The sequence below is a fragment of the Phlebotomus papatasi genome, chromosome 3 (assembly GCF_024763615.1).
Source record: "Phlebotomus papatasi isolate M1 chromosome 3, Ppap_2.1, whole genome shotgun sequence".
Lineage (NCBI taxonomy): Eukaryota > Metazoa > Arthropoda > Insecta > Diptera > Psychodidae > Phlebotomus > Phlebotomus papatasi.
In genome coordinates, this window is record NC_077224.1 from 34,068,067 (window position 1) to 34,129,640 (window position 61,574).

At 32.5% G+C, this 61,574-nt stretch overlaps 1 protein-coding gene and 2 long non-coding RNA genes across 3 annotated transcripts; 2 read left to right on the forward strand and 1 right to left on the reverse strand.

The window, feature by feature from the left end:
- The first annotated feature begins 8,190 nt into the window (after positions 1–8,190).
- On the forward strand, positions 8,191–10,923 carry LOC129805397 (uncharacterized). Its single transcript, XR_008752090.1, has 2 exons — positions 8,191–9,084; positions 9,494–10,923. It is a non-coding gene; the product is annotated as an uncharacterized LOC129805397 (long non-coding RNA).
- Positions 10,924–19,625: 8,702 nt separating this feature from the next.
- Positions 19,626–50,683, reverse strand: LOC129805386 (probable ATP-dependent RNA helicase CG8611). Its single transcript, XM_055853272.1, has 6 exons — positions 50,539–50,683; positions 48,804–50,468; positions 40,096–40,286; positions 34,999–35,150; positions 20,035–20,224; positions 19,626–19,940 (listed from the first exon to the last, which is right to left on the reverse strand). The coding sequence occupies exons 1-6, from the start codon at positions 50,593–50,595 to the stop codon at positions 19,802–19,804; spliced, it is 2,394 nt and encodes a 797-aa protein (XP_055709247.1). The 5' UTR covers positions 50,596–50,683; the 3' UTR covers positions 19,626–19,801.
- LOC129805396 (uncharacterized) lies at positions 24,813–26,920 on the forward strand. Its single transcript, XR_008752089.1, has 2 exons — positions 24,813–24,976; positions 25,662–26,920. It is a non-coding gene; the product is annotated as an uncharacterized LOC129805396 (long non-coding RNA).
- Positions 50,684–61,574: the final 10,891 nt, after the last annotated feature.

Genomic DNA, 61,574 nt, shown 5'->3' on the forward strand with positions numbered 1-61,574 from the left:
GGAATTTATCAATGAGTCTTCAACACTCTTGTGAACTTATCAAATTACAAAATGGTTAAAATGAGGGGGAAAATAAAGAAAAATGCGGTTGCAAAACCAAATGACAAGATGAAAGAATTATCCAGTGTGTGGTTTTAATTACAATACAGCTTCTACATGGTTCATAAATGGTTGATGGGATCGACACTTAAACGTATTTACCGTGTGATCATCATAAGAGAGGAGAGATAAAATTTCTCTCAATTATTTTCCTTCAATAATTTGCATTTCCTTCTTCTTATGAAATAACTGAGATCTCATTTCACTGGAAATTCCTCAGCATCTCTTTCTGCACACCTTTTCCTCCCCCTAATGAAACTTTTTTTATCCACATAATACTGTCGATGACTTATAATGAGTATCTCGTGATTTTTTTCTATGTTTCGTGACTTTTATTTTTGGGGTGATCCGAGACTTGATCACTATTTTTTTTTCGTGTATCGGATAGTGTTCTAAAGTGATATCAAATTTAATTGTGTAGGAACGTGTGATACTCCGAGGATGACACACGATCATCACCATCAAAGGACCACCCAAGTTTCCCATAGCATAGTGATCGCGAGACGATCGAGAGACTTCTTCCTCTCTCCCATCTGAAAATCAATCGCGCATGTAAGAAATTAATTTCCCGCCTAAACAATACAATTAATTAATTCAACTTGTATCCCATTTTCTCCATTATTACATGATTAATTAGTCTATTTCGTAATTCGTAATTAGGTAGGAAATTCTTTTTCAATTTTCTATGCGATAAAATTATAGCATTTCACCTCCTTCGAGAAGTGTGAACCTGCACACTAAAACAATAAATTAATTTTGTGTTATATTTTCTTCTTTTGATTTTTTTTGTATACCATGGCACTTCCTGCTCTACTTTTCTCCTTCCACCTCAAAAATTGTAATACACCAGAGTCTTCGATAATAGTGAAAATATACACAAGGAAGTGTGCTCATCGCATTCTACCTATATTACTCTTTCTCCACTTTTTTTTTTGTTGTTTTCTTGCTGCACTTTATACACCGAGAATTCACTTAATGGAGTTAATTAGTTCATTTTAAAGCAAAATTTCATTTACTCGGTTGAAGGAGTGAGAAGAAAAAGTGCATAGTGAATTTATGCAATTGCTTCCATATTGTGAATGGCACAGAAATGTGTATTTTGCGTACAAAAACCCACTTAAACCCAGTTTCATTGTAGGTGAGTGCAAAAGCGAGAAGACATGACGTGATATGAGCAGACGCATTAAATTGTGGATCATCATTGAAAATAATACAGTCACATACCAAAGAATCACGACATTAGAATAACAAAGAACTAGCTCAAATTGGCAAAGGAAACAGAGTGCGACAGGATATTCTAATGCAGATTCCTGCAGTCAGTAGACTTCTTTTATAGTTATTTTATTTTTTGCCATATTTAATTTTATCTTAAATGCTTAAATTCAAGGAAATAATCTTCAGATAATTTACCGGTATAAAATATTCGTTTATACCGGTTCGTTTATATATACGTTTATAGATTCACATCTATAATATTTTTTTCATATATTACTTAAGTTATTTCTTCTTAGTCAGAAAAAATTATCTTGATTTTTTTGGTCCCCGATAATCCACTTGTTCCTCAAATATATAGTTAATTCATTCATAGCCTGGTTATTTCAAACATTTCAAATAATAGTTAAATATTGATAAACATAACTAGCTTTCGAATTTATTTTAGTCAGACTCTTTACAATTCGCCTACAAGATTTACAATAATCCTCACATAATCTCATGTTCTCAGATCGAACTCAAATTTTGCCTAAAGTATTTTTCGCAACTCTCTAATGAGCACAAATTTAAAGATGGATAAAACTTACAATTAATAACAGCAAAAAAAGCCTTGCAGTTTTTGGAAAAGATTAAATATTGTATAGGGGAAAGGCTCATAATTTTGTCCAGTTTCTTATTTTGGACACTTTGAGGATAAAATTGGACACTAAAAATAAATTGATTAAAATAATGGATTTTTATACCAATATTTGATGAATAATGAATTCTATCTAAATATTTGTTCTTTTTGGAAGATTTTAACACTAAATACGTTAAAATTTGAATATGATTTGAGTTGAAATTGCTTTGTTGAAAATTCAGTGTGAGCAATTGCTTACGAGAAATATGACACAACTTCGTGGCTTACTTCAGTCTTATTTAGTTTTGGTGAAGTACTAACAAAGTTTGTTCGCTGTTTTTGAGTGATATTATTGAATATTCATTGAATATTGTGTTGATTCACGTTACTGGTGATTTGTACATTTGACCTGAAGTGAGATTTGCCTTGTGAATTATATTTTTCGTGTGAAAAATGGGAAATTTTTTAAGACATTCACCAGTGAGGTGATGGTTCTTATTTTGGACAGGTGTTTTTCTCACGAAATTTCGTGAAGTTTTAACTTTTGTGATGACTAGGTTGGACAAATGCCTGGAGAAACAAAGGAGCATCATCTCTATGAAAGAGATGCAGCGAGAAATGCCTTGAAAGGCTCCCGGAAAGGGCAGGGAATGAGCGAATCCGCACGTACTTGGAGTATCGAAGTCAACTCACTTTAATGAATGATATGGAAAGTTTCCGGACTTCTGTGACATTCTACGTTTCCCTTACATGAACAGGAAGAGGACTTGGTAAGATTGGTTCATCAAATGAAGAACAATGGGCATCCTGTTGAGGCGGATTAGCTGTCCAAATTTACAGCCAAGTTGGCCAAATTAATAAACAAGTTGTCCAAAATAAGAGTCAAATTCCCCTCTACATATCAATTCATTTTTAAACGTATTAAAACTAATTTTAGTAAAAACAAAAACAATAAACCCTTGCTAAGTTTCTAAACAACCCTTCTGAAAAGAGAGTAACAAGAAATGTCAATTAGTATAGAAAATATCGCACTTCAAACTTGGAACTTCGATGCTTATAAGCACACTGTCCAAAATTATGAGCCCTTACCCTATTGGCTCAAAATTGCATCTTGGTAAAATGCTTAATCTCACCCCAAAAGGATATTTTGAGTAGAATTTTAATATTGTCAAATTAATCGATTGACATTGTTTTAGTGTTTGTTTTTTTAATCGGTCTGTAATATTAACCCTCTAACGGGTAAGACCGCCTCCAGGCGGTCTTCACAAAAATCACATTTACAGCGACAATAAAGGTTTTATTCATTTAAAAGTGCTATAGTGTCCTCGGTAATAGTCTTATAAACATCTCTTGAAAGTTTGAACTCATTTTGACTCTTCGTTTTGTTGCTATTCCCAGTTTTGTGTGACAGGTGAGAGAAAAAGCAACAAAAAATATTTGTGCAAAAAAAAAACTCATTTCGAATTTCCATAAAAATACCGATTTAAAGTTATATGACTAAAATAAATTTATTTTTTACTGAAAGATATGTCATTCTACTTTGTATATTTTGTTTAAAAAATTGAAAAAAGTAAAAATGTGAATTTTAAAAGCAAACTAAAAGAGATAATGAAGAATGGATGGTTTTTTTTGACTTTATTGGATCATAATTATCCTAGAAAACATTGTTTTAGAACTTTTTTGCGCATATTAAAGAAAACACCGTTAGAGGGTTAATTTAACCTAGATAAATGGTAAAGAGTAAAAATTATACCGCCTAATTTTTATTTATTTATTTTTTTTGAAAATTGATTTTTTTTGAAATCCTGATTTGATCGTTACCGGTTAACCCTTTAAGTGTCAATATTACTGGTGAACGAAAAAGAAAAACAAAAACAAATAAACAAAGTTTGTGAACTGAAAATGTACAAAAATGGCCATAATAGTATATGCCCATAACGGTACATTAAAATAAATAAATAGATAAATAAATAATAATTTGGTCTGTAGAGGAAGTCGAATAAAATGATTTCTTTTTGAGTAACTGCTGATCCTTAAGGGGTTTAAAGGGATTATGATTATCTTCAATATCTATGATTTTAACGGATCTACTTCAGCTTTCCCTAAAGATCCTAAATAGGCTCAGACTGATCCTTGAGAATATTTAACTTCTAAAATTTGGCAGAAAAGGATTAAGTAAAACGAAATTTACGCAAAGCCCTTAGAATTCCTTTTATGAATTCGGGATTTTGGTCTTCGGGATTTAGACTGAGGCCCCCTCTCTATTGATCTTTTCTAGTTGAGATTTTCTACAATAACATTTCTAGGGCAATTTTTAATTACATCTCGGATATTTAATGAATATATGTAACTCTCTTTAAAATTATTTTGAGCGTGCAATATTCTTTTAAATGATTAAGTTAAAACGTTCATGACTTTCTGCAAATCACTGTACTTTACCAGTGATTTTGAGTGCGAAAAATATTTTGCTTCAAGGGATCGACAATTGAAGATTTGCGGAATTGTGCAAGGAAAAGCAGTCTTTGTTGCATTTCATAAAATGGAAGTTTGAGTGCGTGGTCAAGAATCAACCCTGCGGCCACCAAGATATTCAACCCCCAATCGACGATCACCACTTTTTGTGTTAATTGACACTTATGCTAAATTCAAGTTTAATGTTGATTTGCACTATGGTGAACTTCTCCGGGGCTGATCGTCGTGATCGCGAACGAGAGCCATCATCATAAAGAAAATCCCCAGAGGTCTTTCGCTGTCATTGCCGATTATGGTTTCCGCAAACAAGTTTAAAATGCAAAATACAAATTGATGCATTTCACTAAATTGCATACTATGCAATTGAATATTTTTAAGAAGGTTTGCGCGTATCATTTTCCTTCTGCGGTGCAGTGTCTCTCTCTCTTCCTCCAATTAGTATTATTTTTTATATCATTCATTGTAGGTTAAATTTCGATTTTGTAACAGAACTAAGAGTTCGTGAAGGGAGATATTTTTTTGTACTTAAGGAAAACAGTGCAATTTTTGTGTATAAATTTTAAACAAATTTTAAGGGATATCTCTTTAAAACCGCAAACTAACTAAAATATGAAGTAATATGAAATAAAAGTTTAAATTAAGCAATAAAACTTCATATTGTTATTTGATGTATTAATATTAATTAATTAACCCATTCAGTCAATGTACCAGAAATACTTGAGATAGAATGTTCATATTTTGGGATTAGTTTCCTATAGGTTAATAGATGATTTTTTTGAAAAGAAATAATTTTTATTCATTATGGGGGCACGGGGAGCCGCTCTCAAACACGCGTCTTAACGGTCACTGAATTTAAATTCTGTTCATTAATTCATTGAAAACTCTATTGATTTAGATAGAGTAACTATCCAAGAACACAAATTGGCAAATAGAATTCAAATCAGGACAGAGGAAAGAGGCCAATTTTAGCAAATTCGACGGGATGTCGCATTTTCCGTCCGCCATTTTGAGCAAAATTTTTGCATGACTTCATGTGAAGTGAGAAATGAACAACAAAATATATTCCCATCTCTGTCGGGCTATTTTTTTCCAAGTAATTGAAGGACTAAAGTTACTAAAAATCCATTCCCGACAGAAACTCGAATATCAATTGCCCTGGAATAAATAATCTAAAATCACTCAATTTGCGTATGATGTATAATACCATGGTAAGGAATGGGTTAAGCAGTAATTTTGACCGTTTTTTAAGTCTATTGGAATTTCAAAGAAAATATATTGTTTTAATGCATGTAAAAGTCCTCGTCCTTAAAAGGTTAAAAAAAAATAAATAAATTATCAAAAATTTAATGACATTACAACCTTTTCTCCACGTGAAGGCACTATTTTCTTCCGTGGGTGGCGCTGGCAACTGTTCTCAATTTCAATTCCTCAAGCTTTAAATTGAACAAATTTGTTTGAAAAATCGATAATGAAAACAAATTGACTAAAAATTGTCAAAAATTTCATGGGCATTAATTTGCAACATGGATGTGTCAATTTTCGAACAAAATGAAGAATAGGAATATAAAAGTAGAAGTATTTAATATTTTTTTAATTTATGAGGATTTACTATCAAACCAGCTGTCAACTCAGACTTCAGCTAGTCTTTACTTAATTATTTCTATTTTAAAAATTTAATACTAATAAATATTGCCTAAGTCAAATATTTTCCTTAATTTTTAGTCCATTTGCAGTTAGCAGTAAATGCTGCACTAAAAGACAAATTAAAAGGTTTTTCTTCATTACTTTTCGAAATTATTATTAAACTTGCAGTCTACAAGACATTTCTTTAGAGTGTAATAACTTATAATAAAAACTGATAATCTTTTGAGGAAAATTATTAATGAAACATGACTAATTTCACAGAACAAAAATCCACCATAAATAGTGTGATTTTTTTTCTGGTATTGTGTGAAGAAATCAAGACATTAGGTGTAATTTCACATAAGAAAGGCAATCTTCTCTTTCTCTTGGGCATCAAGATACTCATCCACATTTCCTCGTTGCACTTCTTGTTCATCTGTTTAAAAATATTATTTAATCCTCTTTTATTTTATAACACAAAACCACTTTATAAGTTTGCTCTCGCGCCAAACACGAAACCATAATGTGTGAAAATATGTTTATTATTAATTGTTTTCAGTTTTAAAACAATTATGCTGTGCAGAATTTTCATTGTTGAACGCGATAGTACAAGTTGCACCAACTGAAGAAGAGTCTCCATTCGATAGCGGAATAGGGCTTTTCTCTTTTGTATTTTTTTTTTATTATTCATCTTGGGCAAAAATAATACAAATTCTGGCGTAATATTTTTGTATCTACCTGAAGAAAACTGCACTCAACCAATTATTACACAATTAAGACACATTGATGGGAGAATTGACTAATTAAATAATTAAAATTACTAACGTGTACTCACTCTTTCACTATGTGTATTTAAATTTAGGTTATCATGTCTCTGATGCTAATTGATTTAATTACAATGAGCTCCAATTTGCAAAATGAACTTCAATCAGGGCGAATTGGGCAATTCTCCTCTGGCGGTGTATTTTTCACACAAAATAACACGCCACAGAAATTGGCTTTGGCTCTCTTGGAAGATGGAATTGTTCCTCCTTCAAGTCTCACGACAACCGAGATCAAATCACTTGATCTCCATCAAAACCGCAATATCCAACAATTTGGGATTTATAATGCAAAATAGTGAGCACAGGGGGGCAAGAAATTGCAAATACCGGTAGCGAATGCAACAGGCAAATAATTTGCATTTTGTATTGCAATTTGCCACCAAAATTAAAATCACATCATCCACCCGGAGGACGATGGTTAATTTTTAAGCCTCAGATATCCTGCGCGTAAGAGTGCAACGAGAGGCCAAATCGATTTGTGGTTGAATTAGTAGGGAATTTTTCCATTATCAATCTTTATTCTCCTCATTCCATCACAAATTCCATTTATTTTTGCACAACAGAAGCATAAATTGAACAATATTCGATCTTCAGCAGGGCTGGAAAAGTTTTATGTTATAAAAATTCTTTGAGAATAGAAAAGGTTCATCGAGAAAGAGATTTAAGAAGCATGTGATAGTGTAAAATTAATTAAATAATCTTTACCGTAGATGAGGGTGACTTTGTCATACTTTTAATTTAAGCACTTAAAAGTGGTCTTCGTCGATCCTATCTACTAATTCGTATCGGTATAGACTATTTTTAAGTGCTAGAATTAAAGAAAAGCTTACGAACAGCAGGGTGGCGAAGTTACCCCCTAAAGGCCGCTACACATTCACTCAAAAAAGAGCTTATTTGAGGCAAGGTTTAAAATCGACTATAAACAGGGTTAGTCACGGTTTAATTTTAAAAAGGTTTTAAACTGTAAACATGAGTTAACCCTGTTTCAGCAATTTTAACTCCTTTTTTTAGTGAAGGATTTCACTATTAACCTTAACACATCGGTTTAAATCTTGCGCAAGGTTTGAATGGTTTTAAATTTTTATCATGGCGAGATTCTTAATGCATTTAAGGGTTTCTCGTGCAAACTTGTCAAGTGGAATCTGTAAGAGAAAAATGGTGTTTAGTGTTCAGTGTGCCTCAAAGAATGGAGGCATTTGCGTTGACATTTCGGGGATTGGGGCTCAATATGAGCCCCCAGTGACCACCCAGGGACATATCAGCGACAAGAAGAGTAAATTGTGAAAAGTTCTGTGGTAAGTGGTGCTTAATTTTTTTTTCAAGTTTGTAACCAAACGTCAAGAATCAAAGTGCGGAGTTTTCTCTCTTTTTCATGAGATTTTCACTGAATTTAGGGTCAATTTTACCGTAAATGTGTAAATAAATGGTGAGCAATATACTTTCTAAAAAAATCTCGGTGAAATTCTTGAAGATTTTAGTGGAAAAAGCGTGAAAATTCTGTTCACTGAGGATTATCCGCACGCCTAAATTTTAAACCCTGTCAAGATTAGGATTTTACCCCTGTTTTAACCTTGAGTTAACCGTGTTTTAATCTCTCAAGGGTTGATTTTCATCCTTGCCACGGTTAGTATTGGTGCAATGTGTGCGCGTCTAAAGCCATTGTGCGGCGTTTCCTCAAGTTTTCACAGAATTTATCCCAATTTTCCACCATCAATGCCTAAATAAACAGTGAAAAATTAATTTTCATAAAAAATATCGGTGAAATTTTTGAAGGTGTTAGTGGAAAAAGCGTGAAAATGCTGTTCACTGAGGATTTTCCGTACGCCTAAATTTTAAACCGTGTCAAGATTAGGATTTTACCCCTGTTTTAACCTTGAGTTAACCTTAAGTGTTTTAATCTCTCAAGGGTTGATTTTCATCCTTGCCACGGTTAGTATTGGTGCAATGTGTGCGCGTCTAAAGCCATTGTGCGGCGTTTCCTCAAGTTTTCACAGAATTTATCCCAATTTTCCACCATCAATGCCTAAATAAACAGTGAAAAATTAATTTTCATAAAAAATATCGGTGAAATTTTTGAAGGTGTTAGTGGAAAAAGCGTGAAAATGCTGTTCACTGAGGATTTTCCGTACGCCTAAATTTTAAACCGTGTCAAGATTAGGATTTTACCCCTGTTTTAACCTTGAGTTAACCTTAAGTGTTTTAATCTCTCAAGGGTTGATTTTCATCCTTGCCACGGTTAGTATTGGTGCAAAGTGTGCGCATCCAAAGTTAAAGTGCGGCGTTTTCTGTATTTTTAACGGGATTTTCACGAACTTTTAAAAATTATTATTTTCTTATCTTTATCTTTATTTTCTAAAAAAAAAATCGATAAAATTTCTCATGATTTTAGTGAAAAAAATGTGAAATGCTGTTCACCACAAAATATTCTAAAGACTTTTAAATTTTAAACTGTGTCAAGATTACGTTTTAACTTCTTTTTTTAATCTCGAGTTAACCGTTTTATACGTTTTCTATTTTCCATGGGATTTAGCCTCATTTATTGCTAATGAATAAACAACTATCTATCTATCTATCTATCTATCTACATGTCTAAACGGTTAAGATAAATTTTGTAATTTTAGTTTATGTTACCATTTTTTCTTAGATGTCGGAACTCCAGATTTGCAGAAGTTCGAACGAGAGGATCATACTGAAACATGGAAATTCTACCTAAAATTTCAAGAGGAGAGAGCAGAAGCACGCCAGGGAGCAGTGGAAAGTGCAAAATAAAATAATTGCCACCGTCCTAACCTCTTACACATCCTTTGAAGTGGTGCAGGCTGAAGCAGAATTGATTAATTTTTAGGAATTACGTAGGTTTGAGAAACCAAAAAATATGCCCTCTTTAATTTTTTTTTAAATATAATAAAGAATATTTCTTCAAATCCTACTCTGAAACATAAAAGTACAACATTAGAACAATATTTTCTAAAATTTTCATTTACAAATTTTAAGAGGTTGATCTTTTAAAATGATTTTCGGAGACATAACTCACATAATTTTTCTCTGAAGTCAGTAAACTAAATATTTGCTGTTAGCAGTTGAGTAAAAGTTATATTTCAACGAAAGTTTAAAAACATGAAATTTGTTTTCAATAGCATTTTTTACAAGAAAAAATGGCGTATTTTACACTACATTTCGCCGTGCAAAATAAGGTATGACCAAGGAAAAAAAAACAAATCCTTGTTTAAGTTTTAAACAATCAACTCTAGAAGTATGCAAATTTTCGATGAAATTGATGCATTAGTTTTCGAAAAATTTTGCATATAAATCTCACAAATTGAGATTTTAAAAAGAGCTTTTACAGTTGATGCTTCTCAATTGGCTTTAAATAAATTTGTAAAGGCTCTATCCTAAAGTTTCTCACTGGCTTGAAGTTTGAAATGAGAAAATATTCTTCACATGTTGTACTTTGTTATCAAAGAATATGTATATATTTTTTTTAAAGTCGCAATACTACAAAAAATTTCTACTAGGGTGTATACGCCATGCTGGCGTATACACACTAGTAGAATTTTTTTTAAAAATGCCTTTTTAAAGCAAATTTCCCATATCCTTGTAGGTAGAAACGTCAGAATTTTTTAAAAAAGGCATTTAAAAAAAAATTCTACTAGTGTGTAGACGCCATAAAGCTGTTAAGGTAATCTAGATATATTTATTTATTTTTCATTGAGATAAGATTAAATATTGAAAACGAATATATAGATAAACAAATACTGTCAATTTTTCTTGATGAATTTTCCTAAGTTTTTGCTTAATTATTTTGAAAATAACTTCTCATGCTGTTGTAAAATTTACTCCCTAGTTTTTGCCAATATTGTTTAAAAAAGCTTTAAATAACAGATATTTTTACGATACCTTAAAAAACAATAATATAATAAAGTTTAAAGTAATGAAATAACTAGGAGTTATAAATTCTTATATTTGTGTTAAATTGTAATTATTTAATAGTAAAATAAGGAATTATTATGATATATTGTTAGAGAAAGAAGTACCATTTTATTGTAATAAATTCTAAATGTTTACTTAACCTAATTATAATTTTTTATACTTCTACACTGATGTATGTCTATGAGAAATTCAAATCTCACTTAAGTAAACTTCTTGGAGATCATTTTTCAATCTTTGTTAGAATTTAAGTCAAATTTACATGTAAAACAATTAAATAAGGCTTAGAAATTCCTTTTATAATATTTTTCTTCACTGAGAAAATAAGAAAATAACGACTAAAGTATAAATTTTTTATTCTAGCCGTTACTTTTTATTTCCTTAGTGATGCAAAATATTATGATAAGAATTTCTAGTTTTATTTAATTATTTTCCAAGTAAATTTGATTTTAATCTTAACAAGGGTTAAAAATAGTCATCCAGGGGTTGAAAGAGGCGAGATTTGAATAAACTCATGACAAGGGTTGTTTTTCCGCTTGCCAGGGGTTGATGGAAACAAGGATTGAGTATAACCCGTGTTACGGGTTAAGCCATACTCCTTCCAGGGTTTGACGAAACAGGGTTTAAGGTATAAACATGGCGAGGATTGGTCTTCATTCTTGCCAAGGTTTACTGAGAAAAGGTTTTAAAATATACCCCTGACAAGGATTATGGTTTACTCTTGCCAGGGTTTGACGAAAACAGGGTTTAAAATATAATCGTGACGAGAATTGGTCTTCATTCCTGCCAAGGTTTACTGACGGCAAGGTTAATCAATATCCATAACAGGATTTGACTTTCTACCTTTTCAGGGTTTGGTTGAAACAGGGTTTAAAAAATACTTGTACGTCAAACCTTGCCACGTTTAGGTTGAAACAGGGTTTGGCATCAGTTTGATAGACAAACCCTGTTTTACATACCCATTTAACCGTGGATTTTTTTGAGTGTTGGGAGCAATTTTCGTCAAAAATTGCATTTTTGACAGAATTTTAACGTTTCTACCTACATAACTGCAGGTAATTTTCATAAAAAAAGCAATTTTTGACAAAAATTGCTCCCAATGTGTGTAGAGACCATAAGGGCAAAGTCACTCTCATCTACGATACTTTAATTACATAGTTATTGTCAAAGTCTTAACTTCAAAACTGGGTTGTCAGGAATACTACGTGCTCCTGCAGAATACTGCGTATTCCGGTTGACATTTGCTCCTTTTACTCCAGTGGACTATAAGAGGACATTTGTAATTTTCGGAATGAACAAAAATATATTGATTAATTGATAGTATCACAACTAAATCTGGGTAAATTCTAAGATTGTTTTAAAATTTTGCTTCAAGTCCTAAAAGGTAAAATTAAAATAAATTAAATTAGAGTTTATAATTATAAAAATATATATTTTCAGCGTATAGTATTATATTCAGAATTGTTTCGTGTATTTAATTATATTAGCTAAAGCCCAGATATTTAGCTAATATAATTTAAATATACAAAACAATTCTGGATCTAATTATACCTAAGTTCAAGATTCCTTTAAAATACACTGGTAAAAATAAAAGGGTCAAATTGACCCTTTTCAAAAGGATGGATCGTATTTGACCCTTTGAAAGGTTCACTTTTGTATCTCTTGAAATTTTGTATGCACATTTATCACGAATAATCATGTTTTATTGTAAACTTATTACTGATATCATATTTCTCTCATCTGAGCGAACACCAAAGATCACTTTTTCATTGTTTTTTTATTCGTTTATTCCGGAATTAAATAGATGTCAAAACCGTGACCCTTTCGAAGGGTTCCTGGTGACCCTTTCAAAGAGTCAAATATGATCCATCCTTTGGAAAAGGGTCAATTTGACCCTTTTATTTTTACCAGTGTATGTGAAAAATAGCGTTTTCAATATAGTCCTACTGGTCCTATTCCCCGCTATGTTATGTATAAATACCCCCTACGCTTGATTTCAGAAATCAGTCAGTGCTAAGCATTTGTTCTAAAAAGATCAGAGATGAATGTAGATAATATTCTACAAGAATTTGAGGAATTTGAGAAGGAATATCGAAGTGTTTTGATGCAGAAAAGGAAATTAGAGAGAGCATATTTTCAAGCCAAAAAATCTGTAAAAGATTTCCTCAAATTTGATAAAGACAATGAGAAGGACAAGGACTATAAGTTAAAGATCATTGTTAAATAGATAAACAATGATATTTATGTTTTTTTGTTGTTATTTTCAGATCATTGCTGCCTTGCGAGGAAATATAATGGGCAATTAGATGAGTTGAAAAAAACTGAAATAAATTTACCAATAAATAAGAAAAAAATATGAAAAAATAAAAATGGTCCTTTAGAGAGGCAGAAAATAGTTGAAAAAAAATCTTAAAAGAAAAATTTTTAAATTAGGTTTTGTAGAAAAATATCTTCATTTCTTTCAGTATTTCTCCGCAAAATTCTTTAGTTTTTGGAGAAATTGGTAAAATTAAACAGGGAAAGTGCTCTTCTTTTGAAAGTTCATGCCTTCGAAGGAAGATTAGCTTCACAATAAGCTAATCTAGGCTTATCACTAGTTTTAATATTTTAGCACTACAAAGTTTTATTTTTAAAATTCTAGTAAAAAAATCAAATTCTAAGTCAAAATAATATTAGATGAGTTTCATCTTCACAACAATTTATTTTTACATAAAATTTGAAAAATAGAGCTACTAAATGACCAACGCACAATAACTTTTGTTTAGTGAACATGTTTTTGACATTTCAATGAGAGTGAATGAAACATAAATCTAGTCATCTCGCTCACTTTCATAGGAAATTTTGAAAACATGTTTACAAACAAGAGTTATTGTGCGTTGAGCATAATGACCAACGCACAATAACTTTTTTGTTTGTAAACATGTTTTCAAAATCTTCTGTGAGAGTGAGCGAGATAACTAGATCTACATTTCATTCACTCTCACTGAAATGTCAAAAACATGTTTACAAAACAAAAGTTATGCGCTGAGCATAATGCCCAACGCACAATAACTTTTGTTTTGTAAACATGTTTTTGACATTTCAATGAGAGGGAGTGAGATCTAGATCTAGTCATCTCGCTCATTCTCATGGGAAATTTTGAAAACATGTTTACAAACAAAAGTTATTGTGCGCTGGTCATAATGGAGAATTGTTTATTGTTTATTCTTTATTTTGTAAACAAGTAATAATAAAATTCTGTGGAATTAAAACCTAGCTTATGTTTTTTCAATTGATTTTAATGTATAATAATGATTAATAGAACTATTTGATCCATTTTGGTAGTCTAATTTACATAATGTATGAAGTTTGATTTTTTTTTTGGAAACTGTTCTATTTTTGTTTCAAATTGTCCATTGCTGGGGAAATTTCAGGCATTCTGCCAATAAAATAAATTAAAATTTCCTTCACAGACCAATGAAATTTAAGAATTATGATTTTTAATTAGATCTATTGCAATCCAAAGGGCATTATGAATTTTAAATCGGATTTCATCTTTTTTTTTTTTAAAGAAATCTTGAAGTTCTATTGGAAACCCATGAGCAAAACTGCCCCTCATCCAATAATGTTGTTTCCTTTGATGAGGTTCGCAATTTATTTAGAATTGAACTTTAATAAATAAAATCGTTTCTCTTATTTTTTTTCTTTTTAAATATCTTTTTCTGAATATAAAAAGGTATTACTAATATAACACCCCTAAATGAAATTTCTTATCTCACTGTCCGCAAATCTGCGTGAGAATTTTATTTTTGTATGCCGATCCTCAGAATTGTAGAGACACTCATTTATAATCCATCTAAAGAGAATGAGTCAGGAAAAGACTCATCCGCATAAATTGCAAAATTCCTGCATCAGTAGCAATTCCGCCGATACATAATATGTAATGTAATTGATGGCAAAACCTCAATTGTTTATTGGATGTGAATTGATGTAAAATATTTACCTTCATTTCGCATCGCCAGAGAAGAATCCGCAGAAAACCGCCGTCATTCACCGCAGATTGATTAGAAAAGCTATCGAAAGTGGTTCAGTACAGAATTCAGAATTTGCAGCATTTTGGCGCCACGCTTCTTTTTCCATGATTTTTTGCCAAACTTCTGCGTAAATTTTTTCCGAGATTTTTTTACGTTACATATCGTCGAAAAAAAAATTATGGAAAGAGTGCAATTCAAATTAATTGAAGCGTCAAAATTGGAAATGACATTTTCACGTGTCAGAAAATTGCCCACAAAAATGCTCACTTTTGATCATTCACGACAGACTTTTCCTCCCAACTCCTCCTCCTCCATCAGTCTCAATTCCGGCGAGATCCGAGAGAGAGAAAAAAAAATTGTATGAAAATCTCCCCATCATCTTCCCGACTCTTTTTTTTCCTAGCTCTTCCGAAACTTCACACCACAAAATATGGGGAACATCAAATGGAGACGAGGCAAAAAAGCAGAAAAATTACTCAATTTTCCTGTGGGATAATAAATGATGAAAACAGTCTTCATCCCCTCGATGGCATGAAAAAAAATGGTAATATGGAGAATTAAGTAGAGCGTAAGATGTTCATTAAAGCAAACAACATCCCAAAAATGACCACATTAACAATTTAATTTCCAATTTATAGGATAATCGCATGAGCAAATAGACTAACTAAATGCAATATACATTTCTCTTCCGCATTTTCCGCATCACATCGTAATTTCTACGAAGATAATAAATCAAACCCCTTATGACAGGCGACATATGACACTATGTCCTCAACCCCATCGACCCTCCCGCAAATGGACTCATGAAAACGTAATCCAGTGGCAAATGTATCGACGACAATCAATTGCCACGTGCACAACTAATCTTCCAATTCTTAATTCTGAGAGGGTCACATTAAGGCAAAACCATATGGCGAGCGAGTGACAGATCCAATTCAAAGAGAAATTCATCGTAGAAGAAACCCTCATCTTCAATGAGTTCTTAAAAAAGTTTTTAAAAAATTTACCTCTATAAAAATAGCTTATGATCTGTTCTTTAGTCTAGAGAGAATCTTTGGAAATTAGTGTAATTTGCTTGCATATTTTCCATATTTACCAGTCTGTAAGAATCCCTTCCAAAAAAATGCTATATACTTCTCCCTTGCCCAACAGAGAGCCTAGTTCAAAACGAAACCTACCGGTCTTGAAACAAAAAGGCAAGATTTCTCAGATGATCCACACTCAACCAATCCCGCAAGTTATGCTAGTCGATCTATTTATATTAGGCGACAGATAAACTTAATAACTCAAGATCACAAATGATCCTATATCATCTGTTCGAGAATTTTCTTTGTCTTTGGGGAAAATATGATTGAAGCACTTATGATCGGATATACTATGGGTTGCTATTGCTCTGTTTAATATACTTAAAAAAGTCCCGGCAGTATCAAAATCGAGTTCCATTCCACACGTAAAGTACGTGCCAAACCCTTATCAAGAGAATAAGGGTCTCAGTTTGGATAAAGGACTGGAATAGTCGTAAAGTCCGAAGTCCAAGAAAATGCTATAATCTATATGCTGGCGCATATAGATTACATTATTCATTTAATTTCCACCATCAGTCGAACTGCCTTTATGGCATGACGGATGGTTTTCTCTCTCTCTCTCTCTATTATGACCTGGCCCACTACTTAAGCTAAACGTTTGTAAAAATTTTGTAATAAGATAGATATGAGAGAGATGACAATAAAATGAATGAATGAATGAAATGTTGCGAGCCAACATAACATCATGATTATGCGCAATATGTAGAGTTTAGACTACAATTTTGCGAGCAACATCTTGTCAAACATACAATTTATTGAAAACCGAGTTCATTCATCAGTTTTTGATTGTTCACACACTGTAGCCTTGCCGTAAAGTCTAGGCTAAGCTAAATACCATTCACAAGTGCCCCCCCTCCCAGAAATCCTATCGACTAGGTCATCATTTAGACCTCTTGGATAACCCACATTAATTCCGCATCAGAGCATTAGACCTGAATCCTTTCGCTCAGCAATAACCTTTCCGATTTGAGAACTCTCTCCGGTTGAGGTTTTTCCTTTACCAATTCGAAGGTATATCAGAGAGAACTTACCTAAAAACCCGATGGAAGTTTGAACGTTTAAACCGACGAGTTACACAAAAGTGAGAAAGTTCATGATCTTAATTTTATCTTAATAAAATTACAATTCAAACGTTCTCTCATCCTGAAATTCCACAAAACTACACGAAAATTCACTTTTTGCCACAAATGTTTGCACACTGTTGTTGAAATTGATGACGAATATTGAAATGGAAGAACAATCAGAGCATTGGCTATATGGACACGAGTGAGTCCAACAGTCCGATCAGCGCTAAAGCAGCGGGTATATGAACTTGCAGTTTTAGGCTTCCGGTAGATTTTCGAATATTTGGCTTGGCTTTGTCTCTTCGAAAGATTACTACTGTAAGGAGCCAATGATAGTTGTCCAGCAACGAAAGAGTTTCGGGTTCGAAAGGCCGCGACGGTGGCGGCCTCCCAATTTATTCAGAGCCTGGTGCATTATGTGAAGCTAAATTGTTTGCGGGGCTTCTGGTGCAGTAGAGAATGAGGAATGGAATCGATAATGAAGCTGAGTAAATGAAGATCTTCAGGAGATCTACCGCCTTACTATGGCCCCTACCATAACCAGACTGATAGCTGCACAGCAACCCATTATTTCTCAAATAGAACTGCATTTGGTCAAGCATAGGACGACCTCTAGGGAAAGGTATCCACAGGTACCTATGAAAAGAAAATTCGCCATTTTGAATTTTCGAAAATCATAGGTCAATTACTCCAGAGGGCTCAATTTTCAAATGAATTGCTTTAGTTTAGATTTTTAGAAAGGTCATGAATCGGTAAAGTAAACGTAAATGATTTACTTTTCTTGAATTTATTTTTTTTTATTTACCCATACACTTGTTACTCATGCCAACATATTCTAAAATGCGCATTTCTCTTACCAAGTACAGTAGAGTTCCTCAAATTTGAACATTTGGAGGGTATAGATGACATTTCTCACTCCCCAAATTTGAACAATATTTTCAAAAACGTAACGGAATTGGTATGAAATTCACTTTCCCTGAATTGAGGCGCTCGGAGCAAAAAAAACTATGCATTTCCCTATTAAAATAGCGATTTTTGTTCTGAGCTCCTCAATTAAGATAAATAACTTTAAAGAATATATCAATGCCATTTATTGTAAAATAAATGAAATTTGTTGCAGAAGTTATAGGGTAAATTAAGCTAATTCAAAACTTGTTCCAAATGGAAATTTCACTCTATTCCAAATGGAAACGTCATTGTTTTCATGATAAATACAGTACTAAATTATTACATTTATATATTTTCTATATCACAGTTTGATTATTTAGTTAATTTTGCTCGAAATAAAGAGAAAATCCATTCATATTCACAAATTTTAATTTGTTAATTTCTCAGAAAAATTAAAAGTGTACCTTTTCACCATCGAATTTGTTATCGATCGAACTTGTTTGTAATTCCATTTGGATTAATATGTTTTACACTCGCGTATTTTTCTTGTATTTAAGAAGTTTTCAAATTATATTTAAAGAATATTCACTAAACAGTAACATTCTAGAAGAGTCAAGGAGAAAATTTATGTAATTCTCTTCAGAAAAAAATTGAACTTAAAGTGTTGAATCTTCTGTCAAAGTTAAAGCGTCTGGAAATGGTTTTGAATTAGGACATTTACCCTAATACGATAATATTGAGGTAAGACCAAAGAAAAATGGTTCTAATTCATACTCCACGCAAAAATTTCTTCACATAACCTCAAATTTTACATTTTGAATGCAACCGTCGGTCGTTTAAATTTGAGGAGTTCAAATTAGAGGAACTCGACTGTAAATCGGTAAGCCCCTAAAAACTATGCGAAAAATAATTCACGGAGAGTTCTTTCTCTTGAGATCGAGCATTTTTAGGAAGCTTTTTCATCTCTGTTTTTTCTTAAACTTTTTACATTTGACTTTGACATTGATAATTATATTGATTCGTTCCTTCTAAAGATTTTTCAAGGTCAAAAGTTAGGTTATCTCCAAAGGTTAGGTTAAGGGGGTTAAAGTTAGATTAGAGCTAAAGATGGTATTTCTTACCTGATTGAGGTAAGTTTGGATTAAACGGTCATGGGAATCGGTTTAACGTTAAATTAATTTTTATCGGAAATTTAATTACATTAATTGTACACAATTTTGAATAAATTTTGAAGTAATTATAATTAAGTTCAAATTGGAATGTAAAATAAAAACCGGGAAATATTCGTACTAATCAACATGATGCTTTTTACCAAGTTAGATACTGGAATACTTTATGAGTTTAGACAAAAAAAATGTTGGATTACTCTTAAGGTACAGATCGACTAATTTAAAGTCATAAACATAGGTATGGGCAATAGACACTCTGCTAAGCTGTTAAGTACACTGAGAGAAATCCGAAAAAGTTAAAATAACATTCCGGAAATGTTTATTTTACCCTGCAATATTGATCCGAAATCGGGGTAAATATTACCCTTTTAGGTGTATTGGGGGTTAAAGTTACCCTTTTTCATGTTAATTTTACCCTTAAAAAGGTGTAAAATTAACATTAAAAAATGTTGATATATTTTTACACCTAAAAAGTGTTAAAGTTAAAGTTAAAGTTAAAGGAAAAAAGTTAATCGCACCCTCTTTTTTTCTCATTGTATAAACCTTACAGAAACTCACCTGATTTTTTTTTCTACAAAACAAACGAATATCAATGAAAATATGAAGCTAAAAAGGAACATGTATGGCATATATCCCACAACATTTTTTATTTATCCTAAACTCACTAAATTACAATATACTCAACTTCGATAAAACCGTCGTGATTTAAAAATGTCTCGGGGGAGGTTTCTGTGAGATTTACCATGAAGTGTGTGTGCAAGGGTAATTTGTGGTTGAAATACATTAAATGCCACATTTGTCATTTACTACGCCTTCCGCCTCTTCTTAGGAGCAATACCGCTATCAAATTCGGATGTTGTCAAACTTCTGGATTGTGTAGCAAATTTCGCTAAACTTCTACCACCACCATCTCTGAAATCTGCTTCACCCTCTGCATCATCATTCCTTGGAGCATAAAAAAATACTCTTGCAAATTGACTGAAAACTATATAAGGGGCCTGGGGGTCGTTACTACAAGGAGGAAAAAAATATTACTTACTTGTGAGCATAAGTAAGACGATTGATGGGCTTTGGAGCTTTTGGTGCACTAAAGTTCCTGGCAAATTTCGATGGAGGCTCCCTGAGACCTAAGCTCTTGGCAAAGTGTCCCATGTGAATTTCTCTTCGATTGAAAATGTGCCTTAAATCCTTGGGGAAAGCAGAATAGAAGCGTATCCATGAGACAAAAGCTGAAATTTAGCATATAGAAATATTTCTGTTAAGAAGAGAGACACTCAAGATTAATGATCCAACAATTTTGAAACATTTAGAAAAATTATGTGGAAAAAAATCAAGCTGTATTTAAGAGATCCTTTCTAGCCCCAATATAATTATAGTGTCATTCAGTGGACGACGGAGGAACTGAATGACAAACGGTCACTTAAGTGGAAATTATACAGTGGAAAAAAAAATCGATTCAAGTCCCGAAATCGTCATTTAATTGCTCAAATTATACACATTTTTACCACCCGAATTATCTCTCTTGTTCCCTCCCTTCCTACAGTAGTGGCTCTAAAAAAAAACACAAAAACTAAATGATGATCATGCTAATGATTTGAAGACATAAGGGACACATTATCTGCCAAAAAGTCCTTTCTGCCTCATCTAATTATATAAAACTTTTCACTCACATTGAAATCATCCATAGAGAAAAACTATTAATCAGTCGCATCGTTGCATTGTAAATTGCTTTTTATCCACTTTGAAATTAAAAAAAAAAAAAAACTTTACCATCTAATAGCTATATGCTTCTTTTTTTACCCACACCATCTATCGCATCCATACCTTTTCTGTCTCATACCAAATTGTTACAGAAGAGCTTCAACAATAAAGTGAAAAAAAAACAACGAACATCCGCTAAATCTATCTGACCCTCTAATTTATATCATTAGAGCTTTTTCTTCGCCACTCGCATTAGAGTGTCCAAATAAAAATTATCATATTACGTGTGTTGTGCAGACATTCTCATTTTAAATTTTTATATATCAATTATTGTTAATACTTTGTTTGATACTCCATACCATTTTCACATACAAATAATCTCCACTTCGTCACCCACCAAATCTCATCATCATCATCCACATCAATTTGTAAATACAGCGACAATTTTCCAACTATATTCCTCCAGTAATAAGCAATTTATTCAAACACGAGTTTTTTTCCTTACATCACTTTTTGTGTCAAAAAAAAAAACAGACCTCACCATTGAGTGATTTTTAATTGCAATTATATCACAGAAATAAATAATAATAAAAACATAAACGAACATAAGATTACGATATTAGCAGAATTTGATACATGGAAAAAATAAAAACAAGAATTTAACAATAACATTTTGTTGGAAATGTTTTCTATCTGCTGTGATAACCTTCATGAACCCTGCTAAGTGTTGAGATAGAGAAAGTTTAGTAGAATTTTTTGATGAAATTTTGCGAAAGTTTCAAAACATATTTGCAATATGAAAAACAACAAAATATGTCTTTCGTATAGTATAACTCTGTAAATATTACAATATAGGGGAGATCGGAGCAGAATTAGCTAGCAAATGATACTTTTTATTGCGTATAATTTGTAAAAAAAATGTATGTATGGGACTGATAAATATTTTAATGAATAGGAAGAGAGGTGAATAGTTAGACTAAATGGTGATTTCCTCAATATTCCTTCTAAGGCACGCTATAACATCCCACTATGCAATACCATCCGTGGCTAATTCTACCATGGTCTCACCTACAAGATTGTGGTACACCCGGCACATATGTGGTTTTTCATAAAATACCATTATGGATACTAGCTTTTTACGGACATAGTTTGCTTCCTCACTTATTCGAAAGTGTCTCGACTAAAATTAAATAAAACTTTATATGGACAAATTCATGTTCGAGAATTAAAAAGTTATCATAGGGAACACATACTGTGTTTGATTGTTTAAAAGTGTCTTAATTAAAAAGCAAAAAAAAATAGGGGAAGGTTTTGAAGGTCCGTATTAAAAAAGGAGTCCAAGATTTAAGATTTTTTACTGAATGCCACACACACCGAATCAATTATATCACTATATCAAAAAAAATCTCTTACTTATTAGGTTCATAATTCTGCCTCACAAAATTCCTGGAAGTCCTTGGATTTTCCTCTACAGGAAAATGAAAATGTAGCAGCATTTTTTACGAATGTGCCCAAGTTAACTCAGCTTCATACCACTTTTTCCCACCTCTGTAGGCCTCATTTTCCCCGAAAATATTGCACCGGACACAAAACTTTAAGCATCACTACTTAGATGGAACTTTCATCTACTTGTTTTCACCATTTGTAGGAGGTATCATGCATTAAAAATCAATTTTAAGCTATTTTTCTAACACATGTTTTTTGACACTCGGAAAACCATTTTTCCCTGCATTCTGACAGTCAGTTAAAAGCTTGGTTAGGTATGATTCTCTCATAATCACACCTAATGTAATCAAAATTTCAAAAATGACTAGCCATCAATTTCAAGTGATATGTGTGAAGTTCCACTTTAAAACAAGTAAAATTGAATGAGAAATACTCAATATACATCAAAGTGGCAATTAAAGAATCACATCTACCATTAGCAGTCTAGTTTTATCACTGCACATATCAGAAAGTAATAATCACACATATTGTAATCCTTGTTTTTTCTCTAATGTCTCGAATATATCTTACAGAACATTTTTTGACCATCAGTGATTCTTAGAATTACCCGTGATTAATTTAAAGTAAAATGTAAAAAATTTCGCTTGAAAACAAACCAAATTGGATGAAAAATTCTCAAAACGCACCGCATGGGCAATGAAAGAATCACACCTACCATAAACAGATTCAGGCTTAATGTTTAATTTGACAGAAGTGAAATAAAAACATCTGATGAAGTCTCATTTTGATGGGGAAGTGCGTGTTTTCCTACGAGATTTTAGTGAAAATTAATTTAATATCCCAAAATTTTCTTGTGAATTTATTCAGTGGAATCTCTGATGAATCAAATATCCCGAGTGGCGTGCACAGTGTGATCCAAAACAGTGAGGAATTCTCAAATTCGCTGGTCAATAATTTTGACAGATGTTTTTACGAAGCTGCAAAATTCAATTTTCCTGAGCTGCAAGGGCAGTAATTTTTATGAATTTTCCTCCACCCACAAAAACAACCCCTTTCTAGCAAAAGATTTTCACGGTAAATATTTACCCTAATAAACCCTCTATAACTTGGAAAAGTTGCTTTTTCGAAAAGACACTTGCAGTGTGCAAAAATGCATAAAATATAACACAACAGAATTACGATTTTAGGCCCATTTTTTATTTTTGCCTTTTGGACCCAGGAAAAAAGGCCTAGGCTTCCAAGTTTGTCAGGAAATGTGAGATGTAGGACTAGCTTTTAGATTATATGTCCATGGATGAAATTCATTTAGTAACTTGGAAAAAAATCAACTTTTACGAAACTGCAACATTACGAAGGTGCAAAACCTTCCCCTATATATATTTTATTTTAAAGAAATCGATTTTCGAAAAAATTCAAATTTAATTTCGAATTTTAAAACTAAATTTTCGCTTAAGATTTAAAAAATTAGGAGCTACCATGTTCAGAAATTTTATTAATGAGACAGAAATGTAACTTAACTTTTGAAAATTAAAGATAAGACATCACACAAGACTCTTTTCGAAATTAACAAAAAGCCAAAATGACCTTTCAGTAGTGAATTGCTAATACTAGTAAAAATAAAAAGGGTCAAATAAGTTGGTGGTCGAATGACCACCAACTTGTCACTAGTTGTAGATCTTAGTTCCAGGAATAACATATCTCTTAAAGTAATATAATTCTAAATTGACTTAGAATAGTATGACATGGAGCCGTCGACTTATATCTCTTGAAATTTTATATGTATATTTATCACGATAGATTATTTTTTTATCGTAAACTTATTATTCATATCATATTTCTTTATCTGAGCGAACACCATAGATGACTTTTTCATTGTTTTTATTCGTTTATTCCGGAGTTAGTGTCAAAACAGGGACAATTTCAAAGGATCTCCGGTGACCTTTTCATTTTTATCAGTGAATCGTAATCAGAACTTACGGCTGGTTGCAAACATTATTGCACTCTATTGGCACAAAATGTCATTCATGTTCAAAAACATATAAACTGAATTTCGAATGTCCAAAAACCCTACTAATTGATAGCAGGAGACTGGAGCCGAGTAGTAAAATTGTGGGGCAATTGTAAATAACAAATTTTATGTCTACTTGAACTTAAATTATTTCGACCATTTCTTTTCAGTAGACAAGAATCCCTAGTTTTATGAAGTTAGTTAGGCTTTGTCCACAGAAATCTAATATCTTACTTTAAAAAATCGAAGCGTTTACAACCCTATGTCGACGGCTCAAAATATAAAACGAATAAGTCGCGAATGGCCAACTTTACAGGAGAGCGATTTCCAGTTGAAATTCTAAATGCTGAGTATAAGATTTTTAAGATTTAAAACCTTAAGATTTGAGAATAATTAACTTTCCTGTATAATATTCACAGGGAAGAGGATATACAAGAGTATCCGAAAAGCGAAAAAAATGATTTTTGCAAAAAATCGACTTTTATTCGACTTATATTTTTACAAGCCGATGTTACTTACTGCTCCAGCTTTTCCTATTTAGAAATTATTACTGCATACGAGAAAATTTCCTAAAAATTCATCAATAATTGAAATTAATGAAATTTTGCACAATTATTATTTACAAGAAAGATAAGAACGATTCATTGAGAGAATATTCTGTTATCACTCGAGTCTTTATAGCAGTTGCAAATTGTCAATTGGGATCATGAGACCAATATTTGGAACGTTATTATTAATTTTAGTTGTATTTTCTTACAAATGTTATGGAGGAGATACAATTTTGTATAGGATATCAGGAAGGATCTTTTACTTATCGAGAACTGCAGTGAGTATTTTTAACGAATCTTATTCACGCTACATTCACTATAGAAATTGTCTTGATAGAAATGCTTAACTTTAAAGTTCTATACACTTCAGGAGCAATTTTCGTCACATATTTCCCTTTTGACATTTAGTCCTACAGTAGTACGTGAAATTTTCCTCAAAAAAGAAATTTTTGATGAAAACTGCTCCATACCTGTAGGGACCTTAAAGAAAAATCTTGTTTTTTTATTGTTAAAACTCAAAAAGTGAGCAGTAGGAACGTTTAGCTTAATTTTTTTACATCAATGACTTTTTGCCGTTTAATTAAACAAAGACAAAACAAAATAAATTTATTAAAATAAAACGTTGAAAGATTATATCTACTACACTGAGAAAAAAAGAAGGTGCGATTAACTTTTTTTTCTCATAACTTTAACACTTTTTAGGTGTAAAGATATATCAACATTTTTTAATGTTAATTTTACACCTTTTTAAGGGTAAAATTAACATTAAAAAGGCTAAATTTAACCCCCAATACACCTAAAAAGGGTAATATTTACACCGATTTTGAATCAATACTGCAGAGTAAAATTAACATTTCCGGAATGTTATTTTAACTTTTTCGGATTTTTCTCAGTGGATATTTTTAAAAAAAACAGTCCAAAGTCAAAATGACAACGAAAATGTAAAAATTGTTTAATTCGTAGGTTGACTGGGTAACAGCAGTTCAAGAATGTGAAAAACAAATGATGGTTCTTGTATCAATAAGATCTGAGGAGGAAAATAAAGCATTGGCACAGTTTCTGCGACCCAGGACTATTACTGCTTGGATTGGTGGATACAACTACGAGGATGATGATCAATGGCGATGGATTGAAGATGGAAATGTCTTTAACTACACCAATTGGGATATAAATGCACCAACTGAGAAATCTAAGAGCTGTGCCCAAATAATGCGAGTACCTTATGGAAAATGGTTAGATGAGCCTTGTAATGTGAAGAAGAAATTTGTATGTGAACTAGTGAAGAAAAATTGTTCACAATAGTTGACTATTTTACTTTATTTTAGTTACAAAAAATGACTATTTGTCATTTAAACATATTTGTATATAATTTATGAGAAAATAGAACAAAATATCGTTGAGTGACTTTTAATTGTAACATTTTGAGGTACAAATTTTTACCTAAAAAGTCTTCTTTTCTTCTCTCATTGGCAACTCAATGGAAGAATTACAGTGGTGAATGCTAGAAAAAAGTATGTAGAAAACCCTTAATGACTTGCCAACCCTCATTTTCCCGTGGCAACTGTTCACTTTGACTTATGCATAGTTGATGATTTTCAAATTGTTCCTTTTCTCATGCTATATACATATTTTTATTCTCTTTTTTTCTTCCTCCCTCTCCGTGAGTTCTGACATTCCCATATTTAATTCCATTTCTTTCCCACATTGCCACCCATTCATTGCTTTTGGGGGGGTACAGGAAGAGGGAAACTAATAAGAGTCCTTCAAATCAAAAAATTGTTACACTAACACGTGACCACTTGACTTCTTTTCCATACAATCATTCGTCCGCCAGAGTGTAACCATTAAATACAGATTTATCCATCAAGTTTCCACACCCCAAAAATCCCAACATCATCCCTATATAGCCACCCCTCAGAGTCATTTAGTGTCGTTAGGGCGAGCAGTTAATGTTCATTTCGTGGTTTTTACAGTTGCTCTATAGCATAATAACTATTGAAATTCATTATTTCATCGTCCAACTACTTTTCAAGTGATGAAAAGTCACAGAATAATTGATTGTGCACTTTGAAAGTTTCAACATGGAAAAGCAAATACCAACCACTTTAGTCTCATGTAGTCGTATCTCAACAAATTTTTATATTACGCATATTATTTAATTTTACTAGGAGCTATCTGTATTGGGAAAATTGTTAAAAAAAAAATTAAAAGAGTCTATGGAATGTTTTTGGATACTCAATGGGTCAAGATGGTAGCGTACTCACTCTATGATGCAAGTGTCTCGCATTCATATTCCCTTTAGGTCACCAGGATTTTTCTGGTATCAAAAATGCTCTGATTGCATTCAGTGACCTTCACTGCACTTGATTTCACGCTTTATGAGACTGACAATCTCATCCCGTATATAAAAAATAATAATGCATGTCTTGAAGTCCCTTTGCGGGAAGGCCTAGTTCCTCTATGGAATGTTGTGCCAATATTATTTATTATTATGGAATGTTTTTATTGTAAAAAAAATGTATAACTGTTTATACGATTTTTTATAACAAAATCATGGTAGGGCAGAATTGTCTAATTCAGAACCAATTCGTCCCGTTGACAACGAAAATCCCGAAAACCAAAATCTCGAAGGGGCCAAAATTCATAAAGTCAAAAACCTGAAAACTTAAATCCCTAATGGTCAAAATTCTAAAAGGAACGAAATTGTACGAAGGATACTGTGTGGAGTAATTTCCCAAAACACAGAAAATTACCTTTTGCCTTCTGCAAGTGTGGGTACAATCGTAGGAGTAGCTATGACACTTTTAAGAATTCGGGATTTTGGATTTCGAGATTTTGGCGTTCGAAATACTGGTTTTTGGGATTTTGGCGTTCGGAATTTTGGGTTTAGGGGTTTTAGCTTTTCGAGACTTTAACGAATTTGAGATTTTATTTAACCCTTCCGGGATTTTGTCCCATTTGAAATTTTGGCTTTTTTTGATTTTGACCCATTCAGAATTTTGGCTTTTCGGGATTTTGCCGTTCGAGATTTTGGCTTTTGGAATTTTGGTTCAATCGAGATTTTGATTTAATCGGAATTTTGGCCCATTTGGAATTTTGACTTTCGAGGATTTTGACCTATTCGAGATTTTGGCCTTTGGAATCTTGACTTTCGGGATTTTGGCTTTTGGGATTTTGACCGGGACCCAGTCTGAGCTAAACCTTTACTGACGAATTTTATAGGCTAAATATTCTCAAGGATTAGCATGAATCTATTTGTTATTTAATACTTCTAGTTTGAATTTTGAAATTGGTAAAATGCATAATTTTCAGTGGTTTCAAAACCATTTTAAAGTAATATAATAGCAAAGTTTTGTAGCGATTTCATTCAAATTCACAAACCACCTTTAGAAAAATTCTAAGGTGGTTCTGAATAGATTTAGCCAGGTTTATAGGGCACAGTATCAATACTGGTCTATATTAATCATTTTTGAACATTATTAAGTTTTATTACAGACACGAACTCGCTTTTATCAATTGCACCACGAACTCCCCTACCCCTTTATTAGAAATATTTATTTTAAAAAAATCTTTCCAAGCTTTTTTCGGTTTTACGAGCTGAAAAAAGAAATTAAATTCATAGAACAATGAAAACCAAACAAAATATTTTATTTTATTTATGTACGAAATATACGTTAATTGCTACTCTAGCCTTCCACAAAAAAGGCACTTGAAAAAAGCAACAAACCGCAATTGGGAGAGAAAAGAGTGAATTTTATTTTTCCTGAAAAAAAAAATATCCAGACAATAAAATCAGAAGGAAAGCCGGAAACACAAGTCAATATAAGATTTACATTAATTGTGAAAGTTACAACTTCTGTCTGACAATAAAGCAAATCAACACCCCCCATGTTGATGGAGTGAGTGTGTTTGTCAACTGTTAACGAATCGAATGGGGTTGAACGTGGTAAATTCAATTTATATATTCGAATAAGTATCCTCAAGTACACTCAATGTCGTCAATATCCACTTAATAAATACATGAATTGCTACCACCCTGCCACGATATACCCTCAAAATGGGGATATAATTGTCCGGAGTCGAGAAACTGTGAAGGTGCGATGAAATTGGTGACTTATCGATGTGAGGCCGCGTAACATTTTCCTCTTTATTTATTTACTTCACCCTTCTCTGATTATTCCACCCCATAGAAGAGAATGGAAAAAAAAACTCTGTGTGAGTGAGAAGAAGAAAACCAACACGCATTTTACGATTTCACGGCGCGCATTCAAATCGACAAGGGATAGAGTGAATTGTAATTGAATAAATCATACAAAATTGTTGACAGGAATAAAAGATTTTTCACAGTTAATTATTTATTGAGAAAATACAGAGAGGATCTCTTGAGTGCGGGTTTTTTTTTTTAGAAATTCAACCCTCTCACTTGAAAACACAAAATGACTACTTATGCATTTCCAATTGATTTAAATATTTTAGTAAAAATATTTCAACTCACGATGGATACTTGAGACATTTTGCTCGTTTCATTGTAAAATTTCAATTTGATACAAATGTTCATTTCGGTTATTATTTTTTCACAGCAATTTCAAGAGTAAATTTCAAGACTCAATTTTATTTTTCCTTCTTACCTAAGATGGAAAAAATGTTTAAAAGCTTCTATGTTGGAATTAAACAAGTAAATTCCAGAGACAGCATTATTTGCATAGCATGCAAAAGCTCTCTTGCCATAAAATAACCTTTATAGGAGGGAATTGAAAATTGAGTTGGAGTTAAATAAACCATAAATGAAATAGGATGATGAACCACAAAGGCACAGACACATTCTAACTATGAAACACTCAAGAGGCTGATTTGACACCCATTTCACTATTCTACTGAATTACATGAAAAAGAAATTGAACTGTATGAAAGTTTACAAAACTTATAAACCGAAAGTATAAAGTCGATAGTGAGTTGACTTTTGGATAAAAATACTATGGATAATAAATTTGTTCGACACGATGATTTACCCCCAAAATTCTAACCACAATGGAATTTCAACATATATTCCGACTTCCGAAAATCGCTTATTAAACATTAGAGTCCATTAATTTCAATATAGTAAGGTCCGTGGTACAGTGGGATGAATTAACGAGGGTGAGACATATGTTAAATCTATGTTAGAAATGCCTCAGTTTCAGGTAAAACATTCCGTCAAATCATTGCTCCACCTGCCGATTCTACTCGGAGGTTTTTTGAATTATAACCGTATATTCTAGTACATTTAGAGAAATTCTGAAGATTTTCGGCAGAATTTCTGCCTGAAAATCTGTAGATTTTCGGTAGAAATTCTTCCGAAAATCTGCAGATTCTCGGCAGAATTTCTGCATAAGAAATCTGCATAGTCTCCATTGTCTCAATAAAAATATTGTTGATTTATCAAGAAACGGTAGAAGTTACAAAGAAAATGGTATGCTCTGCTTAACAAGCATTACCGATTAAACATTTTAGATGAGTAAAAAGATTCAAGACAAAAATACTTATTTCTTAAAAATCGCCCATGAAATGATACAAAATCACGAAATTTAAGGTCAACACTCTGTTTAAAGTTTTCACTTCACTATTCTCTACTTATAACACGGCGTCGCAGAATTCTTCATTTTATATAAACACTGTAATATCACTAAGAATAACTCTATTGAATTTTGCAAATTTCAGTGAAAAATATTCCATCTTTTCAGACACAGCTGTCTGGAAAATCTCTGGAATGTAGATAAAAATCTACAGAAAATCGGCAAAATATCTACAGAAATTCGTCAGAGTATGCACCAGGATTCGTCAGAAAATCTGCAAAAATTTCTGACGAATTTTGTCTCAAGCCCAAATAAAATTCGTAGGAATATCTACAGATTTCTCGGCAGATTTTCGGCAGAGGTGTAGATATTTTCTGCAGAAATCTTAAAGATATCTGACGAAATTATTTGACGGGATACTAAAAATTTCACTGAAATCGATTAAGAAACATCGAAATAGGCCAGTGAAGTTGTTTTCGTTTATAGCTCTGCCCGAGCCAGAGTTAGGGTAAATTGCAGCCAAGTATTGGAAAGGTTTCGACCTCAGTTATGACATACTAAAATTTAGATTAGATTAGAAATTTAATTTAGATCAAAGATGCGAATTTTGAGATAGTTGACATTGAATTTTAGAAAACTCTTTTAGAAAACTATTTTACTCATTGGATTCTCACCAATGAGTATCATTGAATACCATTGAGTCTTTGGTGAGAATCCAATGAGTAAAGTGTCCAGTGAGAAAAGTCCAAAAAGCACTAAAAGTGTAATAAAATCCTTTGTGACAAGTTCTTTCCCAATCATTTCCATACCCGACGAAGGAGGAAAACCCCTCCGAAACGTCGGTTTTGAGAAAGTAAAGGAGAAGAAACCAAAGGTCATATCCGTGTTTTAAGAACAAGAAATAATGAAATTAAGTAAAAAAATCGTTTTTCTACAACATTGATGCAAAACTTTATTTCATTGGCAATGATCTGTAAACTTTTCGACAGTATCGTGAATGAAGATGGTGCCGCTTATCAATCTAGCTACACATCTTTTGCTATATACGCACCAAAATTTCTACTATTTTAGAACAATAATTTTTGAATCACAATCGTTTGAGTGAATAGTTGTATTTTTTGAAAATGAAATAAATCAAATATAAAATATGTAAATAAATTATATTGTTATTTGTTATTGAAAGACATTACAAATCTACGTAAATCATAGATGATTCACGAATTAAGAACCCGCAAAATTTTACGAATTAAAATATAAACTGTTTGACCACCTTTCACTTTATTTACATCCACCACCATGCAACTTTTTTTCTTTCCCTAATCTAAAAAATTCGTTTTCTGGACATAAATTTATAACAAAAATCAAAAACAAAAAAGTTTAACAAGGAAAGACTACCAACAAACGCAAGTGTACTCCGAACCGCCATATTGTCTCTCGCATTATGATTTTAAAACAAAATGGTTAATTTTTTACTAATTAAGTTTTGAAAGAAGTATTGCGTTGGTTTATAATCTAATAGGAACAGAGTTCACGTGTGCAAATGACACCTATTCTTTAAATTAATTTCTGTATATAGGGGAAACTCAAATTTACAGAAATAATTAGATGAATCACTAATTTTTCAATTGGCACACACAAAAATACCAAATGGTGTTTTTCGTTAGGTTGAGATATATTAGGTGAGATTCTTAATAATCTCACTTACTATAATCCTACCAAAATTTCATGTCGTCCGATCGAGCTCAAATTTATTCCAAAATGTGTTTCATCACTTCCTGATCACGAATGTATGGGTGGCTAAGTTACGTTCCCGGCCGGCCGGCCGCTCTTTGGAGCTTAATAGCTCCTAAACTAAAAGAGACATCGGCTTGCGGTTTTCGGCAAAGGTTATATATCGTATGAAAATTGCAACTTGGTTTTAGAAAGCGTTCGTGAAGTGCCACTTCCCCTTCTAACATCGCAAGTTCATAAAACTTACCGCTAGGGGCGCTCTTATTAAAAAGAAGATTTTTCAATATTCTAAATTAAATAACTCAAAAATTCCTTTGTGCAAGTTAATCAAATTTTAGAGTGTTGTAGTCCAGTCTATGATGTTTCCAAAATGGGGCGTAAGTGCGCTCTGGTTATAATAGAACAGAAGATATGAGGGGTCAAAGTTCATGAAATTCAAAAAATCATATCTCCGGTTCTAATTGACCGATTTTGATGAGTGAAGGTTTTAACGAATGATCTCATCAAATGCTACAATTTTCTAGAACATTTGAACTTCGTGAGACCAACACCAGGGGCGCCACAGTCGAAAACCCAATTTCAATATCACATAACCTCAATTATCTTGACTGTCACTGAGCCGATTTTGATGATTACTTCGACATAATTGTAGAGAACATTTGTGTCTACATTTCGTCCATACATCATTTTCCGCTCAGACTACGCCATCTGTCCGATTTTGTCGTTTAAATGTGAAAAAATAGAGTTTTCACATATATCACTTTTCTGTCAGTCCATCCAAATCCTTGATATTTTGGTTTAAATACAAAATTTGTATAATTTCACGAATTTGATTCAAGCTGAATGGCGTCCCCCAACTTCAGCTCTAAATCGAATTTGCATGCATTCCGAGTTAGCTCACGTTAAAAATCTCACCCACATAAGCCAGTTAGGATTATGTGTCCCTTTTTCATGGAATAGAACCATACAGAAAGATTGTGCAAAAAACTTTGCGTCTAACGGCGTTATCACACTTGCACATTAAAATTTTAATGTTATTCACATTAATTGTCGCTTGTGAGCGTCCAAATATGTTATTTGTGTCTTTGAGTCACTTAATATTTGGGTTTTTTCTATTTATTGATAAAGAAGTGGACTTGGCCTGCAAAAATAAGTTTAAATTTACCTAAAGCATAAATATTTTTCACATTAAAAAATTAATGAGAAAATCGCATTAATTTTTCGCATTAATGCTATAAATCAATTTATATTAAATTTTGTAGGCCAAGTCTACCTTTTTATCAACAAATAGATCAAATTTTGAATATAAAATGATTCAAACACACAAATTACACATTTGGACTCTCATCATAGACAATTAATGTAAATCATATTAAAATTTTAATGTGCAAGTGTGATAACACAGTAAGTCTGTAAGTGGCAGGAGTAGCGAAGGATAAAAAGGCATATAGGCTGACCTAAATGTCCTAATTCCGCGATCCCATTAAGGACAAGTGTTAAAAAAAAATAATTGAATGAATAAAAATGTACCAAATTTTCAAGACTCCGAAATCATCATCTACCAATGAGCCTTGGTTTTTTTTTAATGTAGGTTTTTTGCAAGAAAATCTTTCATTTAAGTATGGAAATCTTGAGAAGTTTTATTCAGCAATGTTGTAACTTTAAAATTTTATTTTTTCCTTTTGTCAAATCAATTGTACCATCCTATAGGACAGTCATTCTCAATCCAAGCCACAAATTGATGCGAATACATGCACGTTGGAAATCTTCATGGTGGATAGAAATGTGTGGGTTTAATATCCGTAGAAAGCTTACATGTCGCATGATTCAGGATAAAGTATCCTTGAGATATTTATGTTGTGTGGTGAATGTTATTCCACAACCACACGAGAAGAGTGTCTTTCAAGGAATTCAATACACATGTTTCCTCGAGCATCCTAAAGCAATTACTGAATTGAGCCTAATTCAATTCATTATACACTCAACTTGGATGATAAATGCATCTGTTTCCATGATTACAGAATTGATCGAGGAAGATTATTTTACTTTTTTTTTGGGGAGGCGCTATATGGTGTTTGTGCTCTTTTGTGAAATTGATCCTCTTATGCCTTTCACTTCTTCCTTAATTAGCCATTATTGTGGTTTTGGCTTTTCTTTCAAACAAAAATTGCCAGTAATCAGTCCTTGTGTGTGCGCGCACTTTCAGAATACCAAAAAGGCGACATATGCAAACGGGGAGGTGAATTTTTCTAGAAAAATTTTTGAAGGGGTGAGAAATTGGTGCGATAAGAGAAATCTCTTGCATCGACGTAGAATTAATTCAATTTTCTCTCCACAAACTCAATATATAATGGGGACTTCATGCAGAGATGGTTTTAGGGGTGATAAAAACTAACCCTCATCCGCAGCAAAAATATACATTAAAAGCCAATTTATTCACACTAATTTGCAACAAAGGACAAATAATTCACTGGACTCTGGAGGAGGAGAGGGAGGGACTATATTGGCTGAATCACAAAATCTAGAAAATTTTTACCAACACCTTTTCACAGCTTTCACTCATTTTACATCTGGCCTAAGGCTTTGGATATCTCTATGAATGGGCAGTCATCCAGAATCAATCTCATTCAAGTCAATCACTGAAATTCTAATGTCTCTATCGCCCACGGCCATTTCATCATAGTTCCAGGGTGGATTTTTCTCCATCCAACTCATTTGTATTTAACTATTGAAGCAAGTAATAATTTTTAGTTATTATCGTTTCACTGACTTCACAGGGAAATTCACCCATTTTATCAATAAAATCCCCATTAAATTGAATTAACTCATGAGAATTAATAACATAACTTTTCTTTCTCCCCAGAAACACGCCCATTTCTTCTGTTCATTCATAATAGAGCTGTTGGAAATACACTCGACTTTTTTTTCCACCGTTCATGTTAATAGATTTTTTTTCTCTCCTTTCTATCTCGTAAGATCATTGCATTAGAATTTATATATACAGGAATATAACATACCTTTGCTAGCCATTTCCTTCATTTGCTGATCTTCAGCAATCAAGTCCTCATATTTGTGCTGCAAATCAGAAACGGCTTCACTGGCGGCATTGGGTTGATTCTTCTTTATTACGAGTGGCTTCAGATACTTCTGGAAGTCATCCTGCAATAATCTTTTGGAGAAGAAACACTTATAATGAATTCAACTTGTATTGCAGAGAATCAATGAAAAATTGAAATTTTTGCAGGGAATTTGTTCGTTGGTTGATATGATTTAATTGAATTTTTCACGAACGACGATGACTATTTTTTCACAATTTTAATTACTCAAACCCAAAGAAGGGAGCAATATAATCCCAAGTATTTCAAAAAAAAAGTTCCATCCTCGACTCCATAAGGAATTTTACATTATTCTAATTTTTCAAAATTTAATATTTTGCGAAACATCTTTTACATCGGAGGAATTTCATGAAATCTAAATTTTCGCATCCCTTTCATTTTCAAATATTTTGCATATAGGGGAAGGTTTCGAACCTTCGTACTAAAAAAGGAATCCAAGATTTAAGATTTTTTACTGAATGCCACACAAACCGAATCAATTATATCATTATGTCAAAAAAATCTCTCACTTATTGGGTTCATAATTCTGCCTCACAAAATTCCTGGAAGTCCTTGGATTTTCCTCTACAGGAAAATGAAAATGTAGTAGCATTTTTTACGAATGTATCCGGTACCGGAATGCTTCGTACCATTTCTTCCAACCCCTGTAGGCCTCATTTTCCCCGGAAACGTTACACCGGAAACAAAAATTTGGGCATCACTACTTAGATGGAACTTTCATCTACTTCTTTTCACTGTTTGTAGAAGGTATCACGCATTAAAAGATCAATTTTAAGCTATTTTTCTAACACATGTTTTTTGCAATCGGAAAACCATGTTTTCCCTGCATTCTGACAGTCAGTTCAGAGCTCGGTTAGGTGTGATTTTCTTATAATCACACCTATTGTAATCCTCGGATATTCTCTGACACCTCCAAACAGTCTTACAGAACATATTTCGGACACAACTAATTTCAAAAATGACCAGCCATCAATTTAAAATGAAATGTGGAAAGTTTCACTTTAAAACAAGGAAAATTTTATGAAAAATACTCGAAATACATCGAAGTGGCAACAAAAGAATCACATCTACCTTAAACAGTCTAGTTTCATCACTGCACAAATCAGAAAGAAGCAATCACACCTATTGTAATCCTCGTAATTTCTCTAATACGTCGAATCTGTCTTACAGCACATTTTTTGAACATCAGTGATTCTTAGAATTACCAGTTATTAATTTAAAGTTAAATGAGGAAAACTCCGCTTGAAAACAAAGCAAATTGTATGAAAAATGCTTAAAACGCACCGTATGGACAATGAAAGAATCACACCTACCATAAGCAGATTTAGGCTTAATGTTCGATTTGACAGAAGCGAAACAAAAACATCTGATGAAGTCTCACTTTGCTGTGGAAGTGCGTGTTTTTCTTCGAGATTTTCTTGAAAAATGTTGTAATATCACAATTTTCTTGTCAACTTGTTCAGTGGAATCTCTGGATGGGTCAAAATATCCAGAGCGGCATGCACAGTGTGACCCAAAACAGTCTGGAATTCTCAGAGTTGGTGATCAATAATTTTGACTGATATTTTTACGAACCTGCAGAGAAGGCAATCTTTGTGAATTTTCATCCGCCCACAAAAACGACGCCCTGCTAGCGAAAGATTTTCACGGTAATATTAACCCTGATAAACCCTCTATAACTTGGAACGTTGCTTTTCTTCGAAAAGACTCTTGAAGCGTGAAAAAATGCATAAAATAATACACATCAGAATTACGATTTTAGGTCCATTTTTAATTTTTGCTTCTAGAACCTATGACAAAAGGCCTAGGCTCCCAAGTTTGTCATGAAATGTGAGATATGGGATTAGCTATAAGAATATATGACCATGACCATGGATGATATTCATTTAGTAACTTGGAAAAAAATCAACATTTACGAACCTGCGACGTTACGAAGGTGCAAAACCTTCCCCTAATCTATCCCACTCTTTCGTACTCGAAATTTGGCAATGAATAAAACTGAATTCGTTGTGAGGTTCAAAAGAAGAAGAAGAAGAGTACGAAAGAGCGGAAAAGACGTATGGAAATGCAAATGTATGAGAAAAGGAATGAAAATTTTGATTTGATTGAAATTTACCAAAAAAAAAAAAATATTTTGTAAAATTATTCATAAAATATTTGTGAATATTCTCTCGAGACTTATGCCATAGACATACTTACGACTTATGACGAGAGACAACTTAGTGGAAAATGATGCAAATGAAGTTTAACCATTATTTCGAATATAATTACGCTAAGCCGTCTCTCGGCTAATCCTCATGTCTGTCAAGGCCCTTAGGACTTAAGCCGAGAGGCGACTTAGTGGAAAATTATGGAAATGTAGTTTAATCATTATTTCGAATATAATTACGCTAAGCCGTCTCTCGGCTAATCCTCAGGTCTGTCGAGGCCTTTAGGCAGCGCTCGTAAATCGTATAAGCCATAAAAAAGAGTTCGTAAGTGTATACTTTTTCACAAATAATGTTCGTAACAAGAACTCTTGACGAGCATTTTTTTTGTTCTTTAACAAACATTTGTTCGTAAATTTTTGTTTTTCTGACAAAATTTTACGAACATTTTTTTGTACGAATATTTACAAAGAAATGTTTGTAAAAAAACAAAACTGTTCGTGATCATGTTACGAGCAAAGTTTGTGGAAAAAGTACGAACCTTTGCGAACTTGTTTGTAGATTACATGATGCACAAACATATCGTAAGTTTCCAGTAGGAATCCACAAACATTTACGAACACTTTTACGAAAGATTTTTTTTCTGTGCAGTCTAAAAAATCTACAAGACAATTAAACTAAAATTCGGCCACTGAAAAATAAAAAACTGATAATAGAAAAATTAAATTCAGCCATTAAATTAATATGAATTTTTTCCAGCAATAAAATATTAGATTCTTATTTTAATATTTACATAAACCAGAAGACCTTTTTTAGATTCACTTTGCTAAAACTTGAAAGAAAATTTCACTGTTGTTTAAAGTTCTAAATTGTGCAGTGATCAAATTTCCATTTTATGCTGACCAGATTTAATTTTTACTGCTAATTTGGACAGTGCCATAATAAAAAGCACACATAAAATATGTTTTCCTACTCACTAAATCTGATTTTCTTCTGACCAAAATTAAAAGTTTCAAAAGGTAAGATTTCATGAAATCAAAATTTGTGTCCCTTTCTATCTCAAAATATTTGCTTATCTCATTCTTTCGCACTTCAAATTCGATTTAGCTAAATCGAATTTATTGTGATCTTCAAAAGAAAAAGAAGAGTGCAAAAGAATGAGATAGACTATACAAAGCTAGTGAGAAAGAAATGGATTCGAATTTCGACTTCATGAAATTTTCCTGATCTAAAAGGTATAATGAACAAAATTTTGATTAAATTTGATTTTTTAGTGATGAAAATTGTTGTTTTTTTTTTGTAAGTGGAAATGGTCAGTTTGATTTTCTTATTGATAATACTGTCAAAATACTACCCAGAATTATATATTTTCTATTATTTGGATTCTTAGTAAATGACTTCATTCATTTTACTGATAGAACTCCACAGAGAGAGAGCAATATACGTATATTATCTATCGATTTTTTAACCCCCCAAAGTTTCTGACCGTTCACCCCCCAGAGATCACTTTTCTAAGCAAATCTTCGCATTTCAGACGATTTCTGAAACTTTTCTTTTCAACTTTAGAGGCAAACGGTAAGAGATAGCGACTTGGGACATTCAGGGGATCCCCCATATGGTAACCCAAGGATCGTTAACATAACCCTCATTATCCTCCAACTGTCCCTTTTCCCTCCAAAACCACGTTTTTTGAAATTTTTTGATATGATTTAGAGTTTACCCAAGCGGACACTTCGTCCGTATACGAAAATCCCGTTGAATCATTCCTAATAACGGTTATCAAGAGATTTAAAAGCCTCTATAGATCGCATTTCTCAAGCGAATGGTATCATGGTTTGACCTCCTTGGAAAGGTCTTGGTATTTCTGTTCCAAGTTCTAAAAGTCTGAACCGGTAATGAACCGATTCATAACCGATAACTAATTTTTATCTGAAATTCAATTATATATTATATATTATTCCTGAGGTGTATTTTGGGAAATGTTTTAAGAGATTTATAAATCGGTTCAAATCGATTGAAAACCGGTAAACGGTAAATAATGAAAAAGTACTTTTGAGGTATAGCGAGTTCGAGCAATTCACAAAGCCTGGCCTGCTTTGTCACCCCTTTTTAATTAATTTTTGGATATATTTTGTCCTTTCCTCAATGCAAATTTAATCTTTATCACACTAATTACGTTGTATCAAGCATTCTAATAATATTAGAAAGTTCGAAGATTTGGATTGAGGCTCGAGAAAGCGTATTAATTATTCAATAAAGGCAAGTTTAGCATTATTTTAAACACCTTGTAATTCCGCACCTTTTACAGCCATATCCGAATATTTCCTTTTTTCCAATTATTGTGAATTAGTAAATATTAAAATAAAAAGGCAGAAACTTTATGAATATTATTAGACTCTATTACTAATTTATTATTGTACTAGACAATTTTACTAAATTTTACTCATTAAAAAAAATTAATGCGTAATCAATACGAGTTTAAGCGTTCTACAAAGTTCGAATACTTTGCAACTCCTATTGTAAATCGGGTTTAAAACAATTGCAAAATTGGTAAATAAGCAATTGAAAAAACTTTACAAAATACTCTAATTTGCTAACACGATGATTTGCTCTTTATGTGTCGGATTACTAAACAACTTTGCTCATCCAAACAAGTAATAAATGAAAGAATCATAGCCAAAACCGCAAACGTTTTCTTATCATGAATTATTCAATTAAAAAAAATGACGAGTTTAAGATTAAAGACAACTAATTTTGTATATTCTATTTTAAAGGTATAAATTGCTCTCAAATTTTCACCTAAAAAAATTCAACAAAAAAAAAAAACAATAATAAAAGAACATGAACTTACTTTAGTCCTTTTTCATTAAGAGTATGCACAAATTTCACTTCAAAAGGATTCAGGAATATCACTGCCCTTCCACTTCTACCTGCCCTTGCCGTCCGACCAATCCGATGTACATAATCGGACAATTTCTGTGGTGGTGTAAATTGCACCACACAATCAACTTCCGGAACGTCCAAGCCTCGAGCAGCCACATCCTGCAAAAAAGAAGCAAGTGCAAATTTCGCACGTGAAATATTGAAGAGAATCAAGAAAGTGTTCCAGAGTGAAACCGGAAAATAGAAAGAATGGAATGCTCGAAGAATTATCGTGTTGAGTAATGGAAAAATAATAATATTAAACAATATATCAGAGAGATGGGAAAAAAGAGAAAGAGATGGGTATTGAAAAAAAAAAGAAATGTTTATTCCCACATTTTGATGTTTCAATTACAAGGGATAGTATATCGCAAATCAAATCGATGGGGAGTTTGAGCGAAAGGCAAGAAAAAATATCATTTCTCATCTAAACACACACAAAATGGGGAGTAAATAAGACACGATAATTAGCCCCCAGTACCATAAGAATATTTTCTATTGCTTGAGGAACCAAGGGAAACAGGGCCAGACGAAGCGGGGGAGATTGTGGATAATGGCTAGAGAAACAAATTTATATTGTCATACTTAAGTGATTTTCCATCAAGAAGAATCTGGCATGTTGTTGGACTCTTGTCGCGTTCACACGGATCTCACATTCGATATGCGCGCAAAATATCACGCAGAGAAGCTCGATCAACTCATCATCACTTCATTAGATCGTCATCAAACACTTCTTTTTTTCAGATTTTTCTCAAGCAATTGACGCTCTCGCATTGCGTGACATAATTAGGGGCATAATTTGAGAAAATAATCCGAACAAATCAAATTGGACCAACTGCGCGACAAATTCATCTTTTGGTCAGGAAATGTATTAATTTTCCATTTACTTGGAGGGAATTTAAATTAAGCTTCAAGATTCTCAAAAATTATCTTATGACTTTTGTTTGTCTGGTACTTTTTCTTTGTAAGAATTTAACTGTTGAGAAAATATTGAAAAAAAAACAGTAATTTTGAAAGTTATAAGGTAAGTTATAAACTAAAAGAATCTGTAAACAAAAGTTAAAAGCTTTTCAATAAGACTGTAAGCTTTATTTGAAAAGAATCCAATTCTTATAGCTTCGGCACACCTTTAGATCAGGAAAATTTCATGAAATCAAAATTCACATCCCCCTTTTCTTTCTCACACATTTTGTACATGTCTATCTCATACTTTTGCACTCTTCTTCTTATTTTGAACATCACGACAAATCCAATTTAGCTCAATCGATTTTGGAGTGCGAAAGAATGAGACAGGCATATGCAAATCTTTTGAAACAGAAAGGGACACAAATTTAGATTTCATGAAATTTACCTGATCTAAAATGTGTGCCGAAGTCATTACAGAAGAAAACAAATTTCTAGGGCACAAAATCGAAAATAGACACTATTGACAATTTACTCTACCCCAAGTAATAAAACATGAAGGCAATAGCTTTTGAAATATGATTCAAAAAGACAAAAAACAGTAAAATTAAAAAAAAAGAAAATAAATTTGATTAATATTATTAATTTATTAAATATTAAATAGGGTTAGTAAAAAAAAATCTAAAAGTTCATGAAAATATGTTTTGCTTGTAAAATTAACTTTTAAGATGGTTGTAAATAAAATTAAAATCTCTTTTTGTTCTCTAAATTCAAAATTGAATATGGTCAAATTTAATTTTTTTAATGCTCTTTTACACCTTTTAGATCGATAAAATTTCATAAAATTAAAATTCACATTTCTATTTTTCATAACAATTTAGCATATGTATATCCTACTCTTTCGCACTCTTCTTCTTTTGAACATCATTACAAATTAAATTTAGTTCAGCCCAATTTTGAGACCGAAGGAGTGAGAAAAGAGACACAAATTTTGATTTCATGAAATTTGACCGATCTAAAAGGTGTTCTGGAGCCATTATGACTCTAGGAAAATGTTATGAAATCTAAATTCACATCCCATTCTTTCTCAAATGTTCTGCATTTTGTTTTATTCCACTCTTTCGCACTCTTCTTCTTCTTTTGAACATCACAATAAATTCCATTTAGTTAAATCAAATTTTGAGTACGAAAGAATGAGAAAGACCTATGAAACATGCTAGAAAAAAGTAAAGGATGTGAATTTTGATTTCGTGAAATTTACCTTTCCTACAATTTCTACATATTTCTACTAAACTTGATCTTACGCCTTCCTTGATCATTTTTCAGATTTTGGGTTCTAACACAAAAATGCCCTATTTTCAGAAATGTTTGAATAATTCTTCTATTTGTATAAATTTTCACTAATTCACTGTCTATTTTAAACAAATATCAGAAAAACAATATCAACTCCCACCATTTTGAAAATATTGTGACAAGTTTAATGACTGCAACGTATGAAACAGAAGAAGCAAATAAATGATAACATCCTTATGCCCTGGACACACTTACGAACTAAACCGAAAGACGGCATAACGTGATTTTAATCAAAATAATGCTTTGACTAAATACCCATCAGTTTCCCATTATAGAAACTGATAGAAATCTGATCATTATTTCGATTATAAGTACGTTAAGCCGTCTCTCGGTTTAAGTCGTAATTGTTTCTAAAACATTACATTGCCAACAAAAAAGTTTGTAAGCTTTTGTATAAGCTGATCAACAAAAAAAATTCAAATAAATTTAAAAAATTGTTAAAACTGCTCTCTCTTAATAGTTAATACTTTTAAATATCAAGAATCTCTTGCTAGAAGTAAATTATCTCTCTGCCTATTTTCTAATTGAGCAAATTTTTAATCAATTTTTAAGAAAAATCGACATTTTTCCTACATCTAATTGGACAAAATATTTTGTCAGTTTGATAATATGACGATGTTATCGCAGTACAAATCTTTGCAATTCGACAAAATATTAAAAAAAAAAACAAAATATTGAAAAAATCCTAAGGAAAGAATGTTAGTGGGTCATTCATTTGGCAAACATATCCAACTTTCTTTGGCGAAGTTTTGATTAAAGGAACAATAACAAAATTGTTTATTGAATTTGTTCTTCTTTTGGGGGACGGGAAATATTCTTTATCCGCTAAACATCAACACAGAGGCCAATTAAATACACATATACACTGCTGGCAATAATCATAGCTCCACTTTTTCATACTGGAAAAACTTTGAAAAAAAAATTTTTAGAAAAAAAATAAAAATATCATTTGAAGGTATTTTCATACCGATATGAAAAATTGCCATTTGAATTTCATACCGTTAGAACTGTGAGTATTGTGATAGAACCTTTCTCAAAATGGCGATTTTCGGGTGGCAATAATTATAGCTCCACTCAATAAATTTGGCTCCAGGGTATTTATTTTCAATCAGTGAAGGTAAGTATTTTTTAGGAATTGAATTAATAACTTTATTAAGCTAATTAGAATCATTTTTATAAAGTTTTTCATGAATTTTGCTGAAATTATGTAAGAAAAATGTTTAATGAACAAAAATAAAAGATTAATTAAGGTCTTGAAAGGGATGGAAATTGACAACCAAAAAATTTCCATAAAAATGACAAGATCCTATCACCTTTCATCCGAATTTGTCCATATAGCCGACATATATGCATTTTAAACCACTCCTAGGGCTAAAAATCTTCTTTTGTTAGAGGCAAAAGTGTGCATTTTTCCGTGTTACAGTCGAAAAAAACAAGTTTTCTACCGAAATTTGATGTAAAACAATGCTGACCGCTTATTCTCATCATGTCCTATTGATTCTGCCCCAAAACAGAATTCCAAGTGACTAAGGTGGTCTTCAGAATACTGGAACAAAAAATTATCAAAAAGAAGCTTATTGCAGTTTGATGAACAGAAGGTGTTTTACCTTATTTAAGTGGTCTAAAATTATTTTTTTCAGACAGAAAATTAGTTAAGACAAGACCTATAAATTTTTTAATTTGAAAAAAATAAAGTTTTTGTATTTGTACCACTTAAATAAGGTAAAAAACCTTCTGTTCATCAAACTGCAATAAGCTTCTTTTTGATAATTTTTTGTTCCAGTATTCTGAAGACCACCTTAGTCACTTGGAATTCTGTTTTGGGGCAGAATCAATAGGACATGATGAGAATAAGCGGTCAGCATTGTTTTACATCAAATTTCGGTAGAAAACTTGTTTTTTTCGACTGTAACACGGAAAAATGCACACTTTTGCCTCTAACAAAAGAAGATTTTTAGCCCTGGGAGTGGTTTAAAATGCATATATGTCGGCTATGTGGACAAATTCGGATGAAAGGTGATAGGATCTTGTCATTTTTATGGAAATTTTTTGGTTGTCAATTTCCATCCCTTTCAAGACCTTAATTAATCCTTTATTTTTGTTCATTAAACATTTTCCTTACAAAATTTCAGCAAAATTCATGAAAAACTTTATAATAATCATTCTAATTAGGTTAATAAAGTTATTAATTAAATTACTAAAAGATATTTACCTTCACTGATTGAAAATAAATACCCTGGAGCCAAATTTATTGAGTGGAGCTATAATTATTGCCACCCGAAAATCGCCATTTTGATAAAGATTCTATCACAGTACTCACAGTTCTAACGGTATGAAATTCAAATGGCAATTTTTCATATCGGTATGAAAATACCTTCAAATGATTTTTTTATTTTTTTCTAAAAAAATTTTTTCCAAAGTTTTTCCGGTATGAAAAAGTGGAGCTATGATTATTGCCAGCAGTGTAGTAATGCCAAGCGCACAATAACTCTTGTTCGTAAACATGTTTTCAAAATTTTCTATAAGTGTAAGCGAGATAACTAGATCTAGATCTTACTCACTCTCATTAAAATGTCAAAAACATGTTTACAAAACAAAAGTTATTGTGTGCTGGGCATAAAGCCTTGACAAGGTTATCCCTTGGCGTATTTTGGGACTCAAAAAGAGTCCATCGCCAAGAAAGCTCGTCAAATACGCCTTTATTTGGCTTTCAAATAGAACAATTTTTGTGATAAAATTTGCTAAATTACTTCTTAGGTTAGGGTTAACAGGGCTTAACATAACCTAAAATTTATCAATCAGTGAACATAAAAATAAGTATGATGAAAATCATTTCGCATAATTACTAGAACTTTTGAGTTTGATCTTCTTTTCGCTGTAAGAATTTAAAAAAAAATGACTAACTTTATAAGATAAATTCTTTAATACTATATCGAATAAAAATCATAAGTACCTAATTATGTCATGGAAAAATGTATCCCGTAATTTGTAAGCATGTTGTCATTAAGTTCATGTGTTATACAGGTAATAAGATTAAGTTTCTCGGAAAGTAAAGAAAATATATGTGAGTAATTAAGTCCATGAGTAATAAAGCTCGTGATAAATTAAGTTCGTGAATTATTATACCAGTAATTAAGCTTGTAAAGTAGTTCTATTAACAGCCTATGAACAGTTAAGTTAGATAGATAAATAGATAGATAAGATAGATAAATGATTTTTTTAATGTCATTAGAATTTAATTTCCAATAGGAGAGACTGGGGCAAAAAGTTACAAAACGGATATTTTATTTTTTTACAAGCTACTCGAGCGCTTCAAAAATTTCTAATTAGCGCAGTTTTATAGGAAATTTACCGCTCTACAACCTTGTGAAAGTAATTTTCCTCTATTTTGTAAGGAAATACATTTATCGAGCCAATTTCTAAAAGGTAATTTTGTGACTATTCTCAAAAATGCTGGGGCAAATAGTACCAGACATTGGGTATTATATTTTGATTCGCTTCATTACAGGCTTCTGTAAATTTGAAAAAAATACCTAGAGGACATATTTTCATAGAAAATTTATTCATCTACACCTTTGTAAACAACGTTTTCTCTGCGCGAAAAGTGAGAAAACGAGAAAAGCGCTTTTCAAGCTATTTTAGAAAAAAAACACAAAAGACTGCAAATCATTTGACCAATGCAAACAATAAGCGGCGAGACATGATAATGACGTTTCTTTTCGCCGTGAGACATCAGAAATTGCTTCGCTTTTTTGTTACTTTTTGCTCTATACCTTTTGTTACTTTTTACCCCAAGTGGCCATTTTTAATAAAAGGATTTCTGGAGAAAAGAACTTTTGTGAAATTCTAAAATAGATAGCGGATTCGTATTCAATTAATTCAAAGTATTTAGAAAATATTCATCAGTGCATCAATTTTCGAAAATAAGTAGGTAATAATTATTGTTATCTTCTGCAAGGAAAATATTTCAAAAATAGGGCTAAAAATTTCGGTATTTTTTATTTTCTAAATTCCTTGTTCGAATTCTAAGAAACTTACGACATCGAAGAACGTCTATGGAGGCTATAGAAAAAAATTTAGCCGCTATTTTTTTTACTTTGGAAAATATTGAATTTTGAATTTTTCGTTGTGTGACTTTTTGCCCCAGTCTCCCTTACTGAATATATCTTACAGAAATTATATATTTTTTCCATAACTTGAGTTGACACCGATCCCTAAGAGAATAGAATATTTTAGCAATCTTGCCTTTCTAGCAAATACTTTTTTATGTTTTGATTGTAAGGTTTTTCAGTGTCTTTTAATTGCAACACTGATCTCTGAAAGAAAATGTTTGTTAAGTGGTCAAATCGATCTTGTTAAAATTTTGTCAGAAGAATGTTGTTTACGAATTTGACAAATAATTTTTTCACATTTTATATGGAAAAATATCCTTATTATAATTTTTCAACAAAATCCAGCAGACCGCCAATTTTAGGGAAATTTTTCATATCCTGTATGAAGAAACATTCCTTTAACAAACTTTACTTTCTAATTTGACAAAACTTTTTTTCGGAGTAGGTAAATTAAGATAAATTATTGAAAAATAAAATAATTACAAATATTTAGTAAATTATATTTAAAACAATGGCCTCTACATACTAGAGAAATTTATGTCCATATTGAAGCAAATTCCCTATGCTTGTTTAGAAAAAAACTCTTCAATATGGACATATTTTTACTGCTCGAACTCAAAGAGAGAGCAGTTATATAATCGACTTTTTTTCAACTTCTCACTATTCTGGAGCTTAAACGGTAAGAGATATCGACTTCCGGTCTTCGATGACCCCTCCTCAAATGACATTATCTCGTACCAAACCTCTTTACTTTCCCCCCCTCTCCTTTCGTACGTTCCCTATCCCTTAAAAATAGGTCAAAAATGAGGTTTTTCCAATTTTGCAAAAAATTAGTCCAAGCTTCTTCAATGATTTTTGGATATGTTTTAGGGCTGGTTCTGGCGGACATTTCGCCCTACATACCTATGACCGGAAAATTCGCCATTTTGAATTATTGAAGGTCAAAGGTCAACCACTTTGGAAGGCTCATTTTTCAACCGATTTGGTTAAATTTGGATTTTTTGGAAAGGTATTGCAATTTCGAACCCGGCTGCATCAGTCTTCATCAGTAATGAACCGGTTAAGTACCGATTTTTGAATAATTTTACATCCCCAATAATTAATATTCCCTAAAAATATTGTTTTTTTCGATTTTTCTCAAAATTGGCCCAAGCTTTTTCAATGGTTTTTGGATATGTTTTAGAGCTAGTTCTGGTGAACATATCGCCCAAACATACCTATGACCGGAAAATTCGCCATTTTGAATTATTGAACGTCAAAGTTCAACCACTTTGGAAGGCTCATTTTTCTTTTTGGTTAAATTTGGATTTTTTAGAAAAGTATTGCAAATTAGAACCCGGCTGCATCGGTCTTCATCGGTAATGAATCGGTTAAGTACCGATTTTTTGATTTTGAAATGCTTTTGTGATTTATGAATCAATTTGATCTCTAGTAGATCAGTTATTCCAAAAGGTTATGCAAAAAGCTAATTCACGGTGAGCTCTATCTCGTGATAGATCTCGTGATCTCGCAAAGCTGGGACGCTTTGCCATCTCTTTTTCTAGAATGTATAGAGCCCATAAGTCCCGTAAATTTCATTCGAATATTGACTACCTAAAAATATATAGCACAATTTTTACATAATTATTTATTATCCCAAAAAAATGTGTATTTTCGATAGAAATGCATTTTGATTTTTCAAGGTCAAAGGTTAAAAAGGCTTTAGAGGGTGTGCTTCTCAACCCAATGTTATCATATTTGGGCTCGTTGGAAAGGTCTTGGAATTCCTAATAAGCCTGAACCGATTTCAATCGGTCATGAAGCGGTAATGATCCGATAACGAACCGATTAGTAATTTTCGTTAGAAAATCAATTTTATTACACTTAAAACTATTTTGTGGGATCTTTTATGTAATTTGTGAATCAGTTCAAATCGGTTGGGAATCAGTAAAGGGTAAATAAAGTAGAAGGAAGTACTTTTGGGGTATACCATATAAGTCACATGTTCGAGCACTTCGCAAAGCGTGAGATGCTTTGTCACTTCTTTTTTCAAGTAAAATAAATCCATGTGTGTATCAATAATATCAAATCATGCCGAGCTATTTTACATTCTAAAAGACATCCTTAGGAAAATTTACTTAAAAGAAAGTAAGAACAAAACAAACAACCCCAACCAAAATTCAGAAAATAATGCCAGAAGGTAGGCAAAATGATTGTTTTGAATGATGGCAACCATCTCAACGATTATCGCATTCGCAGCATTCCAGATTTTCAACCAACTTTGACTTACCGTGGACAGAAGAACCCCTGACTTGCAGTTCCTGAATTCCTTAAAGACGGATTTCCGTTCAGTTTGAGTCATTGAGCCATGAAGTTTGAAAAAACGAACTCCCGGAAGTAAGCATTCCTCCCCAGATTTTTCCCCATCCTCATAATCATTTTCTTCATTCTCCACATCTTCATCTTCTTCCTCCACGACTTTCCTCGTGAGGATCTCAACCATGATGTCATGGTGGAAATCCACCAGATCCTGTGTAGCCAGAAACACCAATATTTTCACATCTCGCTTCCGACGATGCTCAAAAGCAATCAATCCCGACAGAGCAGCCAATCTGAGCTTCGGAGGAAGTACCACAAATATCTGTTTCATTGTATCCGGAACCACAAGTTTCTCTCCCGATATGGCTTCCTGGACAACTTTGGAGAAATCTTCTTTGTAGTCAGACTTTGCGGATTCCGTATTATCAATGAACAGAGGATCATTGAGAGCCAATCCGGCGAGTTTTTCCACAGCTGGAGTTAGAGTCGCAGACAAAAGAAGGGTTTGACGGGATTTACCGCCATCTTCAGTGGAATTATTGGCATTGAGTGCATCCACGAGCATTTTAACATCTCTCTCGTATCCCAATTCCAGCAAACGATCTGCTTCATCGAGAATCAACCATTTCACGGAGTTCAATTGGAAAGATTCTGTATGATTGAGATGATCACAGAGCCTTCCAGGAGTCCCTATCATTATGTTTATCCCTTTGCGGAGGCGTGCCTTTTCTGATTTTCTCTTCTCTCCGCCACAGAGATACCCAGGAATTATCCATGTAAAGGGTTTGAGAAGTTTAACAAACAACTCATAAGTCTGAATGACCAATTCTCTCGTTGGCGCTACCACAAGAGCCTGAATCCCACCCTCCCTCGTCAACTTGGGACGAATGTTCTGGAGGATCTGAACAACTGGGAGTGCATAGGCCAGAGTCTTCCCAGAACCTGTCTGAGAACGAATTAGAGCATCTTTTTGCTCTAGGATTGAGGGAATAGCTCTCTGTTGGATGGATGTCAATTCCTTTATTTGCAGCTGATCGTTAAGGTTCTTTACTAAATGGGGATGGAGATCAAGGGAAGATAGAGGGAGACCGCTGAAAAGACTCTCTTTTAGGGGATTCACTTCTTTCCAGTCAATTGTAGGCATTTCTGCTCTGATTTCTGAGAGGCGTTTGCGCTTTTTGTACCTCTGAGGGGTATCCTCCACTTCGCTAGAAGAGTCTGAAGCTTCAAGAGCTCCGGACTTGTATGCTTCAGTGCGATGATCAACTTTTCGTGGAGGTTTCTTGGAAGTAAACACTGCCTCATTGGCAAGTAATTTACTTTCCTTGGGCTTCTTTTCTGGGGGTTCTGAATAAATCCCAATTGTTATATTGCCATCTTCTTCATTCTTCCCCTCTGGGGATTTTTCAAGAGGCTGCTTATCAGTCTCCTCGGATGAATCACTGTCCGAAGAGACATTGTCTCTCACCGTGACATAATTTTTTCTAATTGTGGGCTCAGTGGGAGGTTTAGGGGCTCTCCTCCTAGCCACAATAGCCTTAACTTTATCATTTTTCGTAAATTTAAAAGAAAATCCGGATAATCCGGGAGTTCTTTTGACTTTGTTTTGAGGTTTTTGTTTTGATACTGAAACACTCTGATTGAAGGTAGATAAACATTGCAATTTTTAAGTTCTACGAGGACTTCATTAGAATTTTATCACGTACCTTTTTGGGAGTCTTTTTTGCATCCGTGTCCTGGGTAATATTGAGGGAAATATCCATTTTTCACGTTAAAACTTGAGAAAAAGACACTTTTGAAAAACATAAACACTCTGTTTACTATAACCTCACTTCTTCACGTGCACAGCGCGCCCACGTGACTGTCCCAAAAATCCCCACATTCAAATTCCCCAAATGTAACGGTCAGTGAAGAATAGCCGGGGCCGCTGGGTCCGTATGCGTATCCTCCAGATATGAGAGTTTGATTTTGTGGGAAAAGCCAACTCTCCGTGTGGAACTCACCTATTTGGTATCCACGAAATTTTCGAAGGGGAAATTTTCTCATGAAAAATCAGAGAGAATTCTCGAGTGGTATTCCCGGTGAGAGTTTGATTAATTTACATAGAAAATAAGCAAATAAATTATAATATTGCGTTTTTCTTAAATTTTAAATGATTTTTTAAATGATTATTTCATTTAAATATACAATTTCCGTATATTTATTATATGTAAATTTCAATGAAGTTTTTTCTTAATAAACTGTGCAGGAATTTTGGACTTTTTTCTTATTATCTCTTGATATTTTTCTAACTTTTTTAATATGATACCAATCATTTTCCAAATTGTTTATTATTTTAATATTATTTTGTTTCAGCTCTCGAAAGTAAGAAAATGGTTGTGGCCTTTGATTAGATGTTTGAATAACCTATTTATATTCTTAATAAATACGAAATTAAACAGATTTTTAGCAGTTTGCTTGGCCGTGAATTCTTTAAAACTCTTATTTTTTTTTGTTTTAACTAAAACCGGAGAAAAAAGATAGCATAATTCGACGGCTCCATTCCATACTATTCTAAGTCGACTTAGAATTATATTACTCTGAGAGATATGTTGTTCCTAGGACCGAGATCTACAACTGGTGAAAATTTGGTGGTCATCCGGCGTTCGGGTAACGAGATATTCAATATTTTCGAAAAAAATTTACAAGGGCAGCATACCCGGGTGACACAAAATCCTTTAAAAAGGCTGAATTCAGCCTGAGCTTTCAGGCCCTAAGGCTGAAAATCTCCTGAGGCCCTTGTAAAAAACCCTGAGGTGGTGTATGGAAATGAGACAGTTTTGCGCTCTTACTTTCGTGGCGGATAGCGGAACTTCAAAACCTTAGAAATCAGGCTGAATTAAGGTTTATTATATTTGCTTTCATAAGCCTGAATACTCAGATTCAGACCAAGTTTCCCTGAATGATACTTTAGGTTTCAGACTTTTTTCAGCCTGAATCCTCATGGGCTACTTATCTGTCCCTGAATGATACCTTAGGTTTCAGGCTCATTTCAGCCTGAAATCAGCAAACAACACTTATTGCAGTGGAAAAAATAAATAATCAATTGAAAACCAAGATTCTTAGTAACAGATTAATTTAATTCATTATTTTCTATTTACATAAATAACAAATTCAATAAATATTTTTCTTATTTTAATTTAAGTTTTTAAGTCTTTTTGTTCATTTTTTTAAGGGTGGGGAGTATATGTTATGTTCTATATATTACTTCAGGATTTTTTTCAAAAAATAGAATTTTTTAAACAACAAAAATAGTAAAATGATCATATTTGTGACCTGGCTTTTTGGACCCTTTTCCTGTCATACTTAAGTCACATGTATTGTCTGCAAGGAGTGTTAAAATCCATCTTGTGTGGCTGAAGATGGATGTCTGATGCCGTAGAGACCATGTGACGGAGATCATAAAAAGATTAAAAAAAAATTAGAATCTTAAGATGAATTCAGACTTAATTTAGCCTTAATACTAAGGCAGTTTTAAGGAATGTCGAGAGGGTAATTAAACAAATAAAAGCACGTAAATATAAATCTTAGCATTCAATAACACTTTTCACAGAGTGTAATACATTTCCGGTCAGTATTTTGCCAAGAAACAACCTTCCGGACAAAAGAAATTTCTGGAATGTTCTTTGACAAGCTGGGAAGCAAAAATCGCATTTTTTGGCAATACAAATACCTTTACCACATATTAGCCAGTTGTTATTCACTGTTTTAACAAGCTAATAGTGATTTTCGGAAGCATAGCGCCCCATTTTGTTAGCATAAAACCCTAATCAAGAAAATTTTTTGCATACTTACCAAAACACTATTTTTTTCTTTCTTCTTGGTGATCTTTCACTGCCGGATCATGCACAACACACTTTTGAACCAAGATTACATTTACACTTTCCACCTGTAAAGGTGAAACACTAAAACAAGTCAAGATGCTTACAAATTGCACTTTCCTCCTTAAGTGACAGCAGAATTGTGAAATTCCTTCTAGTAGAATTTACACATCTAGTCACCGCGGAGCGCTAATGTCTCTTAAGAGTAAAGTTGAAAACGATCAGAATTCAGGCTTAGTATCAATATAGCTGAGAAAAGGCTGAGTTTTCAGCCTGAAAAAAGGATGAGTTTCCTTAGTCATGAGGATGTGTCACCCGGGTAGGAAATCGCCAACTTCAAATGGCTCTCCTGAAATGTTGTCATTCTGAGATAGAATAGTATGGAATGGAACCGTCAAATTTATAGAGAGTTTATCGGGAAAATGTTTTGTTTTAGTAAGTTGAAATTGTTAGATCTCAAGAACCAACAAAACAAATATTTCAAGCAGCAAAATAATACCACTTGTTTCAAAATCAATAAATGAATAATAATTGAACAAATATTTAAAAATCGTGTAGTTACGTGTTCTTCATTAAATTAGAAAAAATATTTTGAGTGAGATTCTTGATATTCGCATCTATATTATCCGTTTTTATTCAACATACAATCTACACTCTTAGAAAAGTTTAGACGTGATTACTAATGAAAATTAGTTGTTCGGGTGATTATTATCAAATCTATTTAAAATAGTTCTTATATTCTTAAAACATTATACTCATAATAAATTTATTAGTAGTGAGAATATAAGACAATATTTACGTGGATAAGTTGCGGCAATTATTTCATAATGCTTTCATACAATTATATTTGCTTGTGTTAATTAAATGAAATCATTATCCCAACTAATATTAGTCACTAATTCCTTTTAGTTCTCACAACCAATGTAAATAGATGGGCCTATATTTTCATAAAGTTATGACTACTTTTCCAATAGTAAAGAGTGATTTTTATTTTAGTATTGCGTTGAAGCTCTTTCGAATTTTAAGCAACTAATAAGAAATATGCATCACAATGAATGCTATATAGTAACCACAACTAATATGATATAGTTATTACAGCCAATAAGATGGGTATCAACCCCATTTATTTAGTAATTGGAACTAATATGTTATAGTACCCATTACTATTTTGATTTAGTTGTGATAACTAAATGAAAAGGATACTTTAACTAACTGTGGTCAACTATTTCATTTAGTTACCCAAACTAAATATATAGTTGGGTCTATATTTACTATATTTTATAGTTCTAATAACTGCATATGAGCTTGTACGAACTAATTTTTTCTAAGAGTGTAAGATAAATTGTAACTTCTCTATTCAAAAACTATTTACAATGCTTGAAACGCTTTTATTTAGGTTAATATAGTCTTTATTTCAGAAAATTCCTTTAAATACTCCACGTAAAATAGAAAAGAAAACGGATAATGTCTAGAATTTTCCGCGAAAAACATATCAATTTTGAATTTTACTCTTGAGTGATTGTATGTAAGTATATCAGTATCTTCTGAATTTAAAATTTTCAACAATCTTTGTATTATTCTTAAATTATTTATTGTTCGTATATGTGTTCTTATAGAGATAAAACCGAATTCTGAAAGGGAATAATATGTTATATCTAATTCTGTAATAATCGAAAAATCAAAAAAATCCTCAAATTGCCAAATAGCAGAAGTGTGAATTGTTTATCAAACATTGCAAAAATATCATGAATATTTGTCCAGGTTTTCAAGTATTGCAAAAATGTCATAAAAATACTCGTCAAATTCGAAAACAATACCAAATTAGCGACTAAGAAAATTTTCTTGGCGAAAATTCATAAACTCTTAGCATTTAATATGCCTCGTCGCTTGAAAATTTATTCGAAAGATCACAAAAATACAAGAAAATGTGAAAATATTAAAAAAATAAATAATAAGAATTGTTGTAGAATAATATTGCAGAGAAAAATAAGTTGAAAATTAACTTTACACCTTTTTTCTTTTCGGAATTCCTTTTGGAATTTTACTTCTTATTTTCAAAAGAAAAGCTCAAATTACAAATGAGAATTTTTAAATTTTACAGGAAAATATATATTGATATGAATCCAATAATCCTTGTCAAATTGCTAAAAAAAAAAGAAAAAGTCAATGGAAATTGGTTTTTTGTTACAAAAATCTCTGAAAATTCACTTTAACATTTTTGGACAATTTTCAGAAAATTTATACCACAAGAAAATAAGAAAATCTTTATACGTACAAATACGTTTTAATAAATGAATTAGTACAAATGCTAAGGTTTTTTTTAAGTTTTGTTTTACGCGATGAATAAGTCAAAGCTTATAACAATATTATTTAATTGTTTATTCATTCATTGAATTTATAATTACTTCAGTATTCAGTTTTTTGCTACTAAAACCAGCGCGCGGAATGTCAAAAGACGATTTCCACAAAGAGTTCCACACGAAAATCTCACCTGATTCTCTCCGATATTCGTGAATACGGAGAGCAGGAAGGTGGGAAAAATAGGAGAAAATGTCACGGAGAGAAGCTCGCGTAAAATCTATTCTCACAAAGTGGAGGATACGGGCCTAGTGGTTCCTGCCTGCAAAAATATTCATGCAATTTCATAACACAAAGTATTTTAAAATTTCCTCGGCGATTGATAATAAAAATTATATGAGGATTATAAGCGTTATGGTTTTCATGTTATAGAGAAGAGTGAATTTAGTAGAATATAATCCACCCTATCTTCCAGGACAATATAATAAAAGTTGCATGCAATAGAGAGCAATAAATATCCAACTCCCTATTGTAATGTAAAGCCCAGAGTATAAAAGCGATAAAAGCCTTATCCAAACATGATTTTTATGTAAAAGGAAGAGAGCTTTCCCTGTATCCATTTTATTGTTCGAGCATTTTACCCGAAAAATAATCTTTATTGTTGTATGGTGTATTTTGGAGAAAATAAAATTCTCTCCCCCCAAAAACACTCCTTCCAACCACCCCAATATCTTTTCCATGGGACGATATGATGGAGGAAAGTGTGTATCGTCCAAGTGGGTGGAAAATATGCCATATCGAAATTCTCTCCCACCAAAATTGCCTTGTAATGTGACGCTAAGACACTTAGGATGCCACATAGAGTGAATGTAAATTGTAAATCTTCTACATTATTGTGGCATAAAGCCACAAATTGAGGGTAATTCGCAGCCACTTGCCTTTCATCAATTGTCCTCCTCTCGCCTCTCCCCTAGACATCGTCAGTGGGTGGGCGTCACAATGAGACGCAAAACCATCCACTTTCACCCTGACTCACAAGATAATTTCATCATCGCAACTTCCCAAGTCATGGGGGATCATTTTCACTTAAACTTTTTGCCCAAAGCCATATATACCTCTGAATTTCATCCAAAATCCCCCCAAAACATTCATCTCAAGAAAGGGATGACTCTCACTGTACCGATTCTCCTGGGTGAATTCCATGTGGACGCGTTTTTGCATCTCTTCCGGAATTGTCGTTCGCCACACCCTTCCACTTTCGAGCCAAAAGCACTTCGGCTTTGTGGCAAACGCACAGAATCATCAATCTTTGCTTGGCCCTTTTGTTATAACCGAGTCCTCAGCCCACACACCCGGAAAGTTAATCCCGAACCCCAGTGGAAAAAGTTATAACATGCCAAAGCATTAAATGCGAGTAAAGTGAAATTTACTTACGCCACCCCCTTTGGCTCATGCATCACCCTCGTGGCTCTCAATGGGACAGAAATTGTTATAGTCTTTTAGCAACACAAAAACCACAATAATAAATAAGTAAGTGTGACTAATTTGCCAGGATTTCTTCCTCACATACATCATATTATACCCTCTATTTGAGAATTAAGGGAATATACTGAAGCCAGTGCACTAAGAATAACATTTATAAGAAATCACTAAAAAATGTTACCCATTAATTGATTTTTATTTATTTTCCACGGCTTTAAAAGGAGATTAATTTGAAGAAAAATTATAGAATTATTTCGAAAATTTCTTTCAATTGCAAATTTGCAAATACACAGTAAAACAATTAACACTATTATAGTGTGTAATCTTTCACACCACTATTGTAGTGTTAAATTTGGAAAAAGTGTTTAATTTAATATTGTTTAATTTAAAGTTGCTGAATTTCAAGATGTTGAATTTGGAATTGTTGAATTTAAAAATTAATGAATTTTTATGTGTAAATTCAGAAATCGTTGAATTCTGTTTATTGTTGAATTTTCTTTTCATTTCGAAGATTTTGATTTTTTTTTGCTTTTTTAGACATTTTTATTGGTTTTTCCTGTACTCGGGATCCCCCCTAATGCGAAATGATTACATCTGATGCTCGGATCTTCACGATTTACTTATTATACATATAAATATTTGATGTTCTATATTATTTTTGACCAATGAAAAGCATCTCGACTGAAGTATAAGTCTTAAGTGGAAATTCAACAATTTTTACACAACTTTTGTTTAAAAATTCAACAACTTTGGTTGAACTACACAAGGATTCACACATTATAATAGTGTGAAAAATTATGATCAAACTATAATAGTGTTAATTTTTGATCATGTGACAAAAAATACCATAAAGTTATGTATTTTTTCACACTATAATAATGTGAAAAACTGTAATCAATAGTGGTAATTTTTAGAATTAGTTAAACAGTTTTAAATCACGAAACATTGTTGAAAAATTTTTATGATTATAACAGTGAGAAATCTTGCACAGATCGCAATTAAATAATTAAATTATCCGATTCCACACTATTATAGAGTTAAAATTTTACACATTTTCAAATTAAACAGCATTGTTGAAAATTTTTCAACTATAATAGTGGTAATTTTCAATCACGTGACAATAAATTACCAAAATGTTGTGCATTTTTTAAACATTTTTAAATTAAACAACTAAAATTGTCGATTTTGCACTATTATAAGTAGTAAAATTTTACACATTTTTTTACAGTGTAGTTTATATTATTAGTTTTGAAGTAATACAAAGTTATTTATTGACCAAGTTAATGTACGGTTTCTAAAGCAGGGGGTGACATTAGCTCTGAAAAATGCGACCGATTTTAGTGTAAATTTTTCCCTGTTTTCGTACACATTTCCCGAGATATCTCTAAAACTATCTAGGTTGCCCATTTGGGGTTTTCGGTTGCCTATTTAATATTAAGTTGGCTTTTATACATTTATATATTTTGCTAATTCATTCTACACTGGCAGAAAACAGCTACTAACCCAAAAGTTTTTTCGGCGCACTAGAAACATATGGAAAAAAAGGAAATGTTGTGCCCCTGTTCTAAAGTTTATTAGAGCAGTAGGGACAAGTAGGGCACCTTTGAATTTGGACAGTCTTGAAATTGGAATTTGTGTCCATTTTGTTTTTAAATAAAAAGATATAATAATAGAATTTAACTCCACAGATTCAAAAGCTAAATTGGATTACGATATGGCTCAATTCCATTTAAAAATATGAGAAAAATCTGAATTTCAAAGCTGTCCCAGACTCAAAGGTGCCCCACTTCCCTCTATAAACGAAAAAGTATAAGTTAGCAATATCCATATATTTCGCATTTATCTAAAAAACAAAATAATTTATAATTTATAAAATAAGTATGGAATAGCATCAAATGCTTTGTGAAATGTTTAATCTCGTAACATATACGCTTTATGGCCAATGCTTTCGCATCATTAGGGGAGACTGGGGTAAAAAGTCACAAAATGAAAATTTTCAAATTCAATATCTTCCAAGATAAAAGAGATAGCGGCTTAAAATTTTTTCCATAGATGGCCACCATAGACCTTCTTCAAAGTCGTAAGTTTCTTAGAATTCGAACAAGAAATTTAGAAAATAAAAAATATTGAAATTTTTAGCCCTATTTTTGAAATGTTTTCCTTACAACAGATATCAATTTTGACCTACTTATTTTCCAAAAATGATGCACTGGTAAGTATTTCCTAAATGATTTGGATTCTTTGAATACGAAACCACTATCTATTTTAGAATTTTACAAAGATTCTTTTCTCCAGAAATCCTTTTATGAAAAATGAGCACTTTTGGGGTAAAAAGTAACAAAAGGTATGGAGCAAAAATTAACAAAGATCGAAGCAATTTCTGATGTCTCACGGCGAGAAGAAACGTCATTTCCGCGTCTCTCCGCTTTTTGTTTGCATTGGTCAAACGATTTGCAGTCTCTTGTTTGTTTTTTATTTCTAAAATAGCTTGAAAAGCGGTTTTCTCGTTCAGATAGAGAAAACTGTGTTTTAAAAACGTGTAGAGGAATAAATTTCCTATGAAAATATGTCACCTAGCTATTTTTTTAAATTTACGAAAGCTCGTAATAAAGCAAATCAAAATGTGATAATATCTCATACCTGGTACTATTTGCCCCAGCATTTTTGAGAATGGTCACAAAATTACCTTTTGGAAAACAGCTCGATAAATGTATTTCCTTACAAAATACAAGAAAATTACTTTCAGAAAGTTGTTGAGCAGTAAATTTCCCATAAAACTGCACTAATTAGAAATTTCTGGGGCACTAGGGTAGCTTGTAAAAAAATTAAATATTTGTTACTTTTTGCCCCAGTCTCCCCTACGGTTTACGTTTACCGGTTCACAATCGATTCAAACTGATTTTGAAATCATTCAAAAGATCTCCCAAAATAGCTTAAGAGTAATGCAATTAAATTTCGGGTAGGAATATCTTACCGGTTTATAGCCGATTCATTACCGGTACACAACCGATTGGAACCAGTTTAATCTTGTTATAAATTTTAAGACATTTCCAACGAGCCAAACTGTGATGCCATTTGTTAGAGTAATATGCTTTCTATAGCTATTTTATCTTTGACCTTGAAAAACTGTTATCGGGAATGATTCAATTATATTTTCATATATGGACGAAATGTCTGCCTAGGTGGCCTAGGTAAACTTTTGAATATATCCAAAATTAAAAAGAAAATCGCAGAAAGCGTTTTCGATCAATTCTAAATGGATTTGGATGGTTTTGGAGGAGAAGGGGTGCGGGAAATATGAAGAGCATGTTTAATGGTCTTTGGATTGACTTATGGGGGACCTCCAGAAAGTCCCAAGTCTCTGACTGTTTTTCCTCGAAATCTGGCGACAGACGAATAGACACACGGACGAGCAGATAAACAGCGGCGTGACGTAAAAAACTCTAAACCGGATTTCCAAAATTCTACCAAAATATATTATTAAAAAAACTGCTCTCTCTTGGAGTTCGAGCAGTTAAAAAGGTGTAGGGAGTTGATTCTCAAAGCTGATGGATTAGGGCAGAATCACATTGACTGTAAAATGCTCACCGTCACCGTCAAAGCCCTCACCGTATTTCGTTGATTTACGCATTTTCATTGCAATTCTTACGCAAATTTTCCATCACGATATTACCTTGTATCATACTCGGTGGCACTAGGTGAAAATAATATAAGAAAATTGAATGAATAAAACGAAAATGCGATAAACGGTAAGTAAAAAAAAACTGTAGGATTTTTTGCTACAGTTTTTCGTACAGTTTTTTTGCTCACCGTTTATCGAATTTTCGTTTTATTTCTTCAATTTTCTTATACTATTTTCACCTGGTGCCACCGAGTATGAGACAATGTAATACCGTAATGGAAAATTTGCGTAAGAATTGCAATGAAAATGCGTAAATTAACGAAATACGGTGAGGGCTTTGACGGTGACGGTGAGCATTTTACTGTCAATGTGATTCTGCCCTTATACTGTCCTGCTCTCTATGTAGAGTTCAAACAGTAACATAATTTATAATAATTGATTATCATAATCATCATAATATTCTTTTAAAATTATTTTTGAAGTAAGTCCTAAGTTTTAGTGGTATTCAAAATCAAAAACTTGTTATAATAGTCCGAAGATTATTTCATTGATATATTTTTAAGTTTTCAGGGAACTATCGAATTCAAAAACTGACATTTCGAGTTGTCCGACTTTCCATTGTATACTGTATAGCAATTTAACAAAAGAATCATTGTAATTTTACGAATCTAATCTAAAGTTTACAAAATTTTTAGGACAAAGAGAATTTTTTCTGGCAACCTACTTTTAAAATAATTGTATAAATAGTGTAATGTCGGCTTCAGACTGGAGGTTTATCCCAGTTCCCGAAGGTCTCAAAAATATAAATAACAAGCAATTTTATAGATTTTCAAAGTCTAATGGATCTTTTGCCGTTTAATCTTAAACAACAATTCCCTAAAACATAATGCCTGATAAGTTAAGTTAAGCCTGGAGTTATCTCTTTCGCGTCATTAGGGTCATATATGACCCGGGGAAAAAACAATTTCTTTTGACTATTTACATTAATTGAAATCTATCGGTTTGTGCACGACATCATAATAGAAGGATGTAAGATTCTTGGCTAATTTTCTCAAGACTCCAGATATTCAACAAAAGAAAATATTTGAGATCAAAAATCACTAATTTCGAACTTTGTGAAATGACTTTTCTTTTTCAAAATTTTTTATATTAATTTATTTTTTTCAGCAAAAAGTTCTTTAGAAACACAAAATAGAATATCCAAAGATTGTATATTGCATATTTTGATATAATAAATTACTCTCAATTTTCCAGAAAAGCGCGTAGAATTTTCCGGGTCATATATGACCCTATTGTCGGCAAGTGGAAAGTTTATGAAAGTGTTTTCGTGCCAACAATGTAGTTGGGAGAGTTGGAACATTGTTTTTCTTTGTGAAATCCAGAAGGAAAATATCTTGCTACTGTGTGAATAAATATGTGGATAAGTTTATTTTTGCCAAATACCACTCAAAATATTGTGACAGTGACTGTTCAAGGGATT

Coding starts and splice junctions, on each gene's coding strand:
- LOC129805386 (XM_055853272.1), bottom strand. CDS start 50,595: ATGGATATTTCCCTCAATATTACCCAGGACACGGATGCAAAAAAGACT. Junction 50,469..50,538: donor CAAAAAAGACTCCCAAAAAG/GTACGTGATAAA, acceptor ACCTTCAATCAG/AGTGTTTCAGTATCAAAACA. Junction 35,151..40,095: donor CTTAATGAAAAAGGACTAAA/GTAAGTTCATGT, acceptor CTTCTCCAAAAG/ATTATTGCAGGATGACTTCC.